Source organism: Neolamprologus brichardi, chromosome 17 (genome assembly GCF_056152115.1).
Source record: "Neolamprologus brichardi isolate AB-2024 chromosome 17, ASM5615211v1, whole genome shotgun sequence".
Lineage (NCBI taxonomy): Eukaryota > Metazoa > Chordata > Actinopteri > Cichliformes > Cichlidae > Neolamprologus > Neolamprologus brichardi.
This window is the reverse complement of record NC_142120.1, coordinates 25,919,616-25,991,704: the sequence shown is the minus strand read 5'-3', so window position 1 is coordinate 25,991,704 and position 72,089 is coordinate 25,919,616. Positions and strand designations below refer to the sequence as shown.

Genomic DNA, 72,089 nt, shown 5'->3' with positions numbered 1-72,089 from the left:
CATCTAAGGCACCAACTACAACCACAGTGGCATCGATCACAACAGAAGCTGCACAAAATACAACTGCAATAGCACACACCACAACAACTGTGTCACCAACAACAACAACAAGTGATGCAACCACGTCCGCAGCGGCACCAACCACGACCGCAGCAGCTCACACCACAACAAACGTTACTCCGACAATGACAACAGCTGCACCACTTACAACTATTACAACACCAAGCACAACTACAACAGCACAAACCACAAAAACTGTGTCACCAACAACAACAGGTGCTGCAACTACAACTTCTAAGGCACCAACTTCAACCGCGGTGGGATCAACCACAACAACAGCTGCGCCAACCACTATAACAACTGCTCAAACAACAACAACAGCTGTTTCAACCACAACCGCAGTGGTACCAGCCACAACTGCAGCAGCACAAACCACAACAACTGTGTCACTAACAACGACAACAGGTGCTGCAAGTTCGACATCTAAGGCAGTAACTGCAAACACAACGACATCTAAGACACCAGCAACAACGTTCATCGCATCAACCACATCGATCGTTGCTCCAACCACAATAACAACTGCTCAAACAACAACAGCTGCTCGTACCACAACTGCAGTGGCACCAACCACAACAACTGTGTCACCAACAACAACAACAGGTCTTGCAACTACAACATCTAAGGCACCAAGTACAACTGCCGTGACATCAACCACAACGACAGGTGCTCCAACCACTATAACAACTGCTCAAACAACAACAACAGCTGCTTCAACCACAACCATAACGAAACCAACTACAACTGTTGTAGCGCAAACCACAACAAGTGTGTCAACAGTGACGACAACAGTTCCTACAACTACAACATCTAAGGCACCAACTACAACCACAGCTGCATCAACCACAACAATAGCTGCTTCAACTACAACCCCAGCACACACCACAACAACTGTGTCACCACCAACAATAACAGGTGCTGCAACCACAACCACAGCGGCACCAACCGCAGCAGCACCAACCACAACAACAGTTACTCCGACAGCGACAACAGCTGCACTACTTACAACTATTACACCGCCAAGCACAACTGCAACAGCACAAAACACAACAACTGTGACACCAACAAAAACAACAACAGGTGCTGCAGCTACGATATCTAAGGCAACAACTACAACCGCGGTGGCATCAACCACAACAACAGCTGCGCCAACCACTATAACAACTGCTCAAACAACAACAAAGGCTGTTTCAACCACAACCGCAGTGGCACCAACCACAACTGCAACAGCACAAACCAAAACAACTGTGTCACTAACAACGACAACAGGTGCTGCAACTACAACATCTAAGGCACAAACTACAACCACAGTGGCATCGATCACAACAGCAGCTGCTCCAACTACAACTGCAACAGCACACACCACAACAACTGTGTCACCAACAACAACAACGGGTGATGCAACTATGACATCTAAAGCACCAACTACAACCGCGGTGGCATCAACCACAACAACAGCTGCTCAAACAACAACAAGGGTTGTTTCAACCACAACCGCAGTGGCACCAAGCACAACTGCAACAGCACAAACCACAACAACTGTGTCACCAACAACGACAATAGGTGCTGCAACTACGACATCTAAGGCAGTAACTGCAACCGCAGTGGCATCGATCACAACAGCAGCTGCTACAACTACAACTGCAACAGCACAAACCACAACAACTGTGTCACCAACAACGACAATAGGTGCTGCAAGTACGACATCTAAGGAACCAACTACAACCGCGGTGGCATCAATCACAACAGCAGCTGCTCCAACCACAACAACAACTGCTCCAACAACAACAGGTACTGCAACCAAGACCGCAGCGGCACCAACCATGCCCGCAGCAGCACCAACCACAACTGCAGAAGCACAAACCACAAAAACTGTGTCACCAACAACGACAACAGGTGCTGCAAATACGACATCTAAGGCAGTAACTACAACCGCAGTGGCATCGATCACAACAGCAGCTGCTCCAACTACAACTGCAACAGCACACACCACAACAACTGTGTCACCAACAACAACAACAGGTGCTGCAACCACGTCCGCAGCGGCACCAAACGCGACCGCAGCAGCTCTAACCACAACAAACGTTACTCCGACAATGACAACAGCTGCACCACTTACAACTACTACAACACCAAGCACAACTGCAACAGCAAAAACCACAAAAACTGTGTCTTCAACAACAACAGGTGCTGCAACTACAACTTCTAAGGCACCAACTAAAACCGCGGTAGCATCAACCACAAAAACAGCTGCACCAACCACTATAACAACTGCTCAAACAACAACAACAGCTGTTTCAACCACAACCGCAGTGGCACCAGCCACAACTGCAGCAGCACAAACCACAACAACTGTGTCACCAACAAAAACAACAGGTGTTGCAAGTACGACATCTAAGACACCAGCAACAACGTTCGTCGCATCAACCACATCAACCACATCAACCACATCAAACGTTGCTCCAACCACAATAACAACTGCTCAAACAATAACAGCTGCTCGTACCACAACTGCAGTGGCACAAACCACAACAACTGTGTCACCAACAACAACAACAGGTCTTGCAACTACAACATCTAAGGCACCAACTACAAACACAGCTGCATCAACCACAACAATATCTGCTTCAACTACAACCCCAGCACACACCACAACAACTGTGTCACCACCAACAATAACAGGTGCTGCAACCACGACCACAGCAGCACCAACCGCAGCAGCACCAACCACAGCAACAGTTACTCCGACAGTGACAACAGCTGCACTACTTACAACTATTACACCACCAAGCACAACTGCAACAGCACAAAACACAACAACTGTGACACCAACAACAACAACAACAACAAGTCCTGCAACTATGACATCTAAAGCACCAACTACAACCGCGGTGGCATCAACCACAACAATAGCTGCGCCAACCACTATAACAACTGCTCAAACAACAACAAAGGCTGTTTCAACCACAACTGCAGCAGCACAAACCACAACTGTGTCACTAACAACGACAACAGGTGCTGCAGCTATGACATCTAAAGCACAAACTACAACCGCGGTGGCATCAACCACAGCAACAGCTGCTCAAACAACAACAAAGGCTGTTTCAACCACAACCGCAGTGGCACCAACCACAACTGCAGCAGCACAAACCACAACAACTGTGTCACCAACAACGACAATAGGTGCTGCAACTACGACATCTAAGGCAGTAACTGCAAACACAGCTGGATCAAACACAACAATATCTGCTTCAACTACAACCCCAGCACACACCACAACCACTGTGTCACCACCAACAATAACAGGTGCTGCAACCACGACCACAGCAGCACCAACCGCAGCAGCACCAACCACAGCAACAGTTACTCCGACAGTGACAACAGCTGCACTACTTACAACTATTACACCACCAAGCACAACTGCAACAGCACAAAACACAACAACTGTGACACCAACAAAAACAACAACAGGTCCTGCAACTATGACATCTAAAGCACCAACTACAACCGCGGTGGCATCAACCACAACAACAGCTGCGCCAACCACTATAACAACTGCTCAAACAACAACAAAGGCTGTTTCAACCACAACTGCAGCAGCACAAACCACAACAACTGTGTCACCAACAACGACAATAGGTGCTGCAACTACGACATCTAAGGCAGTAACTGCAACCGCAGTGGCATCGATCACAACAGCAGCTGCTACAACTACAACTGCAACAGCACAAACCACAACAACTGTGTCACCAACAACAACAACAGGTGCTGCAAGTACGACATCTAAGGCACCAACTACAACCGCGGTGGCATCAATCACAACAGCAGCTGCTCCAACCACAACAACAACTGCTCCAACAACAACAGGTACTGCAACAACGACCGCAGCGGCACCAACCATGCCCGCAGCAGCACCAACCACAACTGCAGCAGCACAAACCACAAAAACTGTGTCACCAACAACGACAACAGGTGCTACAACCACGTCCGCAGCGGCACCAAACGCGACCGCAGCAGCTCTAACCACAACAAACATTATTCCGACAATGACAACAGCTGCACCACTTACAACTACTATAACACCAAGCACAACTGCAACAGCAAAAACCACAAAAACTGTGTCTTCAACAACAACAGGTGCTGCAACTACAACTTCTAAGGCACCAACTACAACCGCGGTAGCATCAACCACAACAACAGCTGCACCAACCACTATAACAACTGCTCAAACAACAACAACAGCTGTTTCAACCACAACCGCAGTGGCACCAGCCACAACTGCAGCAGCACAAACCACAACAACTGTGTCACCAGCAACGACAACAGGTGCTGCAAGTACGACATCTAAGACCCCAGCAACAACGTTCGTCGCATCAACCACATCAAACGTTGCTCCAACCACAATAACAACTGCTCAAACAACAACAGCTGCTCCTACCACAACTGCAGTGGCACAAACCACAACAACTGTGTCACCAACAACATCAACAGGTCTTGCAACTACAACATCTAAGGCACCAACTACAAACACAGCTGCATCAACCACAACAATATCTGCTTCAACTACAACCCCAGCACACACCACAACAACTGTGTCACCACCAACAATAACAGGTGCTGCAACCACGACCACAGCAGCACCAACCGCAGCAGCACCAACCACAGCAACAGTTACTCCGACAGTGACAACAGCTGCACTACTTACAACTATTACACCACCAAGCACAACTGCAACAGCACAAAACACAACAACTGTGACACCAACAAAAACAACAACAGGTCCTGCAACTATGACATCTAAAGCACCAACTACAACCGCGGTGGCATCAACCACAACAACAGCTGCGCCAACCACTATAACAACTGCTCAAACAACAACAAAGGCTGTTTCAACCACAACCGCAGTGGCACCAACCACAACTGCAACAGCACAAACCACAACAACTGTGTCACTAACAACAACAACAGGTGCTGCAACTATGACATCTAAAGCACCAACTACAACCGCGGTGGCATCAACCACAGCAACAGCTGCTCAAACAACAACAAAGGCTGTTTCAACCACAACCGCAGTGGCACCAACCACAACTGCAGCAGCACAAACCACAACAACTGTGTCACCAACAACGACAATAGGTGCTGCAACTACGACATCTAAGGCAGTAACTGCAACCGCAGTGGCATCGATCAAAACAGCAGCTGCTACAACTACAACTGCAACAGCACAAACCACAACAACTGTGTCACCAACAACAACAACAGGTGCTGCAAGTACGACATCTAAGGCACCAACTACAACCGCGGTGGCATCAATCACAACAGCAGCTGCTCCAACCACAACAACAACTGCTCCAACAACAACAGGTACTGCAACCACGACCGCAGCGGCACCAACCATGCCCGCAGCAGCACCAACCACAACTGCAGCAGCACAAACCACAAAAACTGTGTCACCAACAATGACAACAGGTGCTGCAACTACGACATCTAAGGCAGTAACTACAACCGCAGTGGCATCAATCACAACAGCAGCTGCTCCAAATACAACTGCAACAGCACAAACCACAACAACTGTGTCACCAACAACAACAACAGGTCCTGCAACTATGACATCTAAGGCACCAAGTACAACTGCCGTAACATCAACCACAACAACTGGTGCTCCAACCACCATAACAATTGCTCAAACAACAACTACAGCTGCTTCAATCACAACCAAAACGACACCAACTACAACTGTTGTAGCACAAACCACAACAACCGTGTCAACAGCGACAACAACAGTTACTGCAACTACAACATCTAAGGCACCAACTACAACCACAGCTGCATCGACCACAACAATAGCTGCTCCAACTACAACGACAGCACACACCACAACAACTGTGTCACCACCAACAACAACAGGTGCTGCAACCACAACCACAGCGGCACCTACCACGACCGCAGGAGCACCAACCACAACAACAGTTACTCCAACAATGACAACAGCTGCACTACTTTCAAGCATTACATCACCAACAACAACTGTGTCACCAATAACAACAACAGGTGTTGCAACTCTGACATCTAAGTCTCTCTCTACAACCACGGTGGGATCAACCACATCAACTGTTTCTCCAAACCCAATAACAACCTCTCAAACAACAACAACAGCTTCTCCAGCCACGACCACAACATCTTCAACAATGACAACAGAATCTCCAACTACAACTGCAGCAGCACCAACCATGACCACAGCACCACCAATCACGACAACAAGTTCTCAAACCACAACAACTGCAACAACAACCACAAGTAAGGTTCCTTCAAATTCAGCTACTGCCACATCAAATACAACTACTGCAGACCCAACCAGAACAACAGCTTCAATCCCAACCACTATGTCTTCAACAACAAAATCCACAACGACAACAAGTAGCGCATCTTCTGCCAATTTGAATGTTTTCCTTTTTGTACTGGGACTCCTTGTCTTCACCCTCTATTATTAAATTGGAAAATCACAGATGGAAATCGCATAATAACCCATAAAACTGTGAAGGCACATTTTTAATGTCAATGTATACTTCTTCTCTTCTTGTTTAGTTGGGATTTAAATTTCATAAAATTCAGATGTGATTAAAACAGCTTGGGTAACACTGAGGATAGATTTAAAACACAATTGCCCTTTTCCCAGTGACTTATAAAGTGTAATATATATTTACTTCGAAACGCATTTATCTATTCATTAAACTCATCATGCAAATGTCTTGAATAAATGTAATAGTGTGCAATAATATAAATAGAAATATACATGCATATACCCATAACTAGTTATTTGGGGATTTTTGTTATACATATATATCGTCAGTTTTATGTTACAACAATTATTCAATTATCCACTGAATGCATCATTCATTCAAATGAATTACCCATTCAATGACAGCATTTTTAACACTAGTTCAGTAATTACACCAAAAAAGCCAAAGGATAACAACTGTGACCATGATAAAGTGTTCAACAGACATTACGGTGGGAACTTCATTTTTTTGCATTGGAAATATACCATTGATGGGAAGTATGGTGGACAAAAAATGAGCTATGACAATATGTTTGTTTTGTAAAATGTTATGATTACTCTCATGTGTCAATTATTCTCTTGATCATTCTCAGTCATATTGATTATCACACAAGGCTGTACCTTTAGCATATCTAAAATTACAGAGAAAATTACCAAATTATCCGTATCTTATTTAAGAAGAGATACTCTGATCTCCCCAGAATGTAGACTTGTACTCTCTTCACACTTTATAAGACCAAATAATGCAATCAATTGGTTTTCTACAGTACACTACTTTGCACTATCTTGGAAATATTTAAAAGTTTCTTCAATAAAATGTTTTATAATAATCAACAGATTTTTTTGTTAAGAAATGTCAGGTCTTTTTTGGGTATGGGCAGAAATCTGTGCCATCAGAAACTGAATTTGAATAAGTTAAATTTGAATTTGAATTGCTCAGATTGAATCTGAATTGTAACTTGAATAAATGCTTTTGAAAACTGAATTTGAATTAGTCTAATTTGAAATTGAATTTATGGTTTGAAAATGATTATCACTAAATTAAAAATGAATTTTATATTTTGAAAATGAATTCATTTACTTTGAAAATGCATTTTATCCTTTAAAAATTTAGCTCTCGAATAATTTCACTTTCACTTCTCACCATTCAGTTTCAGTTCTACAATTCAATTTCAGTTCCAAAATTCAGTTTTTTGGAACTTACATCCGGTTCCGGTTCAAGCGTAATCGAGCGCAGAGTAATCGAACTTCGTTTTACTAGCGGACCGCAAGTGGTCCGCTAGTAAACGACATCTTGAGCTGGAGCTTGAGTAATTCTTCTGAAGACATTCGTGATGTCAAATGACCAATTGAGAAACTCTCAGGTTGGTAATAAATGTATTACATGTATAAGAACAAGCGTCATGTTAACAAATAATACCCATACAGTAACGTTTATGCGTGTTGTAGCTGTTAGCTAAAAACGCTAATTTAGTGTAGATTGCCCTGGGTTCAGCGTTGACAAACAAATATGAAAGACTCCTTTCAATAGAATTCCAAAGTTGTCATCTTGTAGCCCTTCCGGAGTCCTCCACACTTACAGAGGCCCCTACAGTAGGAAAACGTGCAAAAGAATGTCAAAACCATTGCTGTTTGGGTTTACTTATGTCTCACACAGCATCCCAAGTCTTTAGCTTACTTAAAACCCTTAGCTACAGCGTATATTTAGTCTGACGCTCATCAGTGTCTGGATCATTACTGATCACTTCGGTGTGATATGATATATAACTTTTCTGTTACATAGTGTATGATTAATTACACAGTACTCTTAACATACTCCTCAATTGTTGTGTTTGACAGGCAGACAGTTCAGAAATTGTCAGGTCAGCAAGACACTAGAGGTGGGAATCACCATACATCCCACGATACGATATTATCACAATACTTAACGCACGATACGATATTATTGCAATTTTTAAAAATCCATCCATCCATCCATCCATCCATCCATCCATCTTCATCCGCTTTATCCGAGGCCGGGTCGCGGGGGCAGCAGCCTAAGCAAAGATATTATTGCAATCGATATTATTATCGATATTATTGCAATTTTTATACATATTTTGCGATATTCAGATTCTGTACATAAAGGTAAACTTTATCAATATTCATTTTATCTAATATCAAAGTCTCACACTCAGTCTTTCTCTCATTTCAGCCAGTTTTATTGTTGACAAACTGAACGGTTTGTATTACAGTCTAGTCCAACTTAACTGAATGCAACCATCTGGTACAATTATAGCTATTCTGAACTATGCAATTTATGAAAACTATGAAGCCCATTCAGCAACTGAAGAATTTGAAAGTAAATTAAAACAAAATATAATTTTACATTAAATAAAAAAGTTTTAAACTTAATTAAAATAAAACATGTCTTAAATTTAGTTTATTGCTGCCAAAAAAAAGTTAAGCACATTTGGAAGGAATGTCAGGATTCTTGCTCAGAAAAAGGAGCTGATCAACATGCTCTGAAGTCAGAGCATGTTCCAGTCCACAAAAACTTTTTTTGTAACAAAATATCAATTTCTGCTGTCCCTGTATCGATACATTATTAGCAAACAAAATATCACGATACTACACAGTATCGATTTTTTCCCCCACCCCTACAAGACACCTGCTAAATTTACTAACTTCTACCACTGTTCAGCCCAGTGTTCAGACTCACCAAGAGCCTCCCAGGTTTTGTGAAGCTAGACACAAACAACACATGCACAGATTACCAAATAACTTTTGAATCATTTGACACGTGTTTTACTGTTGTACTATATTAATTAGTTAGCATAAAATGCTGCGATGCATCTTCTGAATATTGTGTCATTCTAGCAGACAGGAAACGAGTCAGGAGAGAGGGAGAGATGGCTAACCAAGTATCCACACAGAAATGACTAGGTTTCTTGTTGTATTTGTTCCTTTGTCAGACTTGTTGTTCCTTATACTTACTTATTTAAGTTCTCAATACCCATAACTTGTTAAGATGTACAATTGTATTATTTTATATCAGCTTACAACATGTCTTCACAGGTCTTTTCCTGCTCTTTATGGAAACAAAGCAAAGTGCCGGTGCTTTCGAGGGCCTGCCAACCAATTCACACCAGTTAAAGAGATACAACTTAATTTTTATCTCTTACCCAGCTTGTTCAGTCTACTCCAAAAGGCAGTAAAGAATTTGTCCATCTGCAAGCTGGTTTGGGACGTAGGTCTACACTGATACCTGACAGCTACAGTCATGATGAGGTAAGCTACTGCTCCACATTGACAGGAAAATATATTTGTTGTAAGTTAACAATCAAAAAGTGTTTGTCTTTATTCAGAGTCAATTAATTTGGTGGCCGATGGTTTATTTCAAAGGTATGTTCAAGACTCAAAGATCTGTATCCAAAACTGGAAAGTGTTTCTGGGGGCTGGCTGATTTACAAAGGAGCAGGTAGAAAAAACCTCTTAATGGTCATTCCAACTTTTGAATTGATAGTTATAGAAGAATTTTGATGATATCATGACCATGAATGCACTGCAATGTGTACTGCCACATTTTGAATAGTACTGAGTCACTCACTTTTCTCGACAGGTGGATGGGGTTCTCGGAAACTAAATATGGTGCCTTTTGAGGACAGTGGATATACTGGGTCACTGCTAAAAAATGCAAGTGCTGGGGGAAAGACCATCCTATACATTGCTCCAATCCAGGAAGAGCTAGACACTCAGCCGCTGCCCCCTGACTCCAGCTCCTTCTCCTATATGCCAAAGGCGATGTGCCACTCATGTCAAACCAGCTACCCACTTCAACTCTTAGCACTGCATGTTAAAACATGTCAGCCTTCAGATACTAATGCACAGGAGGTGTGTACAGTCCCGTTGCATGGATGAGTCTGGGAGATCACATTACACGTAGCTTTGTCCTATAAAACTACGTAATGACTGAAACGTGTTTTGAAAATGTTTTTATCAGTCAGGAGCTTCATGTTCAATGTTGTGGATGTCACTACACTTGGTTGTGTTTCTGTAGGTAATTTATTAAGTTTGTCATTACAAGTCTCCTTTATCAGACTTGTAATGAAGGCATAGAGGACGCACCACATCCCATACCACATACAGAAGACGATCAACTTAACTCACATCTAAAGGTGAAGTTTGGTACCCCTTTAACCTTTATCTATTTGACTGTGCATGACAAAGACGGGAACATAAATATGATGCCTTAAATTGAATGGGGAGAAAATTGCAATAAGTTTGATTAAAGTGTCCTACAATAGCCAAGTTGAAGAGGTTCATTATTAGAGGTTGGATTTATTCCTTATATTTAAAGCGGGTAGCCTATGTAAGCTGTATTTGTAATGAAAGTTGACAGATAAGCAACAATCAGATGTATGCAATCACGTCACAATTCCATTCTTTTAAAGTTGCTGTTTTTTTCCTCTTTCTTTGCTTGTCTTGACAGTATGTGGAGGAAGATGTCATTATTTTGTCCTCAACTGCAAAGGTAATGTTGAGTGCAACGTGTTGAATGTCTGTCTTTGAGGCATTATTGATTCTATCGTAAGGTTTTACAAAAAGATATAAAAATACAAAAGCAGCAAAATGTGTGAAAACAAATCATTCTTATTCTATGACCCTTTGGCCACAGCTGTAGACTGTACACTATGAGTGCTTGTTCACTCTTGTCAGTAATTAAATTTTGAAGTTGTGTTTGTGAAGTTACAGGAAAACAGTATCTAATATTTTATCTAAATGACTGCTTTGCCTTTTTTTAAAAAAAAAAGGTGAAGAGCCTGAGACCAGTGACCGTCCAGTCATCCTTTCCCCAAGTTCATTCTTACAGTGGCTCACAGGACAAGGCCACATTCCTGTCCTGCCAGATGAGAAGATAAACTTCAAAGTCTCTGTGCAGTTCAACCACTCATGCCATATTCAGTATGGCGCTCATGATGTTTACTACCCAACCGTTACAGCATGTAGTAACACAGTCAAGCTTCCTGTTCAGCATATGCAAACTTATGAAGAGCTCAAGCATGTGATGACAAACGCGTTCCACTATGGTCAGGCATTTCTTCATATTTAGGAGCATGATCAGCCAGCCAGGCATCTTGATTGTTCCATGAAATGTTAGTAAAACAAAAAAATCGACATGTGTTGCTTGATGGTTTTTTTTAATTTTATTGTTTTACAGTTTTTTAAGCATTCTGTTTATTGCCATTGAAATTATTAAAAAAAAAGTTTTTGTCAATATAGTCCTTGCTGATCTCATTCCCTCCTCCATTTGACAGTGTCAGCTTGTGAGTATCTATTTGGGTTCATGAGTGTAACAGAAAGTAAGAAAATGAAAATTACCATTAAAACAAGGAGAGGTTCTTATTCTTCTTAGACGAAGGGATTATTTAAAAGAAAAACTATCACTAGCAGTTTCTAAAATAACATGTTCCTATAATTTTACTCTCTGATGGGCCAAGCTGCAACTTTCATGGATGGTGATGTAGGTGAAGAGCATGTGAGAGTGTGGTCAGGTAAATGTCTCTTCCAAAACTACATGAAGGCACAAGAGGATCTATGGAAAGGCGTAGAGATTCAGTATCTTCAGCATTCAGTGGACATTCCATTTCTGGCACCAAAACACCTGGGTTGTCATGATGGGATAGCCCTGCACTCTCCCAATCAATGCACTCAATTTGGATTTCCTGAAATAAAGCAGCATATGTAAATGATTTTAAAAATCTACATATAGCACTCAAAACAAAAACATTGCCATTATTACTCAACTGCCAAATTTTCTTCATATCTCTGTGGCTCTCTGATGGGGTGCTGCAGCATCCCAAGTTCCCACAGCTGGTTTGGTGAAAGGCTATGCTCATTCCAGCCAGCAAAAAACTTGGCCAAATCCCCCTTGAGTCTTGGGAGGAAGGTGTAATGGGCACAGAAGAGATGAAGACTATCTGAGATGTTAAGAAATCCATCTTCCTCCAAGCTGTGTAGTACATCATAATAAATGTGTGTCACCCCTGTCCAAACGTCCCTCCATAGGCGCTCAATCCTACATTTGAGAAAATACAGAAAAGGTCTGAAAGGTCAATCAAAAACTAACAAAGGACAGCCAAACAGCAATTCAGCTGGAGTCAATCATGATGAAATAACAATGTTATGCCATTTAGATATTACAAGCATTACCTCTGGTTGTGCACGCTTTTTCCACTTATGAAGCTTCCACATCCTGTGCCTCTCACAGTGAACATCATTTCAGCAATCTTGACATTTTCAACTCCTTGGTCAGCTCTCACTCTGTACCATATAAGATTTTGAAATAAGTATTGAAACAACAAAATACACAAAAACTATTCAAATACATGATTGACACACTTGCAAATTTATATACAGCACTGAAATCCTGTTAATTTCATGGTTAAACATGGCAAACACAAATCATGAGACAAACTTCAGAATAAATTTAACAAAGAATTACTCACTTGTAAGGCCATCCAAATCTTCTCACTCCGTCCAGAAAAAAATCAAGTGCAGTGCTGGCTGTGTTGTTGCATGCAGCATTAAGGTACATAATCTAAACCGGGGGAAAATTGATTAACACCACCACATTAAAAATTCATAGATATATACAAAATGTTTATAGGAGGACATGTGACAAGAGTGTGCAAACCGTCATAATACACAATATGATCAAAATATGTGAGCTGTATAATTACATAAGTGGAGAGAGAAAAGATAACAAGATGTGAGAAAGTCTTTGTGGATTTAATAATATGTGCTGTTTTTGGGTACGCAACTTCCTTCTTTGCTTCCTAGAGTAGCCATCTACGCCACCAAATATCACTATGTTGTATCTGGTGAAAAAAAGACAAGCAAAGCATAATTCTGATGGATAAAAATATTCAGAATTATGTTAGTCATTTAATTTTCTATGCCAAAACAAACCTAATTAATTTATGATTGGTGTCAATGTGCTGTAGGAAATGTGGGCCTTGAACAGAGTACTTTCGCCAAACCACACAGCCCAAAGTTGACATTCTTGTTAAGATGCCCTCTGTATCAACTCTGTGCATTGATGCCTTTAGTCTGTTCCACTGTACACGGTGACCCGCAGCTTGAAGGCAACCCTTGACAATCTGATATCCAGCATGAGGTAGTCTGGATTTAATGTCTCTCACTTTGGCATCCAGAGCATCATTAGATATGGTAGAGTAAAGACTCCTAACTGACATGTTGTACTCCTGCATTCTCCTGTACATGGTACGTCTTGAGACACCAAGAAGGTCTGCTACACATGTGGCAGGTAGACCAAGCTGAAGAAGACTTTGGAGGTGATTCTCTGTGACCTGAAGCCTAAAACGCCCATAAGGACCAATAATCTGTACCACAGAGTTTAAGGGGGGAGGGTTGTTTCGCTGGTGTAACAAGCTGCTCAGTTCTTCTATAGCTTCGCAGACATCAGCAGGAAGGTCAGCATTCTCCAGTGCATTCATGAAAGTCCTCTCTTGGGTCACAATGTACTCCAGAAAATCGAGGTCAAGAGGGTCGTTGTTGAGGACATACTCCAGCCTTTGCCTAAATCTGGACAAGCACTCCTGCACGAATATATTCTGCAAAAGGCAATGCAATACAATGTCATTTAGTATTAAGATAACTGTTAATAATAAGTGTCACTTAAGGCCATTACAAACCATCAGCGTTCCCTTCACATTTTAAATCCACAAGAATTTAACAATAATAAGCACAGTTTCATGGATTTCCAGCACTTTAATTAATTAATAGTGCTTTTCAGGAAACCTGCAACTTCCTCACACCTGAAACTAGCCTGTAAATTTTCCCTCATCCTACTGTAGGGGCCTCTGCAAGTGTGGAGGACTCCGGAAGGGCTACAAGATGACAACTTTGGAATTCTATTGAAAGGAGTCTTTCATATTTGTTTGTCCACGCTGAACCCAGGGCAATCTACGCTAAATTAGCGTTTTTAGCTAACAGCTACAACACGCATAAACGTTACTGTACGGGTATTATTTGTTAACATGACGCTTGTTCTTATACATGTAATGCATTTATTACCAACCTGAGAGTTTCTCAACTGGTCATTTGACATCACGAATGTCTTCAGAAGAATTACTCAAGCTCCAGCTCAAGATGTCGTTTACTAGCGGACCACTTGCGGTCCGCTAGTAAAACAAAGTTCGATTACTCTGCACTCGATTACGCTTGAACCGGAACCAGATGTAAGTTCCAAAAAACTGAATTTTGGAACTGAAATTGAATTGTAGAACTGAAACTGAATGGTGAGAAGTGAAACTGAAATTATTCAAGAGCTAAATTTTTAAAGGATAAAATGCAGTTTTAAAGTAAATGAATTCATTTTCAAAATATAAAATTCATTTTCAATTTAGTGATGATCATTTTCAAACCATAAATTCAATTTCAAATTAGACTAATTCAAATTCAGTTTTCAAAAGCATTCATTCAAGTTACAATTCAGATTCAATCTGAGCAATTCAAAGTCAAATTTAACTTATTCAAATTCAGTTTCTGATGGCACAGGTTTCTGCCCATATTTGGGCTTTTCTACTTTTCTAATAGAAATACAAATTTGGATAATTGAAAAGGGACGTGGATCTTTTGAAGTATTTGTTCTTTTCAAACTAATATATCTCTATTCCTAGTACTCAGATTTCAATAATAATAATAATAATAATAATAATAATAATAATAATAATAATAATAATAATAATAATGAAGTTCTCTGGTCTTTAGTGGTTCTAAAAAGCCTAAAGGGCTTTGAGTGGTTGATAAGACCAGAGAGCATTATTGAAACTTTTTTGATACAAAAGTTTCATTAATGCTCATACATTACATAGTAGTACACAATATATCATGTCAAAAGAACCAAAATGAATGAATGTAATGGAAGTAATAACTGATATGAATTTTGTTTTGTGACCAAGCAGAAAAGTCATCCAACATCCCCGATAATAATTATGAAATCAAATTAGAGAATATTCATTCACCTTTTTTTTTCTCATAAATAATTTTAATGGCTTTCCCTTTTTTTAAATCAAGTACATAGCCAAAAAGTAGATTCAGGTGTAGATCGGCAGCTGAGTTGGAATGACACAGACAGCTAGCTTCGACATAGGAAAAGTATTTCGCAGCAGAGATGGAACCTCTTTAGAGCAGGCGGCAAAGGAGATGGAGCTCTTCTGGAGGTGGAGAAGGAAAATTAATTTCAAGCTCTGACAAAGTGTCTGGTGCCCCATAGCCCTCTACTAGATTTGTGGCACCTGCTTGGTTGGTTAACCTGAGCAACCTGCCCCCTACCGATCACTCTCAACAAAACTTAGTATCCAGCTCAGCCACCTTCATCTGTCTTTTAATCAGTGCCACTGTCACCAAACCAAACATCATAGCAGGTTTCACTACCGTCTTGCAAACCCTCCCTGTATTCTATTAATGAACCCAATTCCCCAGATCCCAGACAGATCCCACCGCTGTAAGGTAAGGGTGATTACCCAAACAGACACACACAAACCATGAAAGACAGAGAGAAATAGAAAGGCCCAGAATAAAGAGAGACAAAGAGAACTGACAGAGATGCACAGTAGGACTGGAGGAACATGAATATTAAATATTATTCCAGAATCTTGATTTCATCTCACCAAATTCCATGATGGACACAATTAATTGTCCTTTCTAAGCATTTTACCAAAAGGTTGATTCTGTTCATCTGAAGTTAGCGTTTTCAATGGGATAAACATTTCATCACTCATCCAAGTGACTTCTTCAGTCTAACCTGACTCCAGCTTTCCCCAATCTTATAAACAATACATTTGCACAATAACTGAAACCAGCCCACTGAATAAAAAATGGGCTGTGAGGTCTTGATGCATGCTCAATCATCCAGGTAAGTAAATCACAAAAAGTTGATTCTGCTCATCTGGATGTAGTGTTTTCAGTGGGAGAAACGTTTTGTCACTCATCCAAGTGACTTCTTCAGGCTACGTCCACACTAATGCGTATTTTCGCTCCTTTTTGGCCTCCCGTTCACACTGAGATGATGTTTTCGCTCATGGAAAACGGTGCTTTCGCGTCGCAGTGACAGCGAAAACTGAGGCTTTCTAAAACAATGACGCATGTTAGTCATATGATGCAGTCATGTGACCAATTAACTAAGATACCAGAGGGCATTATACAGCAGTTTTTTTTATTTGCTCTCAATTTTGACAGCCCTATTAAAGATTAATATCAGTCTGTACATGCTCCAGATAGCTTTTCTTCAAATTCTTTAACTCTCACTCGCTTTTTCAACTTTATACTTTTGTGTTACTCGCAGCAACAACTCCACCTCATTGTTAGTCCATTTAAAAAACTTGGTGCGTTTCCTCAACATTTTTCAGCGACGTTTCAAAGAGCCGGAAAGTAAATAAGAGGCAGTCAGAAATGAGGCAGGTCGAATCTTCTTGCATTTCACGCATGCGCAATGAATATAATACATGAATATACATAGGTTCATTAACATATGACATCTGACATCTACATCTACATATGACATCTACATACACACAAAGAGTACCTTGCCTGTGCGTTGTGTAAGTCTGTGTGTGTGTGTGTATGTGTGTGTGGGGTCAGAGTGTGACCCCATGAAGACTCCCCAAAGCTGGTGCCAGGAGTCTAGCGGTCCATCTAAACAAAAGGCTCTTACACTCAAACATATATACGTGTGTTTGCTATACCATATATCAGCAAGAGAAGATACGACCTCTCCTAGGAGGTGTGTGATCTACAACTGATTATCTACTTCTAAGCATATGTGAGTAAATATTTCTAAGCATAAATGACAATAAACAATACAAATCTAACAGCTAGTGTGGACGCGGAGCATTTTCCAATGAAAACGCCGTTTTCAAATCTATCCGGGCTGGTGTGGATGTACCCTCAGTCTCAGATGACTGCCGGTTTCCCCAACCTTATAAAAAGTTAATTTGCATACAGTGTACGCTGTTAAGTGTCAGGAGGATTGCCAGGATTTATACATTGGGAAAACCAAACAACCTCTGGCGAAGGGGATGGCACAACATTGAAGAGCTACCTCGTGAGCTCAGGACTCGGCAGTCTATTCACACCTACAGGCCAGTGGACACTCTTTCAATGATGAGGATGTACACATCCTGGACAGAGAAGCACGCTGGTTTGAGCGGGCAGTCAAGGAGGCCAGACCATCTGGTGCAACACTCCATCACTCTCCTTCTTGGTCAAATAGCCCTTACACAGCCTTGAGGTTTGGGGGTCATTGTCCTGTTGAAAAATAAATGCTGGTCCAACTAACACAAACAGGATGGGATGGCATGTCGCTGCAGGTTGTTGTGGTAACCATGCTGGTTCTGTGTGCCTTCACTGTTGAACAAATCCCCCAAAGAAACACCAGCAAAGAGATGTGTGTGCTACTCAAACTGTGGGGACACATTAAAGTTTTAGCAATTTTCCAGACTGACCTTCAGTTCTTAAGGTAATGATGGACAGTTATTTCTCTTTACTTAGCTCACTGGTTCTTGCCATAATATGAATTCTAACAGTTGTCAAATAAGGCTGTCAGCTGTGTACCAACCTGACTTTTGCACAACCCAAATGATGGTCCCAACTCCATTAAGAAGGCAAGAAATTCAACAAATGGACCCTGACAAGGCACACCTGTGAAGTGAAAACCATTTCAGGTGACTATGCCATAATGCTCACTGAGAAAAGGCCAAAGGTTTACAGTGCTGTCAATCAAACAAAGGGTGGCTACTTTGAGGAATCTAAAATATAAGACATATTTAGAGTTATTTATCCATTTCTTCTTTGCTACACAATTGCATCTATAATGAGTCAAATATTTGATGTCTTCAGTATTTATCTACAATGTAGAAAGTAGCAAAAATACAGGAAAAGCATTAAGTTTGAATGCAATAATACTAATAATAATACCAATACTTACACACTTCAACAAAATGAAAAAAGCAACAACCACAGCAATAAAGGACTCATCAGGGAATCCTTTCCATAATTCTAGAGGTATAAATAATGTTTTCAGAAAGTTTTATGTGAGCTGATACAAATCTGACCATGTCCCAAATACAGAAGATATTCACAAATTCATCAGTAGTAAGTGTTGGGAGGTTACTTTTAAAATGTATTCCATTACAGAATACACAATACATGCCCCAAAATGTATTCTGTAACGTATTCCGTTACGTTACTCAATGAGAGTAACATATTCTGGATACTTTGGATTACTTAATATATTATCATGCTGTTTACAACTACGTGAATGTACTATTGCTGTGATTTATTACTGTTACTGAAGGTCCGCGGCTCCGTACCGTAGTAAAGGGACCTCTGGCTAATACGGTGGGTTCTGTGTCGGGCTCGTAGCTGAAAACTAGCTTTAATTTGTTGTCTGGGTCAACTTTGCTAGCGAGAGACAGAGAGAGGCGTTGAAAGGGTGCTCCAACGGAACTTATTGTTTTTGGAGGAAAACACGAACACGGTGTACAGTCGAGTCTTAATAACTTACTTACAACTGGGCTCGTCAGGCACTCTTCTTGGCTGCAGTGGTTATTATTATATTTACATGCTTCCAGCTCCCGTTTTTCTTTTCCTTTGTGCGTCGTACTTAACCCTGTCTTCCTGTCTACAGAGCTTCCTGGATTTTCCCCCGTGTGATTCCTGTGTGGCAGTGTCGGAGTGTGAGCTTGTGATCGTGTGAGTGGATAATCTGAAGAACGCGTGCTTTCCCCTGGACTTCCCTGGAGACCCCTTCTCCCCCCCCCCACACACACACACACACACACGCACACACACATTCTTGTATATACACCTGGTGAATTGTAAATAAACCCTTCTTGTTCTTGTGAGCATCAGAACCGGAGTCCTGCGCTTGAGTCCTCCTCCAAACCGTAACAGTATTATTGCTGTAGATTTTATATGTTTTATATATTTTAAAGTTTTAAAGTTGATCTACAGCATTACATCTTATTTTATAATGATGTTATGTGTTAGTATCACACCATTTGTAATTAAACACATGGTGTGAAACAACGCTATGGTTACGTTATATATTGAGCATATGCCCCAATAATACAATAAAGAAGAAACTGATATATCTATTAAGAATTATGTTACTTTTCCTGGGTCTGTTGACCCAGCGTTTTAAGTCTTAGTTTATTTGGATGTAAATGTTTATGTTTAAGTTCATTAGGTTAGCTAAGTTCATTTGTTTATTAGATTCCACTTGTGTTTTCTACCCCTGTATTCAGTGGCGGTCTTAGCCTGTTTGGCGCCCTGGGCGAACACTCCATCTGGCATACCATGTCCTAAGGTCATGAGAGAGGTTGTACCTTGTCTTACTGATATATGGTATGGTAAACGGTATGGTAAATGTACTGTAGAAGCCCAAAACTTTCCAGGCAGGAGGTAAAATCTCTGGAAATAGGGATTTTGTCACTGTCCATATGAATATTGAAGTCACCAACAATTATCAGATTTGGAGAAAGTATAGAGAAATGAGTGAGTAGAGCAGAAAATTCATTTAAAAACTCCTTATTTGGCTTAGGTGGCCGATATACATATACTGGTGGGGATAGATCCAGGGAGCTGTAATGCAATGTTTTCAAATGAATGGGAGGGAGGGGCAGAGACAGGGAGAACTTTCCAGTGCTTCCGGTGAATTATCGCGAGACCCCTGCCCCTCCCCGAGTTGCGAGGTTGACAGGTATAAACAAACTCAATCAAAATCAAAATCATTGGGCTGTTGCCACGTTTCAGTCAGGCAAAGAAAGTCCAACTTACGATCGGAGATCCTGGATGAGATGTCCCTTACCAGTGAGGGAGCGGATGTTTAAAAGACCGAAGTTGATAATGGAGTTACCTTTCCTGTGTATCAGTCACAACAGCATGGCATCTCCTCCTCATGCTGGTTACCAGCTTGGTCACACACTGGTGTGGGTTGGTATCCCATTTTTCAACCAGCATTTGTCACAAGTCATTGAAAGTGATTGTGCTGGTCACTGTGACACAAACAACACTCACGCTGATTCCACAAGTGCACAATGAGGTTTTAGTCAGAACTGCACGTGTGCCATTCCATCCACTCCACTCCTAAATTATGGGTGTAATCTGTAGTATCTAGCTCCGTGGGTTGGGAATGTATCCTCTTGGTTGTGGTTGGGTATTCTGTTTCCTCTGGCACTCCTCACTGTGTTGACTCAGATAAATCCGAAATAGTCTCATCATTTACTTTGTTAAAACAATGTATCCTGTTAATAGTCATTACAGTTAACGTAGGTAAGTACATCAAGTCAAGCAAATGTACTTTAGTAGTGGTTTAACTAATTTACCATTTAACTAAAGTACATACAGTTTGAACACTCACCAATACTGCAGAGCCTTCACAGTAACACTAAAAGCAAAGTGGAGATTGATAACTACATTTTAATGGGGAAATATCAGATCAGGTCTGTAACATCAAAATCTATGCTTTAGTCTTAAAGCCATTTCCTTCTCACCACACAGGGACATCATTTAGCATATTTATTTCTAAACAAACAAACATACATTCAGCCTAATGGTATAGTATTAAAAAAATAAGATTATTTTTTACATGTTTATATAAAACAGGTAATACTTGTGCCGCTTCAGATACAAAAAATCGGCACCTATAAATTTAAACATCAAATACTTGCATTTATTTCAGTTTTTCAAACAGGGGGAATTTCATCTCAGGTGCCCATAATACCTACGCCAACAAGTAAAGTAAAATGACTGAAATAGGGACATAATTAGGAAGAGAGAGATTTGAGAATTCAGGTAAAATGAATGGCTACTTTGACCTTGAGCCACTGCTAATAGCTAAAGTGTAGCTTTTAATCATTGTCACGTGTTCCAGTGCAATTAAGAACTGACTCAACATAACTGTACAAACCTGATTAAAATCTGCTTCAATATATATACAAGCAAAGTGAGTATACCCCTAAAGTAAAATGTCCAAATTGTGCCCAGTTTGTCATTTCCCTTCCAGGAGTCATGTGACACATTAGTTTTACAAGGTCTCAGGTACAAATAAAGAACAGGTGTGTTGAATTTGATGTTATTGCTCTCACACGCTCTCATACTGGTCACTGGAAGTTTATCATGCCACATCATAGGAAAGTATTCTCTGAGGATCTGATAAAAAGAAATGTTATTGTACATAAAGATAGCCTAAGCTATAAGAAAATTGCCAACACCATGAAAATGAGCTGCAGCATGGTGGTCAAGACCATACAGCAGTTTAAGAGCACAGGTTCCAGTCAGAACCTAACATAACCTCGCCATGGTTGACCAAAGAAGTTGAGTGCACGTGCTCCGCATCATAGAGGTTGTCTTTTGAAAATAGATGTATGATTGCTGCCAGCATTGCTGCAGAGGTTGGAGGTGTGAAGGGTCAGCCTGTCAGTGCTCAGACCATGTGTTGGGGAAAGCCATGTTCATTAGCTAATCGGTACAAATAAATGATTTTTGACTACAGAACTCACTATGAGCTTGAATGCTGATTAAAGTCAGTTCTGTAGTTCAGACATTAGCTCTACTGCTCTAACTACATTGAACTGAACTGAAGGATGTTTAGACCTGCAGCTGAAGATGAGGCACTGAAATGGTTTATTATGAGAAACGCGGAAAGGTCACCAGGCTAATCGGTCACTAACTAACATTTCCTTATGTTAAACCCAAATAATTGTTTCAATTTAATAATTATATAGACTATCTCAGAGGTCCCCTATTAAAATAGCTGGAGGTCCACTACTTCCGCCATCCAATCAATCTGGGGTCCAAACATTTTAAATGAACTGTCAAAAATATTTTCGTTCATTTTTGCTTAACATTTAATTAATAATATAGACATTTGTCTTGTAACTACTGATCAATTATTCATATGCCCATTAAATCATTTGCTGAACAGAAAAGAAGAGACCATGTACTATTTAACACTACTGGCTTGGACAACTGAAGGAACTCTAAATATAACCAGAGCAAAACATGGGAAGAATGACAATAAGAACAATAAAATGTAAGTAGAGGAAAGAAATTACAATGAAATTGTGGAAAATTTAGTACAGATTCAAGAAAAATTAAGTTTTCTGTTACAGTACACTTAAACTTAGGTGTCAGAAGGATGAAAATTTCCATAACACATTTGGTAGCTTTGAATCTTACTAAGTCGATCAAGTAAAGAAGTACAGTTGTAGCTGATCAATTTGGATAAACTCCAACACCACAAACACTGAGAGAAGGTTGTGAGACTTAAATTAGCATAAGTGTCGATTAAAGCAGCCACACCCCTAGGTATCATTAGAGGCCAAATACAATTTTTGTTCCAGTGTGTGCTTTTTAATCCTGCAAGGAATTCTAGACATGCGAGCCAAAAGTACTGACGCATTTTGGAGCCAGCTTCGTGTAGCTTTTAAGGAATGTTTGGAACCTTTCTTTGGCCTGAGGGTTGCTGCTTGATCACACCTCATATTGCCTTAATCCCCAGTGTATTTGATCTTCTATTTCCTGTAGCGCCACCTTTTTAAAAAATTATTTATAGCTACAAACAAGACCTACCACAAAGCGTTTTACTTCCTTAACACAAATGAATAAGCCATTACGTTAGTGTAATGTTACCAAAGCAGTGACTCATTTTCTGCTCAAACCTGCCACAGTTTCCCTGTGGTATTAACATTCAGTAGAGTCTTGAAGCGAAATGTGTTAAAGCTCTTCTTTCTTCTTCAAGATTATTTGCCGCACCATTTCAGCAATTTTAGGGCGAATTTCTTTGACAGAGATTTTTGGTCCCCATGCATCCACCACTTTGCCGTTAACGTCAATTAGATACTTCCAGAAATTCCAGTCAGGCTCCTTTCCAGATGCCTCTGTAAAAGATTAAATGACATAGATGTCTGAATAACAGGTTAGTGTAAGCTTGTAACCTTTTAAAAAAGCATTTTTGTTTTAAGTTTTGCTTCAAAGGTTTCTATTTTTCCCCTCTTTTTTCTACACCGCACACGACTGCTCTCTCGTAACCCCACCCCCCACCCCCCGAGAGAGGCAGTTACTCACCAAGAAGGTACTTGTAGACATTGTTGGCTCCAGTGCCAACAACAGCAATTTTGCTGAACAGAGGAAAGGAGACTCCGTAGACTCTGCGCACAAAGCTGTCAATCTCCTTGTCACTGCCAGGCTCCTGCTGTCCAAATTGGTTACAGGGGAAGGCTAGCACATTGAAGTGATATGGACCAAAGTCCCGCTGGAGCTGCTGCAGTTGATTGTAGTGTTCCTCAGTGAAGCCACATTCACTAGCTACGTTTACCACCAGGGAAACCTAAAGCCACCAGAAAACACTGTAAAAACACCACAAAAGCTTTCCTAGCTTAATATCTGTCAGTATATATGTTTTCTTTAAACATGCATAATTAAATGAACTACTTGCAGTTTTATTGGCATGTAGTTCCCATAAAGTTGGCAACCACTGGATTGAATCACCCCACTGTACAGTATATGTTGGATCTATAAAGCTATATGTGTTAGTTAAAGGTTGCCATTGACCAATTTTACAAGGCTGCTGAGGATGACACATTCAGTGAAGAGGCCACTTACTATAACTGAACAGATATGGATATTTTTTCATTAATTTATGTTAAATAACGGTTACTTTCACTGAGACCATATCTGATGTAAAATTGTTTGTTTAGTTGTCTCTTTTTAGACTATTTTTGTCTTTACTGCACTGTGACAGTGAAGATAACGTTGCATAGAGACAAAAGTGGATGAAAGAGAGGCAAACTTGCGACTCTACAAGTATAATTATAACGTAATATATACTAGAGATGGACCGATCCGATATTACGTATCGGTATCGGTCCGATACTGACCCAAATTCCTGGATCGGATATCGGCGAGAAATAAAAAATGTAATCCGATCCATTAAATATCAAAAAAGCACCTCACAAAACTTGCTACATGGTGTAACCTGGCTCATAACCGTAGCACGTTGCAGTAGTGTGCGTCACGTGATAGAGCGGCTGTGTGGAGCTTCGCTAACAAACCAGCATTTCATCTCCAAGGAAGTTTTCCCAGAGAGAAGTAAAGCAAGTGTGTAAGTTCATCTCTGAATGTTTGTAAAGCATTCCCGCGTTAAGCTTAACAACCGATATATGGAGCGACTGCCTCTCTCCCCCTCCCCCTCCTGCTCCTACTTCAAACGTGAAACTGATCAATGATCAACTGATTAGTGATGGGTCGTTCGCGAACGAAATGGCTCTTAGAGCCGACTCTTTGAAGTGAACGAAGCGAGCCGGCTCCTTATTGGGAGCCGTGAGTTTTTTTTTTCTTTCTCTCGCCCTCTCTCTCGCCCTTTTTTCTGCTAAACTCCGCACGCGCGGCCTGTACTTTGCGCTGGGCAGAGGGGGGAGGGGCGTTAGTTACACTCGCAGTAGCACAGGAACAGAGCCAGAGAGAAAGAGAGCGAGGGACAACAACGTCACATTAGAAAGGTATAGTAATCATCCACTATTTTCAGTTGCAGATGATAAAGGATTCAGAAATCATGCAGGCCCATATGACAGAGAATGTGTATCTTCTTTTTGTTTTAATATTTTAATTTATATTTAATTGTGTTGTGGTTTGCACGTTAAATTTGTTTAAAAGGAAAAAGCTGAAAATGTAAATAGTTAAAAGTTTAAAATGTAAATAGTTGTTTTTTGTATTATATGATTTATTTATTACATTTTATGTGGAGTGAATAAATAAAGTATATTTATGGTGGACCTTAGAGACAAAGCACGTACAAACTCCAAAACACGTAAAAACTCAGAATCACGTATAAAACACAACAGAAATGCTCCAGGATGCTGGGCGCAGTGTTGAGCTTTTGTTACCTCGTGGCTACACAAGCCAGGAAGTACCAACAACCGGATTTGGTGTGTGGTAGTAACAAGTAAATGAAGTTTTTTTTTTTAATTATTTGAATAAATATGAGTGCTTGTCTATAAATACACAAACCATACACATATGCTTTCAATTGTGTAATTTAAGTGATCTGGGTACCTCTGTTTTGGAAGTTCAGTTAACGCTAGAAATGTGTTCTGGAGTTTGTACGTGTTTTGTGTCTAGGGGCCACCATATATATTTATATATAAACATATATAAATAAAACCACTTTTTTTACATTAGTAATTCCTTTTCTGCATAATTTTATATTATTGTTAATGATTAAATAATTAAAGCAACAAAACAACCTGAAGAGCCGGTTCGGAGCCGAAAGAGCCGGCTCTTTTTAGTGAGCCGAGCCGAAAGAGCCGGATCTCTAAAAAGAGCCGGAAATCCCATCACTACAACTGATCGGCTTTTCTGTCGCGAGTCCGTCTCTCTTCTTTGTTTTTGGCCCACTTTGCACCAGAAAGAGGAAACCAGCGGCTGAACAACAGCAGCACTATTAAGCTTGATAAGCTGTTGTTAGAATTTATTTAATATAACTTTCTACACCAGGATCGTTTTCTACGTAGCTGACGGCTGGTAACTGTGCAGGGGCGGATCTAGCAAAGTTTAGCCAGGGGGGCCGATAGGGCATGAACAGGGAAAAGGGGGCCCAAAGACATACTTTTCTTTCTTATTCTCATTTAAAATGTCGAGCTTTTAATAAATAATTATCTGACTCTTACACCCAAAGTTTTAATCTGATGTAAAATATATATATAAGTCCATTACTGTATATAGTAACTGTTAAGTCTAATAAACCCTAGTAAGCTATAGTACTTTTTCCTTTGGGAAGATACCATCTGTGCAGTCTGCAATTTTGTTGAAGAAAGATGTTGAATCTATTTAATTATTCTTGAAAAATAATTTATTCCTGTGCATTTTCCTCCCTGCATCAAATTAAATTTGATTACATTGATTAAGCATCATGAGGTGGGGGTGGGGGTAGTTCCCTATTTTTTTTTTGCTGGGAGTTTGCAACCCTATTAGTTAGGTTGCTTAATATTTCTGCTAAGTACTCTTTAAAATACCAGAATAGGAAGGATGGAGCAGGTTTAAGTTTATTAGATTGGTATTACTGAACTATGAAATATTTTGGGCACAGTGTATTTTTTTTTTTTTTACATACAGGTATAACAGAATAGCTTTAGTGTTGTTATTTATTTAAACTTGAGTATAAACTTATACAAAATGCAGCAAGATATTAAAAAAACGTTTTATTGATTAAAAAACACACTATATCGGATTCATATCGGTATCGGCAGATTTCCAAATTTATGATATCGGTATCGGTATCGGACATAAAAAAGTGGTATCGTGCCATCTCTAATATATACTATATTGATATAAACGATATTGTCACATCTTATATCTCGTATGAAAATATATCGATATTTAAAAAAAAACTCGATATATCGCCCAGTCCTAGAAGGCACACAGGCCAGACAAAGACTCCCCAGCGACATGACTGATCTAGAGCAGCGGTCCCCAACCCCCGGGCCACGGACCAGTACCGGACCATGAGTCGTTTGGTTCCGGAGTTGAGGCTTGGCTTTTATCGGTTTTTGTGTGTTATGAATAAATGTTCTTTTTTTTGGTACTGCTACTGGTTTTATTTTGTTGTATTTATCCACGACACCTTAAAGGCAAGTCCGTGAAAATATTGTCAGACATAAACCATTGCGCAAAAAAGGTTGGGGACTGCAGCTCTAGAAGAGATCTTCACGGAGGAATAGGCCACAATACCAGCAACAATGTGTGAAAACCTTGAAGACTTGCAGAAAACATTTGGCCTCTGTCATTGCAAACAAAGGGTATGTAACAAAGTATTGAGATGAACTTTTATTATTGACCAAATACTTATTTTCCACCACAATTTGCAAAGAAATTCTTTAAAAATCAGACAATGTGATTTTCTGGATTTTTTTTCTCATTTTGTCTGTCATAGTTGACGTATATCTATGATGAAAATTACAGGCCTCTGTCATCTTTTTAAGTGTGTATACTGCCCCACTGTGTACAGACAGACAGACAGGCTCCTTCTTCAAAAAGAGCAAAAGTGAAGTGTGGCCGTCCCACTGATTGACTAATTATTTGGACCACAGATAACTGTGATTTAGGCCATTACACGTTACAGGCGCCATTCACAGATACAGAAACTAATAAGTATCCTAATACACATTAATACATGTCACAGCTTCATACTTTAACTTAAACTAGAGAAGATCATCACTGCAGAAGTATGGCTTCCTGAGAAACCAGTGTGTAATCTTATCATCTAGTGACATCTGGTGTCAAGAAAATACAATTGCAAGTGTGACATATATGACATGGGATACTGAAAATATCCACATCTCTAATAAATTAAGCTCTGTATGTGTCTGGTAGCATATCTCAAAGACAGTTAATATGATTAACTTCAAACTTAGTCGATGTAATGCTGAGAAGGTAGTGTACGGGGTCATTGGATGACTCCCATTTTTTGAATTAAAGTTACTGTCTGCCACCTGTGATTTCTCGTGGATGATCATTTAGCACACACAAAGCCACACTTGCCTTTGTGAGAAAGAATTTGCTGGCATTAAAGTTTCACACACACAAAGCATTTTTTCCTAGGATACCTAGGTGTATATCAACAGCAGCCCCAGTCTGTCCTGTACCTTCTACTTCTATAATCTAGCCGTCTAATAAAGCCTTTTCTGCACTCAGTTTACTAGTGGACAAGCCAACCCATTGCCTTGTGTTTTCTTTACTGGTATGCTGTCACTGATAGGGCTGCTGTTTTGGCAGTCCTTGATGCCTTTCATACAGTGGCCCTGAGAGGTCAAGAAAACACCAGCAAATAGAAATACACCCCAAAATCACACAAAGCACAACTCTGGTTAAAATAAAACAAACAAAATACAAGAAACCACAGTTACACTACAGTATGATCAAGGACTATAATCAGCATGCTGGAATCTGCGACAGTGGAATGGGAGTTCATCCACAGAATGTGGATCTCACTGAAGAAGCAGCTGGTGTTGATTTATTAGTCACAAAGTCACAAAGTGCCGATATCTTATTTTTATAACTTAATAATAATGTGTGACACACATGCATATAGAATGAGAAGAGGGTGTGAAAAGAGTGAGGTGAGGTGGGATGGAGGAGGGGAGACGGAAAACACAATAATCCATTAAATGAGAGTGACTCTGTTCGACTGTTTTCAACTATGGGATGTGCATAAGGACATCAAGGGAAAATGGTTCAAACAAATCCTTGACATTATACTGCTGCAGATGTTATGTAGAAGTGCTTACCCTAATTGTTAGGGTTATTTTTCTAATATTGGATGGTCTTTGCCTTGTAATATAAAGCGCCTTGAGGTGGCTTTTGTTGTGATTTAAGACTATGAATACAACTGAACTGAAACTGAATATAACATTTTGAAGTGAGATGCAGTGAATAACTATCATGCTGTGCTACTGTTGTCTTCAACTGGTTCAAAGACCATCCATTTTTTGGACTCACTGAAAAAGAATGCAGGTTTAAAAGCATTTCCCACCGGCTTCACTTTTTAGACTAGGAAGCTTTGCTTGTCTTTGGTATCCAGTATGTATTACTGAACATCTTTGAATGTCAGTGTGTGAGCAAGTGTCTTATCTTAATGGTTGTTTGTCCAATCTACAAGGCAGCACAGCAGGTCCAGCAAAGTTCTCATGTGTAATGGAACACCAGTTTTCAGTCTTGCTTTTACATTTAATTATTCCTTGCTGACATGAAATGTAAATTGGAACTTTACGTACACTCAACCCATTTAGGCACTGTACTAGTTACACTAACTCTTCCTTTAAAAGTGCACCGCTACAGCTCTGTGGTGTACAAACTGTGTTCATTCACTTGTAGTGTGCGAAAGATTTATAGTTTAATTTGTCTGTTTGTGTTTATGGTTAAAACAAAATCCAGAGAGTCTTTCACCTTGTTACATAAAGGATATCTTTTTAAAAGATACCGTCTATAATAATCATTTAAAGCTCTGTGATTAAGAAATTTGGAAGCAAATAAAGTCAAAAACAGCTAAGTCAAAAAAGATGCAGTTTGTCTTATTATTATCATTTTATATAAAGGCTGTCATATGTAATATACATCATTGTTGCATTATTACTTTTATTTATTTTTCAACTTTATTACAATAACTGGGGTAAAAACCAAACTCATGTATGTTCCGTTACCTTTGATGACGGATAGAGTGAAGATAGAGTGAAGTCTTCAGACAGATTAGGGCTAACGCGGTCTGGTGATCCGTAACTTGTTTGAATGAAATCTCAGCACTTTCTGCAACTTCAGGGGCTGCAGGCCTGCCACGTAGGCTATCCGGGCTACATGACGGGACATCCCCACCAGCAGCCCACAGTCAAACTGATTCTCATCACTGCTGTGTTAGTTACATCTACAAACAACATTTCATGGAGAGAAGTAAAAGAAAGAAAGACGCCAACATTCCCATGCAACATTCATTCAAGCAAGGGGCTGGCATGCGTTCTAACATCTGTAGTTTAAGCTGTTGTGAGTCGTACTTACCGAACCCCGATATTTCTCCAGAGATACCAGCTTACCCCTGCTATTCACAACTTTAAAAGTATAAAAGTCTTTATGTTTGCTTTCAGCGAGGCTGAAGAAAGTCAGTAACACTGTGAGCACTGCAGGGAACATCTTTGCAGTCAAACCACCAACACAACACCAGCGGAACCAAGATAAACTCCTGCAGTCTTTCTCCGTCCGCCCCGCAGTCACCGGCAGTCTGCGCACCTCCTCTGCACTCAAGCTACACACGGCGATCAGCGTTTCCTGGGCAGGAAGCGCTTAACAAAAATAAAAGTCTTATTGGTCTTAGGTTGTATTCGGTATGAGCAGAAACTAGCAATTTAGCCTGTAAACTCGTGAGGAAAGTGTGTCTTGATGTCTCAAAATAACGGACCTGAGTCCCAGATTAGGGTGCATTCCAGTTTTATTCAGGAAGGTTCCTACGTGAGAGCAGTGGCCCAGAAGTATCTGTGTGGCGCCTTAGAGCAGTTCTAATTGTCCAAATACTACCAAGGAAATAGTTGCTTTATCGCCACTTTTAGTATAAACGGGGATCATCCTTTATGAAAAGAGAGGAATATATATATATATATATATATATATATATATATATATATATATATATATATATATATATATCTGTAGAGCGAGAGAGAGGGGGAGAGAGAGAAAGGGTGTTGTATACAAAGCAAGGTGTTGTATACAAAGCAAGGTGTTGTATACAAAGCAAGGACCTTCCTGGTAGTACATGAACGCGGCACGAAACACGCCCCTCTTCATCATCACTGGCACTCCCACAATGCAGCGGGGTAATGTATTAACATGGCGTCAATGCTTGCTGTTTTGACCAGGGCCGTGGGATTTGAAAACATTATGTAGACCAGAACCATGGAGATAGCTAAACAATAATTTCGAATCAACTTAAGAGTTCGAAAGTAAGTCAGTGCGTGCTCTGTTGTGTTGCAACGGTTTAAGCGTCTCCTTTGTGTTTTTTATGACTTGCTGCTGTGTAGTAAGTGAGTACCAGTATTATTTATTTCCCGTAGCTAGCTCAGGCGGACGACCGGGCATCGCAGCTAACCTCAGTAACATTACGGAGAGGGCTAACAACGTACTCTGCAGAGCAAAGCAACCCCAGGAAGTAAGCGTGAAGCATTCCCATAACGTAAGACGGTACATTTAAGCTTTAATGGTAAGCTTTTTAAGTTAATTCTATTTTAACGCACAATTTTCTCTGCGTGATGGCATCCCCCTCCCTTATTTGTTGCTCGGAAGTTTAGCTAACTGTGTGTGTTAGCTTTCGGTGTTGTGTTTAAGTTTGTTTTTCTCTAAACTGAAACACACGGAAGCCCCAATGAGTAGTAATGTCTGCAACCCCTAACCTGTGGTTTACTGTAAAACGAAATTAATCTCCAACTGCGATAGAGGAGGTGGATTTCCAGGAACAGACCTGGGGGAAAAGCAATCAGGGTGGTAAACTGTCTATTTGGCATTTGTGTTTGATCTAAAAACGCTAGTTTGATTACGTTGGAACTACGATGCTTAATTTTGTTTGATTACTTTCGCCATTTTATAGACAAATTGATCTGTTGCTTTATGAAGAATGAAAATGATCATTAGCAGCAGTGTGGATCTCTGTGCTAAACGATTTATGTTTTAACTGAGAATATTACAAACGAGCTTTATAAATTGTACTGTATGTGCATACCTGTCATAGTTTTTGTTTAGTGTTCTCACACCAAGATATTTTAGTTTGATTTCATAAAAACTTGTTGATGTGGTCACTTGGTAACTTGGCTCTGGGATTTTCTGTGTTCAGCGTGGACAATGCAGAATAAAAATGATCTGTTTGAACTCTAAAGACAAAGTTAAAGTCGCTCTGTAACGCCCCCACCCCACCCATCTTTATTACTTTTAAACAATGATAAATCCTTTAAACAAAAGAGTAAAAGGTAAAGATCTGACCCAAAATTAACTCAACACTTCCTTATTTATTTATAACTTGGTTATTCACCTTTTTAATGTGTCAAAGTCAACTCATTTAAAAAATAAAGGGAAAAAAATCTGTTATTGTAAAAAAAAAAAAAAAAAAAAGTTTTAAATAAACAATAAACTAGCAATTATGAACTAAAGATTTTTCTCTGAGTTACTCATTTAAAGTTTACATATGCATTCGGCTAGTCAGCTTCACCTGAATTGCTAAAACAATGCACAACACATTATTTCACTGCAGATACAATTTATTTCTTCTTCTTTTCCTAGACTTTGGGTGGCCTGCCTCCCTGGCCATCTTCAGTGTGGTGTTGACTCCACCAGGAATAAGAGCAGAAGAAAAAAGGGATGGATGAGTCCTTAAGTCCAGTAAAGCCAGTCAAACAGTCTCAGCTCAGAGGAGCTAAAGCTTTATCCACTGAGAAATCAAATAAAGAGACTCTTGTGCAGAGAGAGGGTCATAAGTCTGCAAGCCGCAGCAAAGAAAACAGCACGACTGCCAAGGATGAACATAATATAGGCAGCCAGGTTAGTCGTGGGCAAGGCAAGACTTCTACAGATACTCCCCAGGACAAGAGAAGAGGTCGGCCATCCAGATTGAGTAGGCTGACTGGAAGAACGGGTTCTGGGGAGAGAGGCAAAGGAAAAGGGGCAAGCTTACAGCAGCACCTGGTGCCACAGGCTTCTGAGTCCAGAACATCTCTTTCTGCAGACAGCAGCCCCTCAGCAAACAAGGAGAGCAGCTCTTCTGTAGTGCCTGTTACCCCTGACAAAGGGCTTACAGAGCAGGCTAGGAGCTCTACTAGAGCCCTGGCAAAAGAAAAATCCCAAGGTGGGTTGTAAAGCATTTTTCCTGAAATGAAGAAGTCTTCTTCATCAAATAGAGCTCCAGTAAAGTGCTTTGTGTTTGCTGTTTTTTAGTGTTGAAAGCCGCAACACTGATGCATCAGTCTGTGCAAGAGGGCCCAGAGGTGAGGCCCACTGTGGAGGAAGGACCTCTCACAGAGCAACAGCTGGGCCTCCGACAGGCAGAGGAGCGTCTCCGCAGAGACTACATCTACCGACTGCTGAAAGTGAGAAAACCACTCAGTATAACCTTTGTATACCAAATTTTAATAATATGTATGTAATAGGTCCAGAGTAGCTAAATTGCTAGACAGTGCAATAATTTCTTTTTATTTGCATTTATTCCACATGTATAAAAATTTTAAAAAGCCACATCTTAATTTGAATGTGTTCATAACTTTAGTTTTGAGATACATGTATTTTTATGATACACTTATTTTCATAAACAGCAGCACAAATGAAAATATCCAAATGGAATGGCTCTTCTGTAAATAATAAAGGGTTAACTAAAGCTTGAGGACATTTTGGCAGTAAGGTCTTGCCTTTGCATTGGAATAAATCAGCTTACAATTTAGCTATAAAGCAGATTGCTACTGTACTATAATAATTATCTAATGGTCTAGTTAAATTAAACATGGGAAAAAATAGTAGCACACAGGCAGATCATGTGTTAAATCTCATTTTCATTTTTGGTGCTAACCTAAATGTGATCGTTCTAATTAAACATTAATGCACTGATCATTAATGGCTAATCATTTCTGTCTCATATAAATGGGGAAAAAAAGACTAAAAGGCTCATTCTAACAGAAAAGTCTGAGTAAACTCTCAAGATTGAACTCAGTTTAAACTGGACACATTATCGTATTTTTCTACCATTTGGACCATGGTGAAGCCCCTTAGTTCATCTAATTGGCTGCTCCTCTTTAAAAAACAAAACAAACCCAAAATGTCTCTAAGGTCATACTTAGCAAAGACTGCCTGAAACAGATTCTAGAGCAGTTGGAAGGTTTTGGCTGATGGGAATTTCCTCTACATAAGCTGAGCTTATTTTTATGAAGCCCTGATAATGTTTGATATGAACATTCAGTTTTTAAACAGGATGTATAACAGAGGATCTGTTCTTCCTAATTTTCGCTATTTCATTCTTCTGTTACTTTGAGTCATTTTCAGAATGTGTGTTTTTGTTTTTTTTGTACTGGGCACTTTTAAAAAAAAAAAAAAAAAAAAAAAAACTCCACCCAGCATGGCAAGGTGAGATCCACTGTTTAATTATAAGCTGGAGGATCCAAATAACAAATCCCCCACATGTAGATAACATAAATTGATTGCCTATGTCTTTGTTCTTACAGCAGTCCCCTGAGTACCCAAATTACCAGTACATATGCAAGCTGTGCTCTGTGCACATTGAGAACATTCAAGGAGCACACAAACACATCAAGGAAAAGAGACACAAAAAAAACACAATGGTAAGTACTTGTGATATGCTAGTGTTTATCTGAGTGGACTGATAGGAAGATTTTAAAATAGTTTACACATTCTGCTTGTGACATGTTAGGAGAAACAAGAGGAAAACGAGCTGCGTGCCCTGCCACCTCCTTCTACTGCTCAGCTGTGGGCTGTCAATGCCGCTGTCCTAGAAACTGCCAGGCAGCAAGGGATATCAGAGGAAGACTTTGAGATTCGAAAGACAGTGGTCAGCAGGATGGAGATCATTATACAGAAACACCTCACAGGTTGTATGATGTGATCGCATCCAGTCAATTCCTTGATTTTATCTTTATTGACAGTTGGCAGTCTTTCTGTGAGAGTTATTCTGTCTGACGTTGATTCTTTGGTTTCCAGCTTGTTCGCTCCGTCTCTATGGTTCGTGTCTTACCCGTTTTGCCTTCAAGACAAGTGATATCAACATTGATGTCACCTACCCTCCCTCAGTAAGTCTGCTGCTAATAGTTTGCAATCCATTTACTCTTAACACAAAAGCACAATGACAGCAGTGACCTTTTCTTATGTCTGTTCAGATGACACAACCTGAAGTCTTAATTCAGGTGCTGGAAATCCTCAAAAACAGTCGTAAGTTTTCTCAGTTGCATTTTATCTTAAGTTGATGTGCTTGTTATTAGGCTGTATATAACTCCAGATTAGCTGAACGCTGTTTCGGGTTTTTTTTTTTCTCCCCCATCTGCATTTTTTGTTTTCAATTTGGCTAAAACCCATCATTTAAAAAAACAAAACAAACAGTAATTGATTGTTTTCTCCCTAGCCGAGTTTTCTGAGGTGGAGTCAGACTTCCATGCCAAAGTACCTATCGTGTTCTGTCGGGATGTTAGCAGGTGAGCATTAGCAGGATCTCTTTTTGTCCCTCCATGTTGTATGTCTATGACACAGCATTATCTTCAGTGACAGAGAATAAGTTAAATGTAAGGTAATTTAATTTTAAGTAAAGGTTTGAAATAACTTAAACAATCTAGTTCAAGAATTCGGTGCAAAAGTTTAAATTGATTTTGAATTTTCTACAATCCACAATAAGATCAAAATTATACACACAGGCTTAAATACAGTCCCGATCAAAAGTTTAAGACTACCTGAAAAATGGCAAATCATATTTTGCATGGTTGGATCTTATCAAGGTTCCAAGTAGAGCTCCAACATGCAACAAGAAGAAATGGGAGAGAGATAAAACAATTTTTAGACATGCAATTTATTGAAAACGCTCAAACTAAAAAAGGCCGTTTTACACCTGATCAAAAGTTTAGGACCACATGCCTTTAAATGGCCAAATCTGTGCAAAAATATGGAGTCATTGTCATTTTCTGTCAGGTAGTCACTGATGGCAAAGACAAAAAATATTTTCCACTTTTCTAATGTGGTCGGGTTGTTGAACTGCATAAGCAGGGTCTTTCACAGCACGCCATCGCTGCTGAGGTGGGGCTCAATAAAACAGTCATTTGGAATTTCTTAAATTATCCTGAGGATTATGGAACAAAAATTTCACCAGCAGTGAGCCTGACGATCCTGTTGGCTGTCCTTGAAGAAACTGGACGATCCTCGATCGGCGTTACTGGGGCTGCAGCCGGCACCAGCGTTACTGGTGCTGACTGCAGCCCCATAACTATCAGACGGCATCTGAGACTGAAGGGCTTCAAAAACAATGTCTTCAGAGGCCTCGTCTCCTTGAACGCCACAGAACTGGCCATTTGGACTTTCCAAGAGAGCACCAAACATAGAATGTTTAAAGGTGGAAGAAAGTTTAAGTGTTTGATGAGGAAAAAAAAAATTAACCTTCATGGTCTGATGGATCCCACTTGCAATGTTTTCTATGCACCACAGTGGAGGGGGGGCCATAATGGAATGGGATGCCTTTTCCTTCAGTGGAGCAATTGAGGGTTCTGGAGGTGCAGGAATGTCAAACGGCTGTTGGCTATGTCCAGATGTTTCAGAGAGCATCTTTCGTGACTGAGGGCCCTCCTCTGTGTGGTTACGACTGGGTTTTTCAACAGGACAATGCTACAGTACACAATGCCCGCAGGACAAGGGACTTCTTCCAGGAGAATCACAGGTTTTTTGGAGGTGTGGTCCTAAACTTGAACAGCTGTAAAACATCCTGTTTCAGTTCAAGCATTGTTTTAATCTCCTAAGACCTGAACTTTTTCATGGCTTGCATTTTTAATTTTTCTTTGATATTTGGGCTGATTGTTTTTACATTCATCAGGTCCCAAAGAATTACGAGATTTTATTTTTTTTTACCTAATTTTATGTTTCTGAGAAAAATGAGAGCCACATTCGTTTTAAATTTTGATAGAACAGCAGTATAATGTCCTCGTAAGTGGTTATCAGGCCCTTGTAGAAAAAAAAAAAAAGGTATTTTGGTCTAGACAACCCAAAATGTGTTGTCCACATATGTGGATGCCAGGTCCTAGGAGGCTTAAAAAATAAATGTTTTGCTCACTTCCATTTCTTCTAGTTGAATGTTAAGGGTCTACTTGGAACCTTGTTAAGATCCAACCATGCAGTAAATGACTTTTTTTTTTTTGCTTGCTATTTTTCAAGTGGTCCTAAACTTTGGATCAGCACTTTATATACATCCAGCCCAGTAACATTTAGATAAATGTCGGTTTATCAAGTTGCACCTTGACCAGATGGTTTTGGTAGTCATCAACAAGCATCTGAGATAATTTTGACTCTATATTTGACTGTTCTCCTTGGCAGAATTGGTACCTGGCTTTTAAGCACAGCTGTAGGTAAATAAAAGCAATCCCAAATCATAAGCAATGCTTCACCGTGCCTGTGGTGCACTTTTGATAGAAGTTTTTCCATTCCTCCCACCCACACTTACCTTTCAGAATTGTGGTCAGAAAGTTCAGCTTTTGTTTTTATCAGATTGGAACACATTTTCTCTTATGCCTTTTGGAGAGTTGATGCATTTCTTTGTAAGCTGTAACCAGTTTTTTGTTTGCTTTTATCCACTTTGATGTATATGATATATCTAATGCCTTTTTAAGTGTTTTTTAAAAAACAAAAAACTGACTAATACCTTTCGACCGCTAGACTTTGATGCTTTTTAGGCTCTTGGCAAACCATGACTTCTGCTGTAGCAGAAAACAGTGAAGATTAGGACAGCAGCTGACCTCTATTTGGGGTTAATCAGAGTCTCTTAATTGATGGCAGGCATGTTCCCAGGAAGTCTGTTGTAACACCTTTTGATTTATCACAGTATTAGTTTAAGGATGTGGACACTTACGGAACAAGCTTAATTTTTTGAATATATTTTTTCCTAACAACTTTGTTTTTCAGTTGAATTGTAAAGGCTTCTAGGTCACATTAAAAATGGGAAAAATGTATACACTGTTTATGTCCACTGTATATATTACAAAAATAAATATGAAAATTCTAAAGTAAGTTGTGAATTATCAAAATGTATCAAGTGCCCTACCTATATAAAGCCTGTGTGTGGGAAATCACTGAGGCCTGCAGTCTGGTATTGTTTTTTGTTTTTTAATGTGACCTCTTTCAGATCATGAGCCAGTGAGACATTATGACAGTTAGAATTTGGTCCAGCTAATTGTCATCTTCCCCCACCTCTGTTTCTTCACAGTGGTCTGATGTGTAAAGTGAGTGCAGGAAATGATGTTGCTTGTCTTACGACCAATCATCTGGCAGCCCTGTCTAAACTGGAGCCCAGACTGATTTCATTGGTGTTGGCCTTCCGCTACTGGGCGAGGGTAAGCCTGTTTCTGACACTCAGAATGCATACACCTAATACATGTGTCATTTGTTTAGTTCTCAGCATGTTGCAAAAGTATCTTTGTGTCATGATAGTTGATAATTAATGTGTTTATGAAATGACACAAAGGATATAGTGGATGTTTTGGATATGAAAACTGACGGACCAGAAATAATGATGATGTAATGGAAGTGGTTTTTTTGTTTTTTGTTTTTTTTTGTTGTTGTTTTTTTTAAAATCTCTTGTTAAAAGAGTTATTTTCAACCTCATTTGTGTACAAATATAAAACTTATATGCCCAAATGGCAAACACAGATGATCTGTTGATGTATTGTTTGGACCAAAATTAAAATTTTTGCTTTGATGTTTCGCTGAAAGCTAAAATAGATTTTTTTTTCTTTTATGTATTTATCCACACAGTTGTGTCACATTGACTGCCAGGCTGAAGGTGGCATCCCTTCATACTCCTTTGCCCTCATGGTGATCTTCTTCCTGCAGCAGAGAAAAGACCCTATCCTCCCTGTCTACCTGGGCCCCTGGGTAAGTTACTGAGAAAGGGCCACTCTGTATCTGTGCTCCTTGGCAAATAACCAACCTTAAACAAAATTATTTTTAAATCCCTTTCTTTATATTTTAGAACCTGGAATAGGGTTGGGAGATATAGTCTCAAAATTGTATCTGAGATTTCTGAGAGTATTTCCATAAAGTTTGCGACAATGAGATTTTTGAGAGTATAGGAAAAAAAATACAGAACAATGATTGGAGCATAAAGCTTCCGAGCAGCAGCAGTTATAAGTACAAGTGAATGAAGGGCATTTACCATCTTCAGTGAGTTACTGTCGTTAATGACACTTTACCTATTTCAAAGTGTGAAATGTATTGATGCAGTAGCATCAGCATTATAGTGCAGTAGTAGTGATGCAATATTATACCAAGTGACACAGCATACCTCAAATATAAACACAAAGGTAACCACCGTAGCGTTTTTTTAATTCAGTTCAATTCAATTTTATTTATATAGCGCCAAATCACAACAACAGTTGCCTCAAGGCGCTTTACATTGTAAGGTAGACCCTACAATAATACATACAGAGAAAAACCCAACAATCAAATGACCCCCTATAAGCAAGCACTTTGGCAACAGTGGGAAGGAAAAACTCCCTTTTAACAGGAAGAAACCTCCGACAGAACCAGGCTCAGGGAGGGGCGGCCATCTTCTGTGACCGGTTGGGGTGAGAGAAGGAAGACAGGATAGAAGACATGCTGTGGAAGAGAGACAAAGATTAATAACAAGTACGATTCAATGCAGAGAGGTCTATTGACACATAGTGAGTGAAAAGGGTGACTGAAAAGGAGAAACTCAATGCATCATGGGAATCTCCCAGCAGCCTATGCCTGTTGCAACATAACTAAGGGAGGATTCAGGGTCACCTGATCCAGCCCTAACTATATGCTTTAGCAAAAAGGAAAGTTTTAAACCTAATCTTAAAAGTAGAGATAGTGTCTGTCTCCCGAATCCAAACTGGAAGCTGATTCCACAGAAGAGGGGCCTGAAAACTGAAGGCTCTCCCTCCAGCCTAGAAGTAATAGATTTTCAGTGGAAATCTTAAGTAAACATATAACTGCTTAACCTTTTAGTTTAAGAATAACTAAAGTAACTTAACTGTGTAATGCTTCAGGAGCCTGTACAGTAGTGTAATATATTAAAACTAGTGGTGCAACGGATCACGGTTGATCCGTAATCCAAACCGATCCCACTCCACGGTTCGGCACACATGTTATTCCGAAGATTCGAAAAAGAAGGAAAAAAAGTGTGTGTATGGTGCGCTGGGTCAGTCTGTCAAGCGATAGTTATGGTCAGCCCTAGCAGTCCAAGTGGAGGAGCAGAGGAGTTTGCGGCATTTAAGCAGCCTTTTGCTGCCCAATCCGACCGGGCTAAAGCTATTACAAAAGCTACTGGGGTGTTTAGCTGCAGACGGGAGGCTGTACTCCCTTGTGCAAAACAAGGGGTTTAAACTATGATGAACGTGCTTGAGCCCCACGCTATGATATCCCGTTGCGCGTCCACTTCAGTGACAGGATCGTACCCAGGCATGTATGAGCAGGAAAAGTCCACCCTACAAACGGGTGGACCTCCAGGTCAACGGAAAGCTACGTGACTGCTCATTATATCACAGCGGAGTGGTAAATATAAAGCCCTGTACTACCCTATATTGCACCTTAATTAGTTTTTATATAATTGCGTGGAATAAGTCTTGAGTTGAATGTTTTTAATAGGCAAAAAATACTTAAAAAGTTAATAAGTAACTGTTAAAATTTTGTCTTTTTTTCTTTTTTGCTGATCTGAAAATTGATCCGATCCGTGACTTAAAACCGTGATCCGAACCGAACCGTGAGATTTTTGATCCGTTGCACCGCTAATTAAAACTGAAAAATGTTCAGTCTTGGGTTCAGTTTTTTAACCCGCTGTGGTAAGCGGTAAACCCACCATGTAACCACATCAACAATTTCCATCCACTGTTTGCACTCTGCAAGTGCAACTTGCAAGTAAGGTTACACATTAGAGAACACAAACGCATAGTGTTACTAGAGCAACAACAAATTTTGACATCATATGACACTTTCACATCTTGTCAAAGTTTTTACTAGTGGTAGCAGGGCCCAGACAGTGTAATGTTGACAGTGTCTGAGCATCTAATGGACAAAATGACCCACATTTTCTGTCTGTGTGTCTTCAGGATAGTTTGGTTTAAAAAAAACAATCCCACATGGCTCGAGTCTCTATTTGGAAACTAGGTGTAAATACAAGACGTTGATGGAAAATTATATCATTCTTGTCACAAATGGACACATTGATGCAAAAGTACAACACTAAAAATATCCTGTGTTGTTGCTTAGATTATCTCATCAGACTTTTTGTGCACTATGCTGTATGCTCTGCATGTGTAATAACGAAAACTCTTCTGATGCTGTAAATCATTAGTTTTCTTTAAAGATGCCTACCTATATTATACCTATGCATTTATCAGAAGGTAATGATAAACTCACTGTTTATGAAATGTTTAGCAGATCTTTTTTCCTGTTAGTTTTTAAAAAGATAAATAAAACAAATAAAATAGGTTTTATGAGACTTGTTGCAGTTTTACCATGTGGTTACAAATGTGGATGACACAGGTTGCTCACTGAGATTCATTGCTTTTTAATAGTGTAAGGTCTAGAAACATCCCCTGCAGAACAGGATATGAGAAGGTGTCAATTCTAGTGGCAGTAGCTTCTCTATGTGAGTGACGGAGCTACTTGTTGTGCTGGTTAAACAAGTAATGCCACACTAATGATGCACACCTGCTATAATGACATTGAGTAACATACAGAGATTTTATAGCTTTTTCACACTTAAGTTGTAATCTGTCAAATTTTAATTTGATCTGGCATTCAATCATTAGGAAAAACAACATAATCAGAGTATATTGGTCCTTTCCTTTGCTGTAGTGCATTATGGGCCTCTCTCAAAACTCACATTCACTCGCTGATTATTTCAGTTCAAGTAAACATGACTGAATCATCCGAGAAGCTTCTTCAGTTCTAAAAGTAAAGAAGCTTCTCAAATAAGAGGTGAAACCTCTTCAAGGAAACTTGAAGGCCAGACATTTTACTTTTCAAGCTCCTTAGACAGGAAGAAGAGTAGTTCTTATATACCCGTCAAACCAAACTGTTTGTGGATCGTTTGGTGTAAACGGAAAAACATTTCTTGGAATGGATCTTGCTTATGAATATTTTAAAAGTATTTTTGATGCTTTAAGCACATCATCTCTATAGCTCATGTTTCCAAAACTGGGCAGCTAACAATCTAGAGTGAGAAGTGGCATGGCAGGCTAGAAAAATATACATTTAATCTGCAGTTAGGTGATCTTTTAAGGCTGCAAAGCAGAAATATGGCAGCTTTGCAGCCTTAAAGTGTTTTTTGGCGATTTAGACATACAGTACTGTGCAAAAGTTTTAGGCCACCTTTTATTTCTTTATATTTTGCTAGGAAATGGTAAAAAGGTATAGTGATTTATTAAAATGTGCAAATATACAACATTAAAAAAACCCTATAGTTCCTCTGTCTGAATTAGGTGATGAGTTTGGGGAAAAACTACAGGTTTACAATGGTTTGGTTTGTTTTCACATAGAGAAAAATTCAAGTGAACTCTGAGCCAATCAAAATGTGTCAGTCTGCTTATTAGGCAGATGTATCTGGGGTGGGAGCAATAAAAGTAATACAGGAAGAAAGTGCTCTGTGAGAAAAGTGAGAATTTACATTCATTTCACAGCTAGTTGCAAGCCCTTACAGAGCTTTTACATTTATAGTGCAGAGCACTTTCCCACATTGAGAATAAACAGCATATTTTGCTACAGGACACTTTCTTTGCTCGGGCTGGGGTCACTTTCACGCCACAAACACACCACTCGAGTTCATTTGGAACCGTAGTGAGATCACCCCCTCTAAAGTGTCTCTGTTCGGTTGCTTTGGTCGACACCCAAGTGTGATTACTGTGTTTACACCTAAACAAATAAACCACACCAAGGGGAAAATGAACAGGGTTTGATTTAGGCTACGTCCACACTAATGTGTTTTCGTTTGAAAACGCATCGTTTCCTCTTCGTTTTGGCCTCCTGTCCACACTGATACGGCGTTTTCCTCAAGGAAAAACGCAGCGTTTTGAAAACGCTCTCGAAAACGCATACATTTCAAAACGGAGCTGTCCCGCCGCAGTGTGGAGACTCGAAAACGCAGACTTTCTAAAACGATGACGCATGTGACCAATTAAACAAAGATAGCGGATGGCATTATACAGCAGTTGTTTTCATTGCTCTCAATTTTGACAGCCCTAAAAATGATTAATATCAGTTTGTACATGCTCCAGATAGCTTTTCTTCAAATTCTTTAATTCTCACTCGCTTTCGCGCATGCGCAGTACTGGAACGTAAGCGTTTTGGGCCGTTTCAATGTGGATGCACAACCCTGTGAAAACGATGGAAAAAACGCTAGTGTGGACGCGGAGCGTTTTCAGGCGAAAACGCCGTTTTCAAATCTATCCGGGCTAGTGTGGACGTAGCCTTAAACTGACCAAACCGGCGTGAAAACATTCTAAGAGAAGCTTGCTTTGTTTTGTTACCTGTTATGATCCCACAGCACCTCAATAATGTTGGGATCTGGCTCTGTAGGGGACATTCCATGACTGGCAGTTTTCCATTATGTATTTTTCTATCTGTTTGAATTGACTGCATTGGTTTTTGGTGTCATTATCATGCTGAAAATTAAATTGTTGCCAAACATTTCCAGATGGTACTGAAATCTGACAGTATTTTTAGTGTTCATAATTCCATTAGTTTTGACAAAATTCAAACACTACTAGCTGGAATGCAACCACAAATCATGGCGGGGCCTCCGCTGTGTTTTACTGTAGACACTCCCGTGTTGACAATGATTTGAATCACAAATTTAAAAATCAGATTCATCGCTCCATAAGACCACTGATTTTCAGTCAGGCTTCTGCCTTTGGACCTTCTTTGCAATGTATCAAAAGTACGACAGTAGTAAATATTAGTAAAAATATAGCTGTGATATCAGATTCTACGGGTTAAACTGGCTCTTAAAAACAAGCTAGTGATCTTTTTGCTAACTGTTTTACTTTGCTTCTACTCTCTGTTATGTTTGGCTTTGCTTTTCTCCTGCAGATTGAAGGCTTTGATGTCAAACATGTGGATGAATATCATTTGACTGGAATTACAATGGACATGTATGTCCAGTGGGAGCATAGACCTCCGACCTCTACCGAAGGACGGGGAGAGAACAGAAACGAGGCCAGGGGAGAAGGCAGGGCCAAACCTCAACACCGCAATGATGCCCCTAACTCAGAGGGCTTGGTAAGATTTGTTTCACCTAACTCAGTGACATTGTTGATACTCTCGCTTTTGCCCCTGGGTTTTGCACTAACCATAGCTGCTTTCACCTAAAGATCCGCCTAACCTTCAACGTGGGTAAAGATGTTGCGCTGGGCCAGTTATGGTTGGAGCTTTTGCGTTTCTACACACTGGAATTTGCACTTGAAGAATATATCATCAGCATCCGCTTAAAGGACCTCCTCTCTAGGGAAGTGAAGAACTGGCCTCGCCGCAGGCTTGCTATCGAAGGTAAGAGATAGTTCTATTGCAAAACTCACTTTCCAAGCATAGAGAAATTGAGAAATTCATTCATTCTTATGTTTCTAGATCCGTTTGCCTTGAAGAGGAACGTTGCTCGAAGCTTGAACAGCCAGATGGTCTTTGAGTACATCCAAGAGCGTTTCAGAACAGCTTACAAATACTTTGCTTGCCCTCAGAAAAAGGGCACTGGAGGACACCAAACAAAGAAGAAAGCAAGGGCACAGGGTGTAAAATTGGAAGAAGCTGGGAAGAAAGAGCCTTCATCTACGAACAAGGATGAGAATAACATCAAAGCAGAAAAAAGCCAGAGTGTTCAAAGAGGGCACCAGGGCTCAAAGGAGGATGAAGAGCCTGACAGTGATGATGAAGATGGTTCAGATCCATCCAAAGAAAGAAATAAGAGAACTTTAGACACCCGCCTCATGGACATGCTTCTGAGTGAGGGAAACACACCTTCCTTCTCCCCCAATGGCCTGCTGGACAGTGACAAGGAAGAAGAAGAGGAAGAGGAGGATAACGGAGTTTCAGACGATGACGGGCCTGTTGCACCAGATGATCTGCACTATGTGTTTGACAAGATGATTTTCACTTGTGGAAAGGTAAATAGTAATTAATGTCATCCATCCATTGGATAAATATTTGTAAATGCCTTAGCAAGGCACAACATTTTGTATGTAATGTAGTTTGAGATAAGGCTTCTGACCTGTTTATAATAGAGATCCATTAAACTTGTTGCTGTAGTATAGAAGAAGCATCATCTTAGCTGCTCATGCTACATAACTGTGTGGTTTGCGTGTTCTCCCTGTAGCTTTGTTTATTTGTGTTAACACATGCATGCTAAGTTAATTAGTGATTGTGAATGAGAGTGTGAGCGGTTGTCTGTCTCAGTGTTAGCCTTGTGGTAGACCTGAGACCTGTCCAGGTTGTACCCCACCTCTTTCCCTTTGACAGCTGGGAAAGCTTCAGAATAGGATAAGAAAGTGAATGAATGGATGGGTGGATGGATGAGTTGGTGGGTCAGTAGTTTTGAATTGGTTTATTTATTTGAAAATCATGTGAATGCCTTGTTCTCAAGTTATTACAATGTAGGATTTTGAAGTTGATAACGTAGGTGTGTCTACTTAGAGGCTGAGGGGTAGCATTGGCAGTTTCAAGTATTTTTAAGATTGCGACAATATGACTTGCTTCAGTATTTGGACACATTAAAGCAAACATAAGGAAATATTTTCAAGCTTTGCAATATGTGACATTCGGAACTGTTACATAACATTAAAGCTGTTCCCGGACATCGTTAATTTTCCTGTTCCAGCCTCCAACTGTCGTATGCAGCATTTGCAAACGAGATGGTCACCTGAAGGACGAGTGCCCTGAAGACTTTAAGAAAATCGAGCTGAAGCCTCTGCCCCCTATGAATGACCGCTTCAGAGAGATCCTCGATGGCCTCTGCAAACTATGTTACTGTATGTAACATTGCACTTCTAACTTGTTTCACTTTAGCATTTTCCTGCAAGGAATCATTTTGCTTGTATAGCCATTATCTTTGAGTAAAATAAAAACCCATCTTCCCTTCAGTATATGGTGGGCAGCTGGCAAATACCTTATGATTATATGTGATCAAAATGTAAAGACTCTACAAAGCTTAAGAAAAATATCAAAAATTCCTTTCCTTCATAAAAATTCTTTACGAGAAAACAAATAGCATCAAAAGCAAATGATTCTCATATTGTGCAGTCTGAAACCAGTATTTCAGCAGTTGTTAAAAAAGAAAAAACTTCAATAATTAAGGCATCATTGTTTCTTTCTGTGTGTGTGTGTGTGTGTGTGTGTGTGTGTGTGTGTGTGTGTGTGTGTGTGTGTGTGTGTGTGTGTGTGTGTGTGTGTGTGTGTGTGTGTGTGTGTGTGTGTGTGTGTGTGTGTGTGTGTGTGTGTGTGTGTGTGTGTGTGTGTGTGTGTGTGTGTGTGTGTCTGATCTGCTGTGGTAGTTGAATTGTCACCTACACATGCTGAACAGCAGAGGAGGGAGCAGATCCTTGCTAGCCTGGAGAGGTTTATAAGAAAGGAATACAATGGTGAGCCTGAAACAATCTACTGCAAACAAAAGTCTCAAATATTTCTCTCCATTTCCTTGGTAACTTTGCTGTGTAGTGTTACAGTGTGTTTTGCACAATTTAAGTTAAAAGCTGTCGAGCAGTTGACAAGACACAATATACTGAGGAATACATTCAATGTGAAGCAACTGTTGAGTTCCATGAACTTAATGAGTATTAGCAGATTTAGTAGAATTGATAGAAATGAGTTTAGAGAGTACAACATTACTGTGAGAACACTTTAAAACTTTTTGGTTTTCTTTTTAAAACGTCCATGTTTCCATAGAAAAAGCCCAGCTTTGCTTGTTTGGATCTTCCAAAAATGGCTTTGGATTCCGTGACAGTGACCTTGACATCTGCATGACTCTGGAGGGCCACGAAACTGCAGAGGTTAGCAGACAAAACATTCAGATGCACTCACCTGAATAAACACATGATCATTATTTGATATGATCAGTGTTTAATTAATTTTTTTGGATCTGTCTGAACAGAAGCTGAACTGCAAAGAAATCATTGAAGGCCTTGCAAAAGTGCTCAAGAAGCATACAGGTCAGTTAAAGTGTTCCTATTATTTCCCCCTGAATAATTATGTAGGAGACTCCTGTCTGTGTGGAAAAACTGACTTTAATCTCATAATTTCCATCATCTCAGGTTTGAGGAACATCTTACCTATCACCACAGCTAAAGTGCCTATAGTGAAGTTTGAACACAAACAGAGTGGTTTGGAGGGGGATATCAGCCTTTATAACACACTGGTGAGTGGAAGATGCCTTCATTATGACTGTTGTCATGTAATGTTATAAGAGATGTTTTATATTGTCAAATATGTTGCATTATAAATTAATTTGGAGGATTCTTCTTTCTAGGCTCAACACAACACCAGGATGCTAGCTACATATGCGGCTCTGGATCCACGTGTGCAGTTTCTGGGATACACAATGAAGGTCTTTGCAAAGGTATGTGAAAATTGACAATCTGGGTTTGTAACCAGAGTACTCAGGCTGAGTATTCAGTGATCTACGATCCTTCTTGGGTGTTTTCAAAGAAGCACAAATTCAGTATTTGCAAGTGATCTCCCACCCCATACCAGTGGGAGTAACAGAACCAACACAGCAAGTAAATGGAAGCTGTATAAAGACTCATCAGCATTGAGACCAGTGCATAAACAAAACCAAAAAAAAAAAAGAATATTAAAGTGCAGTTATATAAAAGATGGTATGTATACAATGATGCTCAGTATACAAATAAACGCATATCCACCTGCATGTTTTCAAACATACGTGAGCTTATTCTTCTGATGTCTGCACTTGAAATTGGGAACGGGTTTTACAACAAATGATAGCAGATGCAAATGTTTTTCTTCCCAAAAAAAATTGGAAATCTCACTGAAAGCATAACACGTGTATGTTAGTGTGTTTTTATTTACCTTTATTTAACGTTGAAATCAAATCTGTTTTACAAGGAAGAAAATGCAACAGAAAATATAAGATCTATAACATGATTTAGTGTGCCCTCTTACAAAAAGCCTTCACCACGAGTGTCGTCTCTTCCTGTAGCTAACCCACTTTTTGTCCTCACAGCGCTGTGACATCGGTGACGCTTCCAGAGGGAGCCTCTCTTCTTATGCTTACATCCTGATGGTGCTTTACTTTCTGCAGCAGAGGCAGCCACCTGTCATTCCTGTCCTGCAGGAGGTATTTACCACTGATTAACTCAGTCAAGTGCTGTGCCTGAAACTTAAAGAGGCTTTTTAAAAAAAAAAAAATGTTTGCGTTGAATTTCATGAAGTAAATAGTTCTAAATGATGTGTGATGTCTTTTTAGATCTTTGATGGGAATACTGTTCCTCAGCGGTTGGTAGATGGCTGGAACGCTTTCTTTTTTGATGACCTTGAGGATCTGGTGAGTTGGAAAAACAAAAAACAAAAGAGTTTTGCAGCTTAGCAACCGCGTTAAAATGTCTTATGGCAATTATTTAGGAAAATCATTTAAAAGCAATACCTAAGTTAACTTTAGTCTCAGCGTTCCCTGGGGTGTAAAAAACCACATATATCGAATAATAAGTCAAATCTAATTAAACAACACACACAAAAAAAAGCGGCAAGTACAGTTTGTCTTGTAATGACTCTGGAATTAGTTTCCTCTGTTCTCACAGCGTCGTCATCACTTAGAGAATCAGCAGAACACAGAGTCTGTGGGAGAGCTGTGGCTGGGACTTCTACGCTTTTACACTGAAGAGTTTGACTTCAAAGAGCACGTGATCAGCATTCGTCAAAGGAAACGCCTCACCACGTTTGAAAAGCAGTGGACCAGCAAATGCATCGCTATTGAAGGTTCTCACATGGCTCTGCATCTCCGTAAGCTTGATTTGCTTCCAGACTCACAGTTGTTTTCATCCCACTGATATGCTCTTCTTCTTAGATCCCTTTGATTTGAATCATAACCTCGGTGCTGGAGTTTCTCGTAAAAGTAAGTGCCTGCCATACCCGATACAAAAATATCTTATTGATGCATTCTGTAGAGTTTGAAAACTTGTCTTTGGTTATGATAAAGTTTCCTAAAACCTCTGTCAAGTTATGGCGTAATTTTGGTGGTTGAACAATCTTAGACAATTCTTGGGTTTTATTTCCTTTTTTCGTGTCAGTTTAGCCTCCTACTGGGTTCAAGCAACTTTGAAATAACCGAGTAGCCAGTCTTACCTTGTGCTATAAAGGCTCACCCTCTACATCATTCTCATCCTCTTATTATCTTTTATGTGGATCTTAGCAGCATTTTTTTCAGTTAGTCTCCCCTTCTGCAGTTGTTGCCTGTAAAAGCAGGCAACAGTCAGCAACAGTCTTTGGACACCAATGCTCTAATATGTACACCGTGTACACGTTGCTTGCAGCTTTTCATTTCCATTGTAGATTAGCCCAGAGGATGAGGCTGGTTGAATATTTGTGCACCTGCACCCACACTTACAGTTGTTCACCTGTTGAAGTCATTGTACTTTGATGCTTGAAAATGAACAGAAGAACCTGAGCAACTCTGAAAAAGGACAAATTGTGATGGTTTAGAGACTAGATCAAAACACCAGGTCCTGTCAGGTTATGATAGTAATGTAAATACACACACAATCACAGTGTAGCAGCATGTGTGGTTGCAGGACGATCTGATATCCTCTTGTTGGTGTTGTTCCCTCGTCATCATAAATAATGTTGTTCCAGGTTCAACATTGCAAGTGACCAATCACCTTCTCCTGACGTCATCCGCGACCTTGAAAAAAACAAACGCCTTCAAAAAATCTACTTCACTTGCGAGAAGAGAAACCGCCTCTGTAAGGACAATATGTATAATGCTTACCGTTTATTAAAGAAAAGTATCCTGAAATTCAAAGAATTAAGTTCCTGGATCGGCGGACAGAAGCGGTTTCTCTTCTCGCAAGTGAAGTAGATTTTTTTAAGGCGGTATTTTTCAAAGGCACAAAAGGGGGACGTCACAACAATGTGATTGGTCACTTGCAATGTTGAACCTGGAACAACATTTATTATGATGATGTGGGAACAACACCGACACGAGGATATCAGATCATCCATGGTTGCACATCAGCAGATCAGGCAGAATGCTATTCTGATTCCCGTCCATTGTTGAAAACAAATTTAATGGGCACCAAAACCATAGACTATATGTGAAACATAAGTTTTGTCATTGTGATGTCAGCCATTGCTTTCTGGTCCTGAAGTCTCAACATTAGTGCTTATATAAAGTTGTTACTTGTGAATCCACTGTGCGTTTAGTGAAAATGAGCCGTAGCAAATAGTGCCACCTACAGTGTCAGGACACTTGTCAAAGTGGCCACACTCCATCCAAACGAATGTTAAAAATAAACCAATAACCTACCGTACAGTTGTTATGAAGGGGAAATATGTAGACAAATGTCAGGATTCTATGTAAATCGATTCAGAACTGCTCTGGGCCTGGGTATGTCTGCAGAAGCTTGCTTTGAAACTGTGAAAATGCCCTGTTACTTATGCTGCCTCTCATTCCTCCATCAGTGACAAACTTCATCATGAAGGCATTTATAAATGGGAGAAAGCTGTTTGGAACTCCCTTTTATCCCGTCCCGGGCACTGAAGTGGTAGGTCATTCATGTAACACAGTTGAATGTTCAGACTTTGACTGCTGTCTGCTGTGTATCCCAGCCTAATGGTGTTTTGTCTTTCGAATGTGTTCTGTTCTGTTGCAGGAATACTTTTTTGACTCTAAGGTGCTGACAGATGGTGAATTGGCTCCTAATGACCGGTGCTGCAGGATCTGCGGAAAGATTGGACACTACATGAAGGACTGTCCAAAGAGACGCAGGTGGTCCCCTCTTAAGTCACAGAGATTTATCTCTCAGTTGGCTAGATTTCAGAGAAAAAAATAAATATGCTCAAATACAAAGAACTTCTCTCAGTTGTTTTCTCTCACATCTTAAAAAATACAACTCAAGCTGTGGAGGGAACTGTCCAAAAGAATGTGATCTTGACAGCCACCCATCCACTGAGACCATTTCTCATGAGATTTCCATGAGCAATAGAATAATCAAGAGAATGGCCAGTTGTATCTCTCAGGAAAATTGCAGGTTTTTTTTTTTTTGTTTTTTTTTTTGTTTTTTTTTTATAAACAAAAGAGTGGTAAGCAACTTCTTTTGTTCTCTACTTGTCCAGTTTCCTCAAGTTTTTTCTAATGGGTACATTGCACACCCAAGCATATGCCAAGTTTTTGGCTAACAGCATGCTGGGATTCACCTTGTTGGTGCAAACATTGTATTTGTGGTTGTCAAACTGTGTTAACTTTGGTATATTTTTGTAGGTTAAAGTAAACAAATGGGAACTAATGCTGTGTTTTGGGACAGGCCAGTATTACCAAAGTACCCAAAGGTACAATTTAAAATTGGTTCTTGTCCGTCATCTGTTATGTGTAGACATCACACTGGTTCTTCCGTTGCTTTAAGCTTCTTTTTAACTGTTGACTGAGAAAGGGGCTTAACATACTAAAAAACATTTCTCTGAAAATGGTCAGGTACAAGGACAGGACCAAAGATGAGTCACAAAGCAGCCATTGTCCTAAAACCTTTGAAAGACCTTCAGGAAGCGTGGAGACCATTGTTCAGGATACCTTACAAGAAAGGCAGGCTCACTGACAACAAAATGTAAAGAAGAGAGCGGTGGCTCAAGGCTTTTGCACAGCACTGTACAGTACAGAATATAATATCATAACTTTGAATAGAAAAATGTTAGGCCCCAATCAACCAGCCATGGATGTTAAAGTACGAAGTCAGTGCACTGGACGTAAATTAATTTCAACTATCAAACTTCAGATATATATTTTCAGTCAAAGTTGTTTTTATTTGACTTGTACTAAATCTGGCATGTTTTCCATACCTTCTTGTGGTGACATGATTTTTTTTTTTTTTTTGTCAGAATAAAAAAGAAGGAAAATGAGAAAGATGAGGACATCAAAGAGGAGGAACGAGAGCCAAAGGATCGACGTTGCTTCCAGTGTGGGGACATGGGGCATGTACGGCGAGACTGCCCTGAATATCGTCACCTCAAACAAAGAGCTGCCGGAGCACCAGGTCAGCACAAAAAAAAGCTTCTTTTTTTTCCCTTTGAAGTTGTGTATGAAAATGAATATTTGTCAGGATGGTGTTTCCGTTTTGCGTAACTACTTTTAAGTCCCGGTAGAATTGCTACAACATAAGCTAGCGCAATAATTTTTTTTGCATAGGAAACCGGAGGAGTTGTACATACTTCTTACGCATTCAGCTTGTCCTAAGTCACGGTTTTCTTCCACATATAGCTTTGCAAAAATATTCCATATACATTACAGTATTCCAGAAACAAGCTTTGCCGATCAGCTGTTCATAGCACTTTCTACGTTGGAATAGACATCAGCGCAAACTATCGCATGTCTGCCATTGCCTGCCAAAACCGGAAGTAATGTCATATTTCGTGGGAAACATAGTTTTTACCTTCAGGGCCTTTAAAAGCCTATAATGGTGTTTTTAAAAGTCATGTTTGACTTTATTCTTTTCTGTATAGTTTCTGAGATGCTTAGAACTCAAGTTGCACTGTTGGAAAAAGTTTATTTTGCGGCACATGCTGTTTTTTTTGTTTTTTTTTTTTGCAAATTTGCATAATAATATTTATTTTTGTTTTTCATGCCGTATATAAAAATTGGTGTATGGCAGAAATAACACTATGAAGACACTCAAAATACATTTTCTTTGGTTGGAAACTATTTTGTGCAACTTTTTTGTATTTACAGTTTTGAGGTATATACCTCTGACATTTCTGTAACTAGAAATATGTGTTAAAAAAACAAAACAAAAATGATTTTCCATTTTTTTGTAGTTTATTGCACTTTTTTGCAATTTATGCAGTTACTATGGACTTAATGCATACATTTATAAAATCTTGGGATATAACAGTTGTATTGATGTATAGCAACTTGAAATACTCCCCAAAATGGGACTACAGCATGTAAAAATATAACAATAAGCTCGGGCGGACTTGGTTCTATGGTAGGTCTTAAAGGGTTAATATTGAAACAAACATATAAAGAAGGTAAATGCATTCCCTCCAAAAAATGTATAAATGTATAAATTCTAAACGTGCTAATCAGTGTGTGCGTGATTGCTCTGCCCATCAAAAAAGTCACCTGCGTGAATATCATTGGTTATTGGAATGGCAATTGTGACTTGGGAGATTTTTACATATCGCCCAACCTTATTATGAGTCTCTTTAAAATCTTAAATATCAATGTATGTAAGTGCCCTAACAATTGTTGATTTTGAGTTATAATTATCAGATGTGGGACACATCAGATATTCTCTGCAGTGGGAACTCAAAGATAGCTTATATGGCTTTTTATTCTTTTACAGCTTCTCACATGGTGCGAACTATAGTGAGCTCTCAGTCCATCCCTATTCCCCAGACAGCTGCAGACTGTCCTGGAAGGACCAGACAGGCCTCAGAATGTGTAAGCACAACAGTTAACCTTCCACACTACGCTTTCAAAATAATCACTGACACTGGCTACCACAGATGTGACAGAAGTTCATAAGTGATGCATATTCAACACTGAGATGTGATTTTCTTTTTTTTTTTTTTTTTTGGTACCAATTCCAGTTCTGAGAACTATAAATGGCAGCATGTAACAACATGTAATCAGCTCTTCTTTAGTGTAGTTTTATTTTTCCTAATGAAGGAAGTTATTAAACTTTGCAATGTCTCTCAAACTACTGTAGGTCATAGGATCTTCTCTCACTTAAACAACTGAAAATTAAGTGCATGCTTCTGGAAAGAGATGCAAATAATTAACAGAAAATAAGTTTACTGGGCATATTCAGTTCAGTTTCATTTATACAGCGCCAAATCACAATAAAAGTTGAATCAAGGCAGTTTAAAGGAGAAATCCCAATGATTATATTTTGCCATAAAAATAAAAAAGATTGTAGTTAGTGTGATTTATGAATGAATTTAAGAAAACATGGTCTAAAGAGTTGTCACTTTTATATCTAAATCCAAAAATCACGAACAAATAAAATTAGAACTTATTTGCACATCACTTGTTCAGATTGCTGATTTTTAACTTCTTCCTTTTTTTTCCCCCTTTCTTCCTAATAGTCTGATAGTCGTCAGACTCCACCCTACTCACCACAGGCCACTGCTGTCCCCCCAAGTTCCACCCACTCCAGTTCTACTCAGCCCTCCCACACTAAGACCAATTCTGCTGGTCCCCACAAGCAGTCTGCACATCCCCAGGTCCCGCTCTCTCTCCTTAGCTTTCCTACCTCCCACCCAGGCCAGTATCACCCAGGTGCACTCACTGCACTGGGACTTCTTCCCACCCACCAACACCAGTCACACCAGTCCCAGGGGCAGTCTACTCACCCAGTCCACCTTCCCTCCACCTCCTGGCCTATCCATGGACCAGTCCTCACCTCGTCCTCTCCCACTGCCCCCTCTCCACCTGGCATGAAATTTGCCCTGCGTTCAGCATCTGGGAACGGGAGTCCCACAGGTACAGGTGGAAACCCCAGCCCCATGAATCTGAATGACCCCAGCATAATCTTCGCCCAGCCGGCGGGGAGACAGCTGGGCATCACCGGGCCAGGACGGGAAGGACACTGGCACAACCACTTGGCACAACCTGGGTCACTCATGGGCAATGGCACTGTAGTCAAGTCAGGTATTCACTGGGTGATTTGGGGACACCATCTGTCTGTGTGGGATTCTGTCTCTATCTTTATCTTTAAATAAAAGCATCAAACCATTTCTTATTTTATTACACCATCACCTGACTCTAGTGCTCAGGTATAGCTGCTTTAGAGTCTGCACTTTCTTTACAGAGAAAATCAAGGAATTCTTTCATTCAGAAGTAAATCTGGAGTTTTTGTTCCAGGATGACGTTTCGGATTTAGGTTGTGCATGTCTTAGGAAACTGCAGATCTCAATCACAGCTAGGAGAGGCTAAAGAAAATGGTGCAAATGTAGAGGAAATGTTACCAAACCCTCATGAGTTTGCAGTTGTCAAAAAGATTGTGCATGAGACTGAGGATTGTTTCTTGACCCTGACAATTTAAAAATGTTAGTGAAAAGAACGAGGTTCACAGGAGCGGCAGTCTACCCGAGCTCTGAGGCTTGTCAGTGTCAGTTTCATACATTTAGCTGTTTTAGTTTGTATTTAGTTGTTTTTTTTTTTTTTTTCTATGATATTATAATAGTCATAAGCATTTCACAAGTTTTGATGATTTTATTTGTAAATAAATCAAATGTATGCAAGTAGTCAGCATTTTCAGTGTTGACCCTTCGGCAGTTCCCTGTGGCATATCTAATCTAATCCAGTCTAATCCTGATTACTACCTTATGGGTGCCGCACCCACAGAACACCATTTGATTTGCAAAATCTCCACTAGGATTAAAATTCTTACTGGTACCGATTGTCTCTTTTTGACAGTTACAGAAAGATTTTTTTTCCCCTTTGTCTACAGAGTCTGGCCACCCGGCTTCATTTGTAGCTGTGAGCCAAGGCTCTCGGTTATGGGAGCACAATAAAACCCCTCAGTACACACTGTCTCCATCCTGGCCCTACAGAATGCCCCAGAACTTCATCCAGCAGGGCAACGGAGGCTACCAGCATGGTAAACCCTTTGTGGCCCAAGGTTAGATATGATGAACAGCAATGCTTTTTTTATTACTTTTGGAAAAGAGACATTTTTTTTCTAAGGGATTTCTTTTCTCTTTGTTTAGGTGCTATGATGCATCCGAATCCCAACTTCCCACTGGTCCCTCATGTCCGGCATCCAGTGAATCTGAATTTCATCCAACAGAAGAAGTAAACTGGCATCTTTTTTTAATCAGGCTTATGGTCAGTAAAACAACGCATAAAGCATCATTTGATCACAAGACAATTTTTAAAATGAATTTTATCATTTTTGTACAGTTTTTAAGTTTTACTTTTTGTGTCATTACATTGATTTGTGATACAAATGTCAAATATTTTAATACCCCCGTTTTTGAGGGGGTCCAAAAAAGTGTTTTTATTTTATGTGTAAAGTAAGGAGGACAAATGTAAACCTTTATTTTTATTAGCTTTATTCATACTTTGCTTGCCACAAGATGAAGGCTTTGAATAGATGTTTGTTTTAAAAACAATCTAACATGTCACCCTAAGTATGTAGTGCCAAAAGCATTGATAGCAAGAAAAAAGGGGAAAAGTCTTAAATAATAATAATAAAAAAAAAGCTATAAAAAAAATAAACAAAAAAGCAAACCGCTTCACTGTGTCCTGTGTGTTTATTTCTCTTACCAATACTCCAGCATACTATGTATGATCTAGTTTGCATTTGTGCTTTGGTCATTAGAACTCAGACTACAAGCAATGATGTTTGAGCAGGTTGTGACTGCATAGTCCATGTGGAGAGCAGATGATTTGCTGAAATTGAATATTTCCTTCCATCTAGGTACACTGGCTCCACTGAAAGCCCCCCAAAACATTTGCACCCAGATGCTTAGTGGACTAGTGCACATTGTAACATTAAGATTGAGACTTCTTTTATCTTTCTAATCAGCTGCGCTGATCTTTCTTGGGACACTATAGAGAGTGGAAGCAGTAATATGTATGACGTATATTAAAGATGCCAGTTGAAGAGATTTCTGTAGTCGAGTACAGATGTGCATTCTTTCTAATGGCAAGAAGAAAGCAATGGTGCTGTTTTCACAAATTGGAACATGGTCCTCAGTGTTTTAGAACAATTTCACAACAGCACTTTACAGCTGTTACAGTTGATTCAGTGAGCAGACCCTGCCTCTAAAGGCATGCACAACCAACCACAGCAGCACTGTGATCTAATCTAGTATTAATGTGATAAGTCCCATTTGATTTGAGATCAAACGCTGCTCTGAATCACTTTTGAAACATTAACATTCCGAGTAGCGATTTCTTCTCTACTTTTTGTGGTCACAGCCCTGATGCACTTCTCTGTTCTGTGTCGATATAATCTAATAGGAAGGGAGCCAAATCCTTGTAAGTTATAATACAACATGGAAAAAATAAACAAAGAAAAAGGCAAAAATTATACTTGCAATGTGTCGATGCACAGTATTCGGCTGTGGTTAATGCTCTGGTGTTTCTTTATTGTAATTTAAAATGGTTTGGTGCACACCACATTTTAACTCTCCTTGGAGAAGGGTCTTATGGCAGAGTTGCAAAATGTGTCAGAATGGCTGACAAAAAGACTGTAGCCATTAAAATAATAAAACAGGAGAACCCAAAAGATCAGATAGAAAACCAAGATGTAAAAACTGCTCCCTAGAATTTCAGTTAGAAAGTTGTGTGCAGTGGATGTAAGGACTGTGAAGAAATGCATGTATGCATGTATAATTGTAAGATCTACCTTACAATATAAAGTGCCTTGAGGTGACTGTTGTTGTGATTTGGCACTGTATAAATAAAATAGAATAGAATTGAATATAATAGAATAGAATAGAATAATGTACTTCAGACCGGGAGATTGGCAAAATGTATAAATAGGATGGCGATTAGGAGAATTGGAGACAGATGCATAACACAGCAGGGATACATTGGGAATAAGAAGACAGTGGAAGTAAGACTCCTCACAAGAAAGAGACAAGAGGCCACCAAACTAAAATCCAGACTAAGACACACGAGCTTGACACAGACAAAAACCGTAAACAGACATGAAGACAAGACTGACTTTAACACTAGAGTGTTTTCACAAGTGTTCCATCCACTTGTGGAACACTGAAGAAGAACTACACTAAAAAGCAATATGGAACTGAAAACAAAAGAATACATAATGTAAACATATCATCAAATAATCCAGGACTCACAAACAATGATATGATGAACAGAACTATAAAGAACAAAACTGAGAAATGCTCAGTAAACTGACCACGGACTATGTCATCATGTCATTTTTTAAATATCACAGGTAATGTGTCCTGATTTGTAGATAGTGCCATCTTACAAATACCAGGCAATCCAACTGGGTGACAAGCCAGAGTTGTCTGCCCACACACCCACTGACTATAAAAAGGGAAAGTCATCAGGAAGGCATTGCCTGTTGTTGCTGCTGCTATCAGACTTTTTAATTCAGACACATATTGAACAGGAATAAACATGACTCACTGCACTCTCTCAGTTTGCATGCCGCAATGTTTGCTTAGACACCTGTATGCTTATATATTTTATTATATCCCAGAAACATTAATGTTAATACTTGTGTTCCTATGTCTATATTTAAGTTTATTTTCATATCTCTATATTAATCTATTTATTGCTCCGTTCCTTCTCTTCATTTTATACAATTGCTTTGTTCCTGCATGAGAGCTATTTAAATTGGTTTTACACACAGTGCCTCTAGGTGAATACAGCGCAGTTTTGGACAGCAGAGACTGGAGAATGGTATTGCTCTCTGTGTGAAAAATAACTACTTATTTGAAATGAAGACAAATGTATGTTGTCAAGCCAAGAAAAACTTTTTTTTTTATTAAACAGTACATTGCATAATGACTGAAAATCCAATGTACTGTTTATAAGATTGGGGAAATCAGTTGAGACTGAAGAAGTCACTTGGATGAGTGACAAAACCTCTCCCATTGAAAATGCTATGTCCAGATGAACAGAATCAAACTTTGGGGATTTAATTACCTGGATGATTGAGCATGCATCAAGACATTCTCCGTGTTGTTTTTGAATGCTTTGTCTCCTTGTGAATAATGTATATAATGTTGAATAATTTCATGTAAATTTAAGTCTTATTAATAGAAACTGAGGAAAGAACGTAATTTGTTTTTACAATTTTTGATACTTGGATATGGGGATTAATAGATGTATTGCAAATGTGACTGTGGACAAAAGCATTCGGGTTTTCCTAAACTAAAAACCCTGGATGACCAGCGAGGTCTGCACACTCCTCAAAGCCCACGATGCTGCCTTTAGGTCAGGTGACAGAGCTCTGTACAGGGCTGCTTGAGCTGACCTGAAAAGGGGTCCCACCTGTCCAGCAACAACACAAGGGAGGTGTGGCAGGGAATAAAAGACATCATAAACCACAGAGGCAGAACTGTGAAAACCAAAAACCTGAGTGTGCAGCTAGCAGACGAAATAAACAGCTTCTTCGCCCGCTTTGAAACACCACAACAGCAGCACTCATCTGCTTCAGCCCTGCTCCCATCCTCACCTGGTTCCTGCACCGCTCCATTCACTGTAACGGAGCACGATGTCAGACGTGTGTTCCTAGCAGTGAACCCCAGGAAGGCAGTCGGTCCAGACGGAATAAAGTGCTAAGAGCATGTGCCCACCAGCTCACCCTAATCTTTACCAGAATATTCAACCTCTCACTGGATGAAGCAGCCATCCCATCCTGTCTAAAATCAGCCACAATCATCCCAGTGCCAAAGAAGTCTCACATCACCAGCCTGAACTATTATCGCCCTGTGGCCCTCACGCTGGTAATCATGAAATGCTTTGAAAGACTAGTCCTTCAGCACACCAAGGATTACCTCCCCCCAGAATTCGACCCCCCCCAGTTTGCATACCACACAAACAGATCCACAGAAGACGCCATCGCCCTCCACTCTGTGCTGAGTCACCAGCGCAGAGTGGAGAACAGCGGCAGAGCTACGTCCGAATGCTCTTCGTGGACTACAGCTCAGCCTTTAATACAATCATCCCAGACATCCTCTGCTGACCTTCCAGCACTCGCCCATTGAGAGCCTGCTAACTTACTGCATCACGGTATGGTACGGAAGCTGCACTAAGGTGGATAGAGCCCTCCCCCAGCATGTTTGCACTGAGTAGGAGATGCTCTGTATCTCATTGCACAACTGTATAGTGACAATAAAGGTATTCTATTCTATTCTAAAGCTTGGGTTAATTACTATAAACAGAGGAACCCAAACTGATGAAAAATGCCAACTATTATTTTTTCAAATGACTATTTTTAGTGGACAGAATGTTAAAAGAAGTTACTTTTAGTCGCTCTAAGCTGGGCATTGTGTTCTCTGGCTGTTCAAAGCCATGGAACTTTAGACTTTCCAAGCAAATAATGATGGCCATACTGATGTTCTATTCAGTACATGTTACTTTATGTTCATTTTCAGTTTTATGATGTTTCCATTTTTACATAATTCATCCCACATAGCAAAATTGGTATGGCCCGGATCTGTCCCACACAATGTGCTTATACATGGCCCGCATACCGCAAAGAATGACGTACCTTTGGTGCCCAGATCTGGTTTACCAGAGGTAAACCCACACATGGGCCAGCACAAGGCCAGTTGCAGACACACTGCTGGCCCTGTGTTGGCCCAGAACAGTTTCAGCTCTGGCCCCAGATGTCAGCCTAATGTGTACCTTAATCAAGCCATGTAATAACAACATGTGCCGGAACATAATAGTGCAAAAGTAACATGATGACAGTGAATAGACTGATTCTTACATAGCGCTTTTCTACTCTCCCATGTTACTCAAAGTGCTCTATACAACATGTCACATTCACCCAATCACACACTTTCTCTAAACTGAGTGTTTGCTAACTACATTCACACTCTTGACACACAGACTGGAGGAGCCAGGGATAAAACCACTAACCTTCCGATCACTAGGTGACCTGCTCTACCTCCTGAGCTACAGACACCCAGTGGCAAATATGAGTAAACCCTCACTAGGTTTTGGATAAAATGTACACTCACAAACTTGTCAAACCTGCATTTGAAACATTGGCCACCATAGCAGTATAGTATTGCAACATGGCATTTGGATCTTCTAACTCAAATAGGAAAATAGGAACATAAATATTGCCATCTTTGCCAGACCTGGCCTACATCTGGTTAACATTCACCTTGCCATGACAACAGTCAGTCAGAAGTGCCAGCTTGATGCCGGAACCGGGCCAGACTTGTTTTCTATGAGCCTGGGCCACATACACCAAACCACAATCAGGCCAGATGTGGCATGCCATTACATAAACAGTGCCATCTACGCCAGGCCTGGCCCATATCTGGATGACATACCACTTTTAGACAAGAAACCTGCTACAAGTCGAACCTGCTCTGTTATATCCACTTCAACTGTTCTGGATGCGGTGAGCGATCACCAGAGGGCGCCATCACACACAGCCTGTTGGAAACATGGAGACGGTCACTGTTAGTGAAGCCAAACCTCAGTGTATCCACTGTGTCTGCTTTTGGCGTATAAATATATATATATATATATATATATATATATATATATATATATATATATATATATATATGTTATTGATTTAACTGTCTTGTTAGGCTGGCCAAACTTCAAGATATCAGTGAGTGCTTTGAAACAGGATATTTGTTTTAAAAATCTCAGCAAGTGAAATGCTCCTATTCTCTTGGCAGATTTTGTCTAATTTGATGAATAGTTTCAGCAGAATTGTACTTCTGCTGAGAGCTTACCATAAGAGAGCGAATGTCTTTGAAAAACTAGTGAAACTTTTGACAGATGAAATCAAGCTGACCCAGTCCTGAAAAAAGAGGAGAGCACTGTTATAAGAGACTCATGTTGTCCTTGAGTTTCTCAAAAAAATGATACTACTTTATGCATTTATTCTACTACATTTCATGGAAAAAAATGCTATTTGCACTCCACCATCTACTCGGCATGTTAGATGTTGACTATACCTTCTGAAATATCATAGTAAACAAAAAAAAATTCATAATCCCCATTGGCCTAACAAAATCATTTCAGACAGTTTATTAACTGTACTTAAACTCAAATGATGCCCATGTGATCTTTTCTTTCTGTGGCACACCAAATGAAACCTTAAATAAAGTGTGCCTACATCTGCACAGAGCAGATTTTGTGCTCTTCTTTGAATTGGATTAACACAGGTAGAGTTTCAGAGTTTCACTGATTTTAAAAAGTCCATCTTTTACTTTGTCCATTTCTTTGAGAATAGTACCACCTTCATCCCTCAGTTCTTCCTCAGTTTTATGTACTGTTTTATTTTGTTATTTTCTATTGATAATTCTGAAAATAGGTCAGTCAAAGAGCACAAATGTAGATAATATGATTCAACATATGCTAAATTACAAAGCACGTATAACATAACTGCAGCAGGTACTGCAAGAGAGGATCATTTCTCGTGTTATATAAGTTCACTGACATTTAGGGAGTAACTTTATTCAGTAAGCCGGTGGCTAAGGAGAAGCTCGACCTGATTACATGCCATACACACACTATGCACATTTTTTTCCAAACTGCACCGGAGCCTTGGAGGTAAGTTCAACCGGTAGTTCATCTCACCCCAAGTTAAAAATTTGGCATTTGAATTTCTGTTGCATCCATTTACTGCACATAAAAGACACACTCCTTCTAGTGATCAGCTACTCATCATTTCTGACAAGATCCTCCAAGTGTTCTTGAACACAACATAAGGTTCACTTTGGAAACTGTGGCCACTATAAGTGGATTAGGTGTGAAAGTGTGTTGCTCACTAAAAATACAGTCACTCTGGCACAAAATAAACAAACAAAAACAAAATATGACAAAGAAGACCACAAACTGAAATTATTGATTTAACATTTAGTTTAATAATTTATTTAAATCTCTTTGAAATAGGTGAAGCTTATAAGCTGGCCTGTGCAATTGTTACTTCCAGGCTAGACTATTCTAATTCAATGGTATCAGGCTGTAAAAGCTAAAAGCTCCCCGAAAAGTTGCTAATTAATCCAAAATTCTGCAACATGAGTAGTATCAGAGACTAGAAAGAGATTTGTCCTATATTAGCTTTTCCCTGTTAAATCCAAAATTGAATCTAAAACCCCTCTCCTCACATCTAAGGTCTTAAATAATCAGCCCCCGTCACAGAGACTACAGTAGTATCAAATTATTCCAGCAGAGCATTTCGTTTTAGACTGCAGGTTTACTTGTTTGCAGCGTTTCTAAAAGTAGAATGGGAAGGACAGCCTTTGGCTATCAGGCTCCTCTCCTATGGAACCAGTTCCCAGTTTGAATTCAGAAAAAAAACACTCTCCATTTTTAAAATTAGCCTTCAAGGTTTCCTTTTGAAAAAGTTATAACCAGGATTCAATTCAATTCAATTCAATTCAATAAAACTTTAGTGATATATATATATATATATATATCCATCCATCCATCCATCCATCTTCATCCGCTTTATCCGAGGCCGAGTCGCGGGGGCAGCAGCCTAAGCAAATATATAAATATATATATTAGGGGTGCTACGATACTCGTATCGATATTGAACCATTCGATACAGTGCTTTCGGTTCGGTACGCATATGTATGAACAATACAACATTTTTTATTTATTTTATCAACTTTTATTCTGACGATGCTGTTTGTGTTGAGCGCTCAGTGGATCTGCGTTCGACTACTCCGCCTAGGCTGCACTGTCGAGTGCAGATCCACTGAGCGCAGCGCAAGCTAGCAAGACAGAAGCTAAGCTCGTTGCAACATGGCAAATTGAACCTCCCCCACCCTCATTCAGATCTGGCCTTTGGAACTATTTTGGTCTTCATGTGAAGCATGACCCTGATGGTAAGCGCGTCATGGACAAAAGTAAAACAGTATGTCGGATGTGCCACGCAATGCTCAATTTGTGGGAACTAGTGCGTTAGCGCAGTTAGCTTGTGTTGACACTGTCCAGCCCCACGCATGGGACGATCCGCGGTAGCTCGTTAACGGAGATTCGCATGGCGTTAATGTCATTTCAACGAGATTAACACTGACAGCACTAGTGGGAACACAACGAATATGACTGCACATTTACTCAGACATCATCCTAGTGCAAAGACAAGTGGAAGCAGACAAAAACAACAAGCACGCATGCTACAAACTTTACCTGAGTCATTTAGACAGCCGTTAGCACATGATTCTCCTTATGGGGACATGATATGTTTAATATGCTGCTGAGAATATAGCCCAGAAGAAGCGTATAATATAGCTTTTATTTTGGAAAGAGCCATTTCTCTGTAATAAACTCTCTTTTCCAAAGATGAGTGATTTCTCCATCAGATAGATTTATTTTTTTTATTTTGTTGTTTCAGCAACATTAAATTTAAAAACTGTACTTTTGAGTTAAAATATATATTTATAATTTTAAAAAATTACAAATTTATATTTATATATATATATACACACACACACACACATCACTACTGTGTGTCATTAAACTGAGTTTTACTTTTTTCATAAAACTCAGTTATTTAGTCCTTGGCATCTTTTGTCTTTTCTTTCCCGAGACCAAAAGAAAGTTTTGATTATGTTAGAACTGGGAATTATTTTTATTTAAAAAAAAAAAAATTCAAAATGCCCTGAAATCAAAAACCTACAGTTTTTTGTTTTTGCCACTTGAATAATATTATTACATTTTCTCAGATGGAAATTTTAAAGAAAACAGTGTGGGACTTAAGTGGTTAATACAAAACTCCCAACTATTCTTTTTATATACTTCTGGCCAACAGTTAACAAGGGAATCATCTGACTGAAGTTAATTTTATTTTTACAAAATCTCTAATTAGAACAATTTTTCTAATTAAATTTCCAGAAGTGATAAAGAAACAGCTTTGATAAAAGGCCTAAGCAGAGATACAGTGCCTAATTACATTAATTACTCCAATACCTGGAGGAGTCAATAAGTCCTGCAACCCTCTAATCTTTTCGTAGAATAAGGAGGAGGTGAACCACTGTACAGACTGAGTCTACGCCAGGCACACTGCCAGGTACAGCCACAGGAGATCAGTGTCTCTCTGTTTGATTTGCAGGAATTAATTTATTAAACGGTCTTAATAAGTGTGAAAATGGCTGCTTATTCTTCATGACATTGTCGGTTTCTACATATCACAGACCCTTTTAAATGTCCTGCTACAGCTGAAGTGTGAAAGTCAAACACAATGTCCGGATCTGTATGATCGAGCAAGCAGCAACAAAGCAGCTGTAAAAGGTTTGCTGCCATGAGTAGAGAGGCATCCACACAAAACTGAGAGCTATGAAATTGTGTCTTCTCATTCTGAGCTTTTGTGCTCAATAAAAGTAAGAGCACAGCCTGTTAGAAGCAACCAGGAGTTGTGTTACAATCTTTTAAAATACTGGTGTTAATAAAAATGAAAAAAAAACAACACCCCCCCCGAAAACAAAACAAAACAACAACAACAACATATAAATATTTGACTAAAATGCAAAGACAAGATCTGACCTATTGATCTAAAAGTGATGAGCACATCAATGAAAGCAGAGGCGACACAATCTAAGAAGCTTTGGGAATATTTTGGGCATAGATGATAAATTAACAAATAAAAATGCATATGCCATGCAGGCTGCATTTAATTTAATTGCTTGATTTGCTGTTTGGTTTAAATTTTGGTTTGAGTACACTGTTTCTACTGAATAAACTAATTTTTGACAGATAAAGTTTTAAATGCCATAATGACTGTTGGCTCTACTTTAATTTGAGCAGTCACCGCAGCATGCAGCTCTGCATATTTGATTTTCTACATTTTCATGCTACATGCCTTTCATGACGCAACCCCCAAACAATTTGTGGCTCCTCCAAGAGTCAAACCAGGCATCTTTGTTTGTTAGGCAAACATGTAAGTGATCATAAGATCCTTAACTAAGTTCAAGATAAACAGAAACTTTCTGCAGACGAAAATAATGTTTTATGTGCATGGTCAGTGTACAGCTTAATTTAAGTTGAGCTGGACAATGTGAAAGACAGGTATGTGTTCTGTTCAATAACCCTGCAGTGTCTCGCTGATCTGACCGTTGGCCTCATTTGGATACTAGGCTGAGATGACCCTTTTGCACACATGCCTTAATTGATTAGCAGCCTTATTAAAGAGCAGCAATGGGACTGACAGTAGAGAAGAAGGTGACAGAATCACTATGTCCTCTTCTCCGCCAAACAATTCTGAGGTTCTAAATTAGGTTTGCCTCAGACTGATAATGGATATCCAGGCTAACTGAAAATGCACCCAAAAGCCAGCTCAATTCCTGAGCTGAGATAAAGCAGACAAATCCACAAAGAGGAAAGTACAAGAAATAAATAAAGCAGAACAAGTCCTGAAGGGTTTATCTGAAGTTTATAAGTGTTTCTAGATGTCTTGTGAATAACTGTGCCTCTGTGTTTTTCTTAGAGTAGCTTTATGTGATCCGTGTTGGTAAGAAAAGGACAAGAGTTTAGGTAAATTGAAGAATGATCAATTGATTATTTAATGGGTTATCTCTGTCTCGTTAACCTTTGCCTGCGTGCTAATGATGTGTTGGATTAAACAATGGGGTCTGAACATGGCAGGCACTACATCTCCTGACCGGCTGCGTGGAGAGACACATTGATCAAATCATCACGTACAGGATCCCCAGCACTCCTGCTGTGCTCTGAGTCATCCATCACCAGTGCCTACTTTAGTTCTGATGGCAGTGTCATTTAACATTTTTATAAATGCCTTCTGCTTGGGATACCTGCTCAGGAAATATGTTACATTATGATGTCCTTCACAAGTCACCAAAGGACAAAAAAACATGGGAACATTTAGCAATGCTTGAAAATGTGTGAGACTATGTTACAAGAAACAGATTAGTTGAATAGATAAAACAATGTAATGTGTTATAGTAGGTTCTTTTAGTAAGGCTTAGCAAATAGGTAGTCAGCTTCTTACATGTTTTTATAAGGTGCTTAACATAAGACTATATGTTCATAAAATTGTTTAACTACCTTATTAAAACTCAACTAGTCTTCTTTTGTTGTTTTTTTGATTTAGATATTCTTATATATTTACTTTCATATAACTATAGACTTTAAGGCACCTTGAGGCAACTGTTGATGTGATGTGGCACTATATAAATAAAAGTAAATTGAATTCAGTTAGTTTAATAAATCACAAGTCATTAGCCAATGAAGATGGGGTTACACAGTCAGACTTTTCACATCTGTTTTTTTGCAACCAAGACGGCAACACTTATCTCAAAGCCTCTCACTAGCCATGTATGGCTGTGCTGAACAAGGGTTTTTCTGTCAAGCTGAGGTTTTGCTGAACAAGGATTTAGGGCAAAATATTGCACTGTTTTTTTTATTTTTTTTTTTATAATAAACTACAATTTCAAGCATGGTTTTTAGATACATTTACATACATTGAAGGTAAGATGAACACTGGAAATATTGGATTAATGAATCATTGATTGGCTGTTTTTGTGTGCTGTCGAGATTGTCACTGTGCATCTTTGGTAAGCTTTTGCTGTCTGTGCCATTCTTGGCTTATTTCAAGCCTACAGTTAGTCTTGTTAAATAGGATATAAAAGACACTGAAAAAGAAAGAGAACGAGATAATGGAAAGATGAAAACCCTGTAAATCATCCATATTCACAAGTCACTATTATATAGTGAGTACAGCTGCTATAGTTACATGCAGAGGCACACATCAAACCATATCTTATTTTATGTATGTTTATCAAACAACAACTACACACAATATTGTACATACCAAAAGTGGAAAATATTTGGAGAATGTTATTTTTGAATAAAAAAAGCCACTGATGATGACTGTATTATTAAAACCTTTGTGTTCTCCATTTGCAATCTCAGTTATGATGTAGACAAATGCCTGATACAGAACAAACTGAGAGCTGTACTGCTCAATGTGATCAGATGATGAATATCTAGTATAAGATTGTATAATTTGGTTAAATTTAAGCTAAAAGTTTAATCACTTTTTTAAATGTCTGAAAGTGTAGATCCTTGGCTATAGATCCTGGCCTCCTTGCCTCCAAGTCACTCTGTGTATACGCAAACAAATATGAAAACATTCAGTGAAGTGTAATAAATCAAAAGCTTCATAGCCATGACTCTATGAAGAGACTCTAATCTTCAGAAAGCTCAAGCACCAGTGACAGACTCACACTGTTCCCTGTGTTAAAATGCAAATTGCTTTTTCCTGACCCCTCTGCAGTGGACAGGGACAGCCTGTAGCTTTTAACATGACCTGGTTTTTGCCTTAAAAGGCTGCACATGATGATGCAACCTGCCACTGGCAGGACAAGACAATTTGGTAGATAATATTGTGCATGGTAATACAGCAGTGAGTAAATCAGGCAAAAATAGCAAAATATCACATCTTTAATCTTTATTTCCTCACAGGTATAATTTAATTCACACAAATCTTGTATAGTTTTACCAACTCAAAGTTGGTGGTTTAATCCCAAACTGCTCTGACTTACCGGAGACTGGCATGTCAAAGGATGTAAAGTGTCCTTCGGGCAAGATACTAAACCCCAAGTTCTTCCCATCAGAAGGTGAATATGAGATAGAAAGCGTTTAGCTGTAGAAAAATGATGCTTGTCTAAACGAAAGAGTGAATGAGTGCTATATAAGAACCAGACCATTTACCATTTACACCAACATAAAGGGATTTTGTCTTTTATTTTCTTTTAATATTGTAGAGTGACTGAGCTAAAAATAAACCTTCACAGACATCAGTATGATGCATGGCCATTGTTTTATTGGACCTATGTAGTTACAGCTGGTGTCTTTTTAAAAAAATCTAAACCTGTAAATATGACCTGGTATTGCAATACTAATGCGTAGTTCATATACATAGTACATCTGCATACTAATGTCCATTAATATATTACAAGTAGGAAAGTCACCAAGTTACATAAATAGAGTAACCTTCCTCAGATGAATATAGTCCAGATTGCACAATGAAATATTAAAGTAAACAACATCCTAGTTCACAGCTGACATAAATCTGGTTTGAATTACCGGAGCTGACAATCATGTAGCCAAGAGCCCACCTGGGGCTTCTTCAGCCGCCTCTTATCTGTCTTCTAGAAGATACCCAGGAGACACACATATATAATAAATATGTGTGTGTGTCTACTTTTTATCTATGCAAATGCCAAACTAAGCCATCTTGAGGTGTGGAAGGAAAAAAATTACTAAAAGGGAGAATTAATAAGAGTAAAACCAGAACCAGGGATAGCTCAGTAGGTAGAGTGTCTGCCCCACGATTGGAAGTTCAAATCAACTGAATGATTACCTTGAGGTACCTTGAATAAGGTACAGTGTACCGAGTGAACGGGTTAAATACAGAATGGTAAATGGCCTGTATTTGTATAGTGCTTTACTTAGTCCCTAAGGACCCCAAAGCGCTTTACACTACATTCAGTCATCCACCCATTCACATACTGGTGATGGCAAGCTACATTGTAGCCACAGCTGCCCTGGGGCGCACTGACAGAGGCGAAGATGCTGGACACTGCCGTCACTGGGCCCTCTGACCACCACCAGTAGGCAACGGGTGAAGTGTCTTGCCCAAGGACACAACGACCGAGACCGTCCAAGCTGGTGCTCGAACCGGCAACCTTCTGATTACAAGGCGAAATGCCAACTCTTGAGCCACAATCGTCCCAGAAGACTAAGTAATTTCCTATGGGATTAATAAAGTATAAATTATTATAGTTATTAGAAAGAAGAAGTGTTGTGGAAAAGACACACTCTTAGTCGAGATAGTTACAAAACTTTCTTCTTTATGAATGAGTGATATATTTTTTTTAATAAGCATTTGAACATAATACAACACAAACTCTCATAGAGGATATAAAGTCTAAGAGATACATGTTTTGAAAAGACAAAGAGCAGGCACATCTAGTACACGTAGAGCAGCCTCAAAACAATGACATAAAAGGAAAGTGGAGCAGCCAGTGCAACATGAAATTTGGGTTCTTCGCTCTAGCTAGCATGCCTCGTCCAATATGAAAGGCCCTTTAGGCCCCTGGTGCCTCTTGTGCTCTTTCTATTCATCAAGTCTAACTGTTTTAGCAGTTTTCTCAATCAATGTTTTTGATTTGATAATTATTATAAAAACCAATTACCCAACAGGGTAATACCCATACAACAAAACATGATATTGATACATTTTAAAACATTTCTAACATTTAAAACATTTCTCAAGACATCACAATGGACTTACAAGTCTGTTGCCAATGGCAAGTTATGTTTAGGGAACTTAAACTATTTGATTAGCTGAAGAATAATTGTTTTTCAACTTTTCAACAACTTCGCTTTAAGCACTTAATCTCAGATAACCTTGCATTTCTTCAAATAGGACAAGTGTTACTTTTTTGTGGTTACTTTTAATTTTATTTACTGTAATTTTGTTTTTTCAGAGATAGCCTCAACTGAAACATGTTTGTGTTTTAACTGAACATAGATTGAAATTGAAATAATTAATGTGTCTTTTGTGCATCCTCATTAGCGTAAGGATTTGTATCAGTGTGCCAAAGGTTTATCTGTTAACTGGCAGTGTTGGAAAGGTTACTTTTAAAATGTGTCCATTACAGATTACAGAATACATGCCCCAAAATGTATTCTGTAACGTATTCCGTTACGTTACTCAATGAGAGTAACGTATTCTGAATACTTTGGATTACTATATTATCATGCTGTTTACAACTACGTGAATGTACTATTGCTGTGATTTATTACTGTTACTGAAGGTAACTGAAGAGACCTCTGGCTAATACGGTGGGTTCCGTGTCGGCTCGTAGCCGAAAACTAGCTTTACTTTGTTGTCTGGGTCAAGTTTGCTAGCGAGAGACAGAGAGAGGCATTGAAAGGCTGCTCCAACGGAACTTATTGTTTCGGGGGAAAACACGAACACGGTGTACAGTCGAATCTTAATAGCTTACTTACAACTGGGCTCGTCAGGCACTCTTCTTGGCTGCAGTGGTTATTATTATATTTACATGCATCCAGCTCCCGTTTTTGCTCGATGACAGCTCGTACTTTTCCTTTTTCTCCCTCCTCTTGCTCACAGACACATAACGGGTATGGCAGTCCATTCTCCCTGCAGCATGGACTACACTGCCTATGATGCTACATTCTTTAGAGCTATACCTGTAGCATTCTGCTTATTAGCTTAGCACAACAACAACAAAAAGGCGCTCTCTCACCCAGGAAACACGCAGAGAGAGAGCGTCACCCTGTAACCATGGCAACCGTAACGTTGCCGCCTGGAACAACAGAACGTAGCTGTCAAACAAAACCCAAACAGTCCTGACCCGCCACAATATGAAACAGGAAAGTACCGCCGTGTAATCCATTTATTTCAACAAAGTAACTATTCTAAATACCACCCTTTTAAACTGTAACTGTAACGGAATACAGTTACTCATATTTTGTATTTTAAATACGTAACAGCGGTACATGTATTCCGTTACGCCCCAACACTGTTAACTGGTAATCATGCGGGCCTATGGCTCTCAGAACATCTTGCAGAGTAACACAGAACAGGTAATGAATTTATTTTAATAAGGAGTAAATAAGACAATGCAATACTGTCACAAATAATACATAGCATTTTAATTTTTTAAAATAACATTTCAAAAAGGCGTTATTAGTAACTAAATTATAATTTCAAGTAGTATAGGCACCATCATAACATTTAATTTCAAATGACAAGCTTAGAGATGTTATATGGTACATTAAGGAATATATTTACTGATGACACTGTTGATGGATATATAAATCTTTTTTCAATTACTTTTTTCAATTACAAGCAAAGGGAACGTAATCCCAAACTGGAAATGAGTGCTCAGGAGCAATATTGCAAGAAGTCTGCAGTGTAGATGGTGAAGAGGAACACAGCCAGAACCGTTCCCTGTGGGGTCCACGTACTGCATACAACCCTGTCTGACACACAGCCCTTAGCTCTCACATACTGTGGTTAGTTGGTGAGGTAATCCAGTATCCATGATTTTTGTACAACAGCAGAAATATTATTATTAGCAGTATTACATATGACATACAATTATGTCCCACTTTATTTTTTGAGTAAAATTAAATTTATTAAGGTAGAAATATATATACATATATTTCTTTTTTTGTTTGATTTGAACACATCTTCACCTTTACACCCAGGCTGTAAGAAAATGATTTTCATTTTAGCTGTGCAGTGACTTAGATTCATCTGCAGAT

General features: G+C 39.4%; 3 protein-coding genes and 1 pseudogene across 6 annotated transcripts; 2 read left to right on the top strand and 2 right to left on the bottom strand.

Moving 5' to 3' along the window:
• Positions 1 to 6,358, top strand: part of LOC148097952 (uncharacterized) — a 13,421-nt pseudogene extending 7,063 nt beyond the window's left edge.
• Positions 6,359 to 12,105: 5,747 nt separating this feature from the next.
• LOC148097951 (uncharacterized) lies at positions 12,106 to 14,221 on the bottom strand. The gene is made up of 6 exons (XM_087830511.1): positions 13,568 to 14,221; positions 13,433 to 13,476; positions 13,105 to 13,198; positions 12,809 to 12,919; positions 12,404 to 12,674; positions 12,106 to 12,321 (listed from the first exon to the last, which is right to left on the bottom strand). Exons 1-6 carry the CDS (start codon positions 14,113 to 14,115, stop codon positions 12,106 to 12,108), a joined length of 1,284 nt encoding a protein of 427 aa, XP_087686637.1. The 5' UTR covers positions 14,116 to 14,221.
• A 6,869-nt stretch (positions 14,222 to 21,090) lies between these two features.
• On the bottom strand, positions 21,091 to 30,521 carry gpx7 (glutathione peroxidase 7). Its single transcript, XM_006803638.3, has 3 exons — positions 30,230 to 30,521; positions 23,753 to 24,014; positions 21,091 to 23,565 (listed from the first exon to the last, which is right to left on the bottom strand). Exons 1-3 carry the CDS (start codon positions 30,359 to 30,361, stop codon positions 23,402 to 23,404), a joined length of 558 nt encoding a protein of 185 aa, XP_006803701.2. The 5' UTR covers positions 30,362 to 30,521; the 3' UTR covers positions 21,091 to 23,401.
• A 508-nt stretch (positions 30,522 to 31,029) lies between these two features.
• On the top strand, positions 31,030 to 56,364 carry tut4 (terminal uridylyl transferase 4). Of its 4 annotated transcripts, XM_006803635.3 has the most exons (31): positions 31,030 to 31,167; positions 31,279 to 31,424; positions 32,495 to 33,056; positions 33,146 to 33,297; positions 34,420 to 34,536; positions 34,626 to 34,803; positions 34,913 to 35,001; positions 35,089 to 35,140; positions 35,331 to 35,400; positions 38,163 to 38,289; positions 38,711 to 38,830; positions 44,012 to 44,200; positions 44,293 to 44,467; positions 44,546 to 45,078; positions 45,789 to 45,939; positions 46,462 to 46,548; positions 46,853 to 46,956; positions 47,058 to 47,115; positions 47,218 to 47,321; positions 47,433 to 47,522; positions 48,147 to 48,260; positions 48,390 to 48,467; positions 48,721 to 48,898; positions 48,987 to 49,034; positions 50,600 to 50,682; positions 50,791 to 50,906; positions 52,010 to 52,164; positions 53,473 to 53,570; positions 54,218 to 54,782; positions 55,585 to 55,755; positions 55,844 to 56,364. In XM_006803635.3, exons 3-31 carry the CDS (start codon positions 32,573 to 32,575, stop codon positions 55,930 to 55,932), a joined length of 4,575 nt encoding a protein of 1,524 aa, XP_006803698.2. In that variant the 5' UTR covers positions 31,030 to 31,167; positions 31,279 to 31,424; positions 32,495 to 32,572; the 3' UTR covers positions 55,933 to 56,364. The 4 variants fall into 4 exon arrangements, with proteins under 4 accessions (XP_006803698.2, XP_087686450.1, XP_087686449.1 ...); XM_087830324.1 differs by having other exon boundaries at positions 31,046 to 31,373; XM_087830323.1 differs by having other exon boundaries at positions 31,046 to 31,424.
• Positions 56,365 to 72,089: the final 15,725 nt, after the last annotated feature.

What these genes read in the sequence shown, in the direction of transcription:
- LOC148097951 (XM_087830511.1), bottom strand. Translation starts at nt 14,115, where the DNA reads ATGAATGCACTGGAGAATGCTGACCTTCCTGCTGATGTCTGCGAAGCT. An exon ending in ACCAATCATAAATTAATTAG is followed by an intron (nt 13,477 to 13,567) that starts GTTTGTTTTGGC and finishes TTTTTTCACCAG; the next exon opens with ATACAACATAGTGATATTTG. An exon ending in AGATTTGGATGGCCTTACAA is followed by an intron (nt 12,920 to 13,104) that starts GTGAGTAATTCT and finishes TATATGGTACAG; the next exon opens with AGTGAGAGCTGACCAAGGAG.
- gpx7 (XM_006803638.3), bottom strand. Translation starts at nt 30,361, where the DNA reads ATGTTCCCTGCAGTGCTCACAGTGTTACTGACTTTCTTCAGCCTCGCT. An exon ending in TGGAGAAATATCGGGGTTCG is followed by an intron (nt 24,015 to 30,229) that starts GTAAGTACGACT and finishes TGGTGGCTTTAG; the next exon opens with GTTTCCCTGGTGGTAAACGT. An exon ending in TGTCTACAAGTACCTTCTTG is followed by an intron (nt 23,566 to 23,752) that starts GTGAGTAACTGC and finishes AATCTTTTACAG; the next exon opens with AGGCATCTGGAAAGGAGCCT.
- tut4 (XM_006803635.3), top strand. Translation starts at nt 32,573, where the DNA reads ATGGATGAGTCCTTAAGTCCAGTAAAGCCAGTCAAACAGTCTCAGCTC. An exon ending in ATGTCACCTACCCTCCCTCA is followed by an intron (nt 35,002 to 35,088) that starts GTAAGTCTGCTG and finishes ATGTCTGTTCAG; the next exon opens with ATGACACAACCTGAAGTCTT. An exon ending in TCAGCCTTTATAACACACTG is followed by an intron (nt 47,322 to 47,432) that starts GTGAGTGGAAGA and finishes TCTTCTTTCTAG; the next exon opens with GCTCAACACAACACCAGGAT.